The sequence below is a fragment of the Cyanistes caeruleus genome, chromosome 37 (assembly GCF_971803275.1).
Source record: "Cyanistes caeruleus chromosome 37, bCyaCae1.hap1.1, whole genome shotgun sequence".
NCBI classification, from domain to species: Eukaryota; Metazoa; Chordata; class Aves; order Passeriformes; family Paridae; genus Cyanistes; species Cyanistes caeruleus.
Window position 1 is genome coordinate 176,996 of NC_141738.1, and position 68,746 is coordinate 245,741.

The window sequence follows — 68,746 nt, forward strand, 5'->3', positions numbered from 1 at the left end:
CCACCTCTGAGCCACCTCTGTGCCACCTCTGAGCCACCTCTGAGCCACCTCTGTGCCACCTGTGAGCCACCTCTGTGCCACCTGTGAGCCACCTCTGAGCCACCTGTGAGCCACCTCTGTGCCACCTCTGAGCCACCTCTGTGCCACCTGTGAGCCACCTGTGAGCCACCTCTGAGCCACCTCTGTGCCACCTCTGAGCCACCTGTGAGCCACCTCTGCCCTTCAGATAGAAGGAGGGGACATTGCAGGGAGCCATTCCCTGAGCAATGCCTGTTTTACTCTCTGTGGATGCCCAGAGAAGAGTGTCCGTGTTCCATCTGACAAAGAACTGGGGGCAAAACCGCTGCAAAACTGCTGAAAAACCGCTCAGCAAAGCAAGGAGTAAGCCCAGGCGAGCGGAGGAGATGATCCTGCCCCACAGGAGCTGGGTTCAAGCAGCCAGGTGCAGGTGAGGAAGCTGCAGAGTGGGTGTCCAGAGCAAATCCAGCCCTATAGGGCTGCAGCCTCTCCCTCGGCAGGTTCAGCCTGCCCTGTCAGGTGTGTCAGAACCCCACGGACACCGACAGACACAGGACAGACAGACACACACAGGGCAGTCCTAGGAGACGCTTTCTGGGGATGGTCTGAGACACGGCAAAGACCTCTATAATCGAGTTAGGTGTTAGAAGTTTATTTCAGGGCTTGGGGGAGAGACAGAGAGGGAGTCTGCTACGAGCCAGCAGATAGAGCTCAAAGCAGGCTCGGGGAGAACAATACAGAACGGGATAAAATATGAATACATGAGCTCAAGACTTAAGATTGCTAAGAAAGAGAGGAACAGAACAGAAGTGAGAGAGCTGGGGGAAAAGAGTAGCAAGAGTGTAAAAAGAGTGAGGCAAGAGGGCTAAGAGAGCGTAGCAAGAGAGAGACTTAAGAGAACAAAGAGAGCTTAAAAAAACAAGAGGGCTAAAAAAACAAGAGAGACAAAGAGAACCAAGAGAGAGAGAGTTCTCTTTTGCAATTACTTATATACCCTATACCTTTGAATAGTCTATTCCTTTACTAACCAATCTTCATAAGTATACTAATACAGTAACATTTGTGTGTGACCTATAGAAATCGCTGCTTTTGCATATTTTTAGTTATCTCAGGGTCCTTCAGAGCTTTCCTTATAAGTCTGGGGAGAGGGGTCCCAGCTTAGTTTTATTGGGGGACAGAATGTGTTCTGGTTTGCCAGGCCGTTTTCTTTGAATTATTCAAACCGTGCTTTCATTTGTATTTCTTCCTTAGCCCCTCTGGCTAAAGAGTCATATTTATAATTTCTTTCTAATTCTACCTTCCCAACAGGTAGTCACCCATAGCTGCCTTGCACAGGACGTCCATCCCACAGCAGAGCCTACCCCATGAGCACAATCCCTGATCCCAGGATCAGCACCCACCCTGTGGATGTGATCCCAGGATCAGCACCCACCCTGTGGATGTGATCCCTGATCCCAGGATCAGCACCCACGCTGTGGATGTGATCCCTGATCCCAGGATCAGCACCCACCCTGTGGATGTGATCCCTGATCCCAGGATCAGCACCCACCCTGTGGATGTGATCCCTGATCCCAGGATCAGCACCCACCCTGTGGATGTGATCCCTGGGACCAGCACCCACCCTGTGGATGTGATCCCTGGGATCAGCACCCACCCTGTGGATGTGATCCCTGATCCCAGGATCAGCACCCACCCTGTGGATGTGATCCCTGGTCCTGGGACCAGCACCCACCCTGTGGATGTGATCCCTGGGATCAGCACCCACCCTGTGGATGTGATCCCTGGGACCAGCACCCACCCTGTGGATGTGATCCCTGATCCCAGGATCAGCACCCACCCTGTGGATGTGATCCCTGATCCCAGGATCAGCACCCACCCTGTGGATGTGATCCCTGGTCCTGGGATCAGCACCCACCCTGTGGATGTGATCCCTGGGACAAGCACCCATCCTGTGGATGTGATCCCTGGGACCAGCACCCACCCTGTGGATGTGATCCCTGGTCCTGGGACCAGCACCCACCCTGTGGATGTGATCCCTGATCCCGGGATCAGCACCCACCCTGTGGATGTGATCCCTGGTCCCAGGATCAGCACCCACCCTGTGGATGTGATCCCTGGGACCAGCACCCACCCTGTGGATGTGATCCCTGATCCCAGGACCAGCACCCACCCTGTGATCCCTGAGCCACACTGGCACCTGCATTCCCACTTCCCCACATTAATGCCTTCTGCACCTGGACTGTCTCGAAACTCCCCTGGACCAGCTCACACAAATCTCAGGAGCTCATTCCTTCCAGGAAAGTTGTTGATACTGGTCTTGAAGGCACCTGGAAATAGCATCTCAATTCTGCCCGTTTTCCCAAAATCCCTCCCCTGGGCAGGGCGCTCCCTACAGGTTTTCAGGCACCTGGAGCAGCTGCAGCTGTTTGTGACCCAAGAGAGGAAATATTACCTTTCCATAGGGACACAGAAGCTCCCTGCCTACCTCTGTGGTTCTGGGGAGTCTGATCCTGGTTGCTGAATGTCTCCTTAGGGACTTTTGGATTGGGTTCTTTTTCCCTTTGAACTAAGATTGACGAGAGGGAGGCAGTTTTGGTCTCAGTTGTTTATTTTTTCCTTATCGGCATTACAAGGTACAAGGAGCTATGTGCACTATGATAGAAAAGGGGTAAAATGGCGAACAAAGATCCTCTTCAAGGTCTTTTATATGTCCATTTACCCAATTAACAGATGCCAACTCAATTATTTTTCTTAGTGACCCAATGACCCAACACCTGAGTGCTGCACTGTGGCATTTTCTATCCAATCATTTACTACTACCCAAAAACCCCTAGGAAAAGAACATGAAGAAGAAAGAAGAGACAACACCCTAAATCCTCCAACTTGTCTCCTGTTCTCTAAACTGCTTTTTCACCCAGTGATTTAAGAAACTTTCTAATCTACACACTTACACACTTTTCCTATCTAACTTTAACATTTGTTCTCATGTATCACCATGAAAACATGCTCACGAATTTCATGTCATATGAAATTCAGTGTTTCTTTGAATCCTAGAACTAAGTATTAGAAACAAGGGCACACACTCTGTATCTCAGACTCCAACAAGTGAACTCCAGTGAAATCCATGCTGCTCATCAGAAAACCCACCTGAACCTTCCTCTTAAATGTGATGGAGAAATGTCTCTGCATCCTGGGGCTGTTGTGTGATGATAAATCACCTGAGGAATATTGAGGTATGCAGGAAGCACTGCAAGTAAGGGATAAATAATCCATGGGCAGAAGTTGGGCTGCTCAGAAGTGGAACTGCCAGTGACAATCAGGAATGTGACCTGTGCAGCAGAACCTGCACAGGGGATGTTTAACAGCCCCAAACTCACACACCCCGTGGGATTGAGGCTGGATTTAAACCAGGAAGAACAGCTGAAAAACCTGCATTAAACATTGGAATAACATAAAGTTACAAATTAACTTCTTCTTAACTACAGGGAGAAAAAGTCCTAGAATCTTCAAATCCCTAAGGTTGGAAAAGACCTCCAAGATCAGAGAGTTCAACCTTTGACCAAACACCGCCTCCTCACTCGGGTGCCGCGTCCAGCCATTCCCTGATGATAAATGTCCCAATCCCCACCTCCAGGGATGGGGACTCCACCGCCTCCCTGGGCAGCCTCTTCCAAGGCCTGACCACCCTTTCCACGCAGGAATTATTCCTGATGTCCAACTTAAACCACCCTGGCACAGCCTGAGGACGTTTCCCCTTGTTCTGTCCTCGTTGTCTCGCAGCAGAGCCGGACCATCTCCCGGCTCAGGGAGCTGTAGAGAGCCAGAACCTTCTCTCCCGGGTCTCTTTTTCTCCAGGCTGAGGCTCCCCCCGCTCCTGGTGCCGCAGCTCCGTTCCCATCTCCACCGATACCGGAGCAAAGCCTGTGTGAGACCACGAACAGCTCTTTTAACCTGCTGCTTTAACCCGTGAAGTGCCTGCCCAAGGCAGGGACCCGGGCCCGTTTCTGCCGCATTAACCCAAACTCGCCCGAACCCACGGCGAGGTCATTTCACCCGGCAAAAGTTAATTCACAGGGAAATCAAAGCAGCCGATTCTCTGCCATCCCGACAGAACGGGGCGGAGGAGGAGGAGGAGGAGGAGGAGCTCGCACGGCTCCGTTCGGGGGGCAGCGCCTGTTCGGGGGGCGGGGGTGCCGTGACCGCCCCGCTCCGCTCCGCTGGAGCCGCCGCAGCGATGTCCGCGCTCAGCCGGGTGAGCGGGGCACGGGGGGCACGGGGGGCACGGGGGGCACGGGGGGCACGGGGGGCACGGGGGGCACGGGGAGCACGGGGGGCACGGCGGGCACGGGGGGCACGGGGGGTACGGGGGGCACGGCGGGCACGGCGGGCACGGCGGGCACGGGGGGCACGGGGGGCACGGCGGGCACGGGGAGCACGGGGGACACGGGGGGCACGGCGGGCACGGGGGGCACGGGGGGCACGGGGAGCACGGGGAGCACGGGGGGCACGGGGGGCACGGGGGGGATTTAGGACGGAGCCGGGGTCGCGCCGGGGCTGGGGCGGCGCTGGCAGCGTCAGTGCCGGGGGTCCCGAGTCGGGCTCGGTGCGCGCTGCCCCTCCCGCGCTGCTCCGTTCCTCTCCCGGGGCTCGGGGCCCGCTGCTCCCTCGGGGGTCCGTGCGAGACCCCCGGGAAATTGGGGAGGTTCCTTTGGTCGGGATCTATCGGCCGCCCTGCCCGGGAACGGCGGCGGCGCTTCCAGTTCTGCCGTCATTCCTGAATTAGGGGAAAGGTGAAGGGCACCGGCTCTGGCGTGTCCATCCTGTGTCCATCCTGTGTCCCTCCAGTGTCCCCTCAGTGTCCCCTCAGTGTCCATCCAGTGTCCCCTCAGTGTCCCCTCAGTGTCCCCTCAGTGTCCGTCCAGTGTCCGTCCAGTGTCCCCTCAGTGTCCATCCAGTGTCCCCTCAGTGTCCCCTCAGTGTCCCTCCAGTGTGCCTCCAGTGTCCATGCAGTGTCCATCTAGTGTCCCCTCAGTGTCCCCTCAGTGTCCATCCAGTGTCCATCCAGTGTCAATCCAGTGTCCCTCCTGTGTCCCCTCAGTGTCCCCTCAGTGTCCCCTCAGTGTCCATCCTGTGTCCATCCTGTGTCCATCCAGTGTCCCTCCTGTGTCCCCTCAGTGTCCCTCCAGTGTCCCTCCAGTGTCCATCCTGTGTCCATCCTGTGTCCATCCAGTGTCCCTCCTGTGTCCCCTCAGTGTCCCTCCAGTGTCCCCTCAGTGTCCCCTCAGTGTCCCTCCAGTGTCCCTCCAGTGTCCCCTCAGTGTCCCCTCAGTGTCCCCTCAGTGTCCCTCCAGTGTCCATCCAGTGTCCATCCAGTGTTCCCTCAGTGTCCCCTCAGTGTCCATCCTGTGTCCATCCTGTGTCCATCCAGTGTCCCTCCTGTGTCCCCTCAGTGTCCCTCCAGTGTCCCTCCAGTGTCCATCCTGTGTCCATCCTGTGTCCATCCAGTGTCCCTCCTGTGTCCCCTCAGTGTCCCTCCAGTGTCCCCTCAGTGTCCCCTCAGTGTCCCCTCAGTGTCCCTCCAGTGTCCCTCCAGTGTCCCCTCAGTGTCCCCTCAGTGTCCCCTCAGTGTCCCTCCAGTGTCCATCCAGTGTCCATCCAGTGTTCCCTCAGTGTCCCCTCAGTGTCCCTCCAGTGTCCCTCCAGTGTCCCCTCAGTGTCCATCCAGTGTCCCTCAGTGTCCCTCCAGTGTCCATCCAGTGTTCCCTCAGTGTCCCCTCAGTGTCCCTCCAGTGTCCATCCAGTGTCCCCTCAGTGTCCATCCTGTGTGCCTCCAGTGTCCCCTCAGTGTCCCCTCAGTGTCCCCTCAGTGTCCCTCCAGTGTCCATCCTGTGTCCATCCAGTGTCCCCTCAGTGTCCCCTCAGTGTCCCTCCAGTGTCCCCTCAGTGTCCATCCTGTGTCCATCCTGTGTCCCTCCAGTGTCCCCTCAGTGTCCCCTCAGTGTCCATCCAGTGTCCCCTCAGTGTCCCCTCAGTGTCCATCCAGTGTCCCCTCAGTGTCCATCCTGTGTCCATCCAGTGTCCCTCCAGTGTCCCTCCAGTGTCCATCCAGTGTCCCTCCAGTGTCCCTCCTGTGTCCCTCCAGTGTCCATCCTGTGTGCCTCCAGTGTCCCTCCAGTGTCCCTCCAGTGTCCCTCCAGTGTCCCTCCAGTGTCCCCTCAGTGTCCCTCCAGTGTCCCTCCTGTGTGCCTCCAGTGTCCATCCTGTGTCCATCCTGTGTCCCTCCAGTGTCCATCCAGTGTCCATCCTGTGTCCCCTCAGTGTCCCCTCAGTGTCCCCTCAGTGTCCCCTCAGTGTCCCCTCAGTGTCCCTCCTGTGTGCCTCCAGTGTCCCCTCAGTGTCCATCCAGTGTCCCTCCTGTGTGCCTCCAGTGTCCATCCAGTGTCCCTCCAGTGTCCCCTCAGTGTCCCTCCAGTGTCCATCCAGTGTCCATCCAGTGTCCCCTCAGTGTCCCCTCAGTGTCCCCTCAGTGTCCCCTCAGTGTCCCTCCAGTGCCCATGCAGTGTCCCCTCAGTGTCCCCTCAGTGTCCCCTCAGTGTCCCTCCAGTGTCCCTCCAGTGTCCATCCAGTGTCCATCCTGTGTCCATCCAGTGTCCCCTCAGTGTCCCCTCAGTGTCCCTCCAGTGTCCCCTCAGTGTCCCCTCAGTGTCCCCTCAGTGTCCCATCCAGTGTTCATCCAGTGTCCCTCCAGTGTCCCTCCAGTGTCCCTCCAGTGTCCATCCAGTGTCCCCTCAGTGTCCCCTCAGTGTCCCCTCAGTGTCCCTCCAGTGTCCCTCCTGTGTGCCTCCAGTGTCCCTCCTGTGTCCCCTCAGTGTCCCTCCAGTGTCCCTCCTGTGTGCCTCCAGTGTCCATCCAGTGTCCCCTCAGTGTCCATCCAGTGTCCCCTCAGTGTCCCCTCAGTGTCCCTCCAGTGTCCCCCGGTGGGACATGGCCACCTTTCTCAAGTGTCCTGGTGGCAGGGGGAGCAGCGGGGGCAGCTGGCCCTGGGGGCTGGGGATTTAATGGATGGATTTAATGGATGATATTCCTGGCTCTGGGATTTGAGGTTCAGTGGGGGCAGAGCAGGTGGAAGGCGCGAGGAGCTGGATCTGAGCGTGGAGTGAGGACAGTGAGGCTGATGGAGTGAGCAGATGCTTGCCCAAACCCTCACACACAATCCCAGACTGGTTTGGGTGGGGAGGGACCTCAGAGACCGCCAGTCGCACCCCAATGCAAACTTGGAGCAGCTAGACCAGGCTGCTCCAGTGCCTCACCCCTGTGTGAGAGCTTTGGACTCTTGTCACTCCGTGTTTCCCCTGGGGAGGTCCCCCTGGCCAGGTGTCACCTTCAGCTGTGCCCAGAGTCACCTCAGTGATGCCCTTGACCTCCGAGACTGAACATCTCAACTACAAACTTGGCAACTCCTTTGTGTGGGGAGGGTGTCACCTTCAGCCTTGTTGGGAATTCTGGACTTTTCCAATTTTTTGTCTAAACCTTTTGGTGGAGATGCTGCAGAGGGCTGGATCATCCTTAAAAAAAACCCCAAACAGCAAAACCAAACCCAAATCAAAGCCCAAACAAATAAACCCCCCATGATTACAATACTCTGTCTTTTTTTCTACCTCATCTTTTTGTCAGTTACACTTCAAACAATGTCTAAAACACTTTGGGAGGGTTGTTTCCTGCTCTGGTGGTGTTTTGTTTTCCTTACACACCTGTGGCAGCCCTTTGGTAAGAAAACTCAGGCAAAAAGAGAAAACATGGGTGAAGAAAGGACAGTGAAAACCCCAGAGATAAAACTTTACCTCGTGGACACCCCCAAGCTGTGCACACCCTCTGACTCAGGAGCTCAGCACTCCCTGCTCAATCCCAGCTCTCCCCACAGTTCACTTTTTGCCTTTACAGATATTTTCGGTGTTCTCTGACAGTTCCTTTTCCCCCTGAGTGTCGCCTGTCACAGCTTGTGTCCCTTGCTGTGTTGTGGGGCCGCTTTAGGACAGGTCCCTCATTCTGGGCTGGGATATTCCCTCATTCTCACGGTGACATGAGGAATAAAAGGAACCCTGTAACTCACAGAGTAGTTATAAGAGCAGGTATGAATTTATTCAGCGCTGAGGTGCATGGGGATATTATTAAAAACGAGATTCGCTTAATAAATTATAAAAAGTTTAATATAAACAAAAAGACAATTAGGAGACAAAAGAAATAAAGCAAAGGGTTAAAAACAGTTTGATCCTCCCATTGTCGTGCCTGTTGGAGTTATCTTGCCTTGTCTGGATGAAACATATCCTTACCATTCAGAATTCCTATCTAAGCCTATAACTTGCAAAGAGAGAAAAGAATATAGCGAAAGCATGTTGTATATATTTATCAGAATAATTGTGAAAAGCCAGTATCACAATATCATTTATAACAATATCTCCTCCAAAAAGCACGCACCCCTTTTTGATTTGGTTTTCCCTTTTTATCCTTTACAGACTAGGTTTATGCAATACCCCTAATACATATTCATTTCCTAACCCCGCCTGTCTTCACTTCATATTACAATTAGCTCCATTTCAGTCTTTTGGCCACTTTTTGGGACTTTAAATTCATTCTTTCCAGCTTAGGGTCCGAGGAATCTCCTTTATCCTGTGGTGTCTTTGTCTTTGCATCTTGTTTGTGTATTCTAGCTCTTTATCTTGCAGTCTGAGCCTTTTCCTGATTTAGTCAGGGTATGGTTTTTGTCAAACACTTCTTTTAATGTTAAATTAAAATTAATTTATTTAATATATTTATATATATTTTTATATAAAAATATATTTTGATATATTTATATATAAATATATTTTATATATTTATATATTTATATATTATAGCATTTTAATATTTATAAATATTTAATATATTCATTATTTATTTATAAATATAAATGTATATATTTATATATTAAATGTATATATTTGTATATTTATATATTTTATATAAAAATATAAATATATATATTTATATATTTAAAATTAATTTAAGAGATGTTAAGCATCTCTTTCTAATTCTTAATTTCTCTGTTTCCTTTCGTGCTGCAGCTGCTCCGGAGCCTGCTCTGGCCTGGCTGGAGGTCGTGCTCCAGCAAACCTGCCCAAAATGTGCACCTGAGCAAACCTGGCCACGGCTTCAGCTTCGGTGAGTGCGGCAGGGCTGGCAAGGGAGGGACAGAAAAACCAAAGGACCAAAATAAACAGGAAAAAAAACCCCCAAAACACCACAAACCCCAACGAAGCAACTGACCAAAAAACCCAAGCAACAGCACTGCAGTTCAGGAGGAATTTCAGGAGGAATTCCCAAGACAGATGTTTATTTGGGATAGATTTCTATTATTTTCATAAAAACTATTTGAAAACAAAAATCCCTTTTTCTCTCCAGCTCAGGACAGCCGTGGCAGGGGATGATATTTCAGAGACTTTTTTCTTTTTTTGGAACTGCCTTGAGCTTTTTTTTACTGTACACAGAGCCTCAGCACTGAGCCATGATCCCCTGTTGGCTTTTAAACCATTAGAATAACCACGAGCAGCACCAGGGGAACCTGGTGGGTCTTGGGATGTGACACAGAAAATTTCTCCACACCTGAGCAAATTCTCTGGGGCAGCAGCAGATGCTTGACAGATGGTTTTGGTAAAAGCCTTTTATTACCTGGCACTTTCTGCTCCATGTCCAGTAGTTTTTCATTAATTATATATATTATAATTTATATTAATAATTTATATTTATATAATAATTTATATTTATAATAATTTTATATCATTTTAATGCTGTTGTGGGCGTTGCTCAGAGCTCAGGGAGGTTCAGAGGGAAGGAGGAATTTGAGTTTCTTTGTGACTATTTTACCTTATTTTTTCGACAGAACTGACAGATGAACAGAAGGAATTCCAAGCTACTGCCCGGAAATTTGCTCTGGAGGAGATAATTCCTGTGGCTGCACAGTATGACAGAACTGGGGAGGTAAATCCACTCCACAGGAGGAAAAAACCAGATTTTTTTCTTAACTCAAAATTTGAAATTTTACCTGTGATAATTAATGTGATTTTCCCTGTAAAAAAAAAACCTGTGATTTTTCAGTATCCTGTGCCACTCATCAAACGGGCCTGGGAGCTCGGGCTGATGAACTCACACATCCCAGAGAGCTGTGGTGAGTGTGATCCCTTTTAATCCCTAAAATAAACCAAAGAAAAGGCCTTGGGGGAGATGGCAGCGGGAAATTATGGATTACATATAAAATTACCTGTTGCACACTGGAGTAATCCCAAAGCAATCTGTGGGCAGGTGGGTGTGAGGAGGCTGGATGGGATCAGGGGAGGAAATAACTCCTGTTGTAATAACTTAGGGCCAGGTTTTCTCCCTTGATCCCAATTCTTATGATCCCCATGTCAGGAGTTTAAGGCTTTACTTTGATCCTGCCTAAGGCTGGAGCTGATTTAAGGGCTCATTCCTGTGAGCAGTTTAGCTGAGTTCAGCCAGTGCATAACCATGGATAAAAAGGTTACATTTCAGACTCCCCGTTTTACCTGAAAAAGTAAAGTTGAGAAGTGTCCAGAGCAGGCCCTGTCGAGTCTTTTTGGCTGGTTTGGTGCATCTGGCATCAAAAACTGAGTTTCTACAGCAGAGCCTGAGAGTCCTGAATCAAGAGCAGCCTTTAAAGGTCCCCTTGTCTGACCCCCAGCGCAGAGAGAGAGGGGCTGGGTGGGTGCAAAACACTTGAAATTCAGGAATGAATTTGAAAACCCATCAGGGTTTCATAGTGGGAAATCATCAGCACAGTTTGGCTGGATATCCACGTGTAGCCTGGAAAAGGAACTATTGAGGAGACTGATGGTGGCTGGGGAAAAGTTGAGGCTGGTGTGAAGAGCTGTGGGAGAAGGTCATGGAACCAAGTGTTCAAATGAAATTCAAAATGGGAAAAGAGATGGGCACAGGAAAGGGAAGAAGTGATTCAAACTTCCCAGGTAAAATGTATTAATATTCTGGAAAAAGGGATTTGAGGGATATAATTCATTGTTTTGAGAAAGAGGGGCCTTTCTCTGCCTCCCAAGAGCTCCCCAGGGAATTCTCAGATGTAAAGCTGTGACAGATCCTGCTGGCACCTTCTGGCCATTTTATGCCACTTGTCCCACCTTGAGCACAAAAGTAACCCCCATGAGAACGGTGAAATGTGATTTTTAAATCATCTGACTTCAATGGAAACAAACAAATAAAAAACAAAAATCCCGATCTGGCAGCACGCTCTTTCCCGAGGCGTTCCTTAGGGAGAACATCTGCTGGAACTCGGTGCCCATGGGCGACATTTGGGATAATAAATGCTTGTAAATCACTAATAATCTGCATTTGAGATCCCCCTGCATCCCCTCCTGTCCCCCCACAGGTGGGCTGGGGCTGGGCAGCTTCGAGGCGTGTCTGATCACAGAGGAGCTGGCGTACGGATGCACCGGGGTGCAGACGGCCATCGAGGCAAATTCCCTGGGGGTGGGTCCTGCACCCATCCAGAACTGGGGCTGGGGTCCTCAAACTGGGCTGGGGTCCTCAAACTGGGCTGGGGTCCTCAAACTGGGCTCTGGGTCTGCAAACTGGGCTCTGGGTCCTCAAACTGGGCTGGGGTCCGCAAACTGGGCTCTGGGTCCGCAAACTGGGCTGGGGTCCTCAAACTGGGCTCTGGGTCCTCCAAACTGGGCTCTGGGTCCGCAAACTGGGCTCTGGGTGTTCCAAACTGGGCTCTGGGTCCTCAAACTGGGCTCTGGGTGTTCCAAACTGGGCTCTGGGTGTTCCAAACTGGGCTCTGGGTCCTCAAACTGGGCTCTGGGTGTTCCAAACTGGGCTGGGGTCCTCAAACTGGGCTGGGGTCCTCCAAACTGGGCTGGGGTCCTCCAAACTGGGCTGGGGTCCTCAAACTGGGCTGGGGTCCTCAAACTGGGCTCTGGGTGTTCCAAACTGGGCTCTGGGTCCTCCAAACTGGCTTCTGGGTGTTCAAACTGGGCTCTGGGTGTTCCAAACTGGGCTCTGGGTTCCTCCAAACTGGGCTCTGGGTGTTCCAAACTGGGCTCTGGGTGTTCCAAACTGGGCTCTGGGTTCCTCCAAACTGGGCTCTGGGTCCTCCAGACTGGGCTCTGGGTGTTCCAAACTGGGCTCTGGGTGTTCCAAACTGGGCTCTGGGCCCTTGAGGTGATGGGTTAATGCCCTGAACATTCCCTTCCAGCAAATGCCTGTGATCATCGCTGGGAACGAGCAGCAGCAGAAAAAATACTTGGGCAGGATGACAGAGGAGCCCCTGATGTGTGTGAGTGAGACCAGGGAATCCCATTGATTAATTAATTAATGACAGGGGAACCCCTGATGTGTGTGAGTGTGACCAGGGAATCCCATTGATTAATTAATTAATGACAGGGGAACCTCTGATGTGTGTTTGATCAGGGAATGCCATTGATTAATTAATTAATGACAGAGGAACCCTTGATGTGTGTTTGATCATTGAATCCCATTGATTAATTAATTAATGACAGAGGAACCCCTGATGTGTGTTTGATCAGGGAATCCCATTGATTAATTAATTAATGACAGGGGAACCCCTGATGTGTGTTTGATCATTGAATCCCAATGATTAATTAATTAATGACAGGGGAACCCCTGATGTGTGTTTGATCAGGGAATCCCATTAATTAATTAATTAATGACAGAGGAACCCCTGATGTGTGTTTGATCAGGGAATCCCAGTGATTAATTAATGACAGAGGAACCCTTGATGTGTGTTTGATCAGGGAATCCCATTGATTAATTAATGACAGGGGAACCCCTGATGTGTGTTTGATCAGGGAATCCCATTGATTAATTAATTAATGACAGAGGAACCCTTGATGTGTGTTTGATCATTGAATCCCATTGATTAATTAATTAATGACAGAGGAACCCCTGATGTGTGTTTGATCATTGAATCCCATTGATTAATTAATTAATGACAGAGGAACCCTTGATGTGTGTTTGATCATTGAATCCCATTGATTAATTAATGGCAGAGGAACCCCTGATGTGTGTTTGATCAGGGAATCCCATTGATTAATTAATTAATTAATGACAGGGGAACCCCTGATGTGTGTTTGATCATTGAATCCCATTGATTAATTAATTAATGACAGGGGAACCCCTGATGTGTGTTTGATCAGGGAATCCCATTGGTTAATTAATGGCAGAGGAACCCCTGATGTGTGTTTGATCAGGAAATCCCATTGATTAATTAATTAATGACAGAGGAACCCTTGGTGTGTGTTTGATCAGGGAATCCCATTGATTAATTAATTAATGACAGGGGAACCCTTGGTGTGTGTTTGATCATTGAATCCCATTGATTAATTAATTAATGACAGGGGAACCCTTGATGTGTGTTTGATCATTGAATCCCACTGATTAATTAATTAATGACAGAGGAACCCCTGATGTGTGTTTGATCAGGGAATCCCATTGATTAATTAATTAATGACAGGGGAACCCCTGATGTGTGTTTGATCAGGGAATCCCATTGATTAATTAATTAATGACAGAGGAACCCTTGGTGTGTGTTTGATCAGGGAATCCCATTGATTAATTAATTAATGGCAGAGGAACCCTTGATGTGTGTTTGATCAGGGAATCCATTACCTTAGTCATTAATTAACGACAGAAGCGCCTCTGACACTTGTGTGCCGTGGCTCGGTCACTGCCCAGCGCTCGGCCGTGACGTTGTGCTTTCCCAAACCTTTTTTTCCCAAAAAAAGGGTGAATTCCTTGGGATCTGGGGGTTGTTTTTCCAGGCTTACTGCGTGACGGAGCCGGGCGCCGGCTCAGACGTGGCCGGGATCAGGACGCGGGCGGAGCGGAAAGGCGATGAGTACATCATCAACGGGCAGAAGATGTGGATCACCAACGGTGGGAAGGCCAACTGGTGAGTTCTTCACTGGGCCAAGCGCTGCTGCACGAGCGATTCCTTGCTTGATCTGAGCAAAATCTTCTTGTTGTTCAGGGCTCGACTGGAAAGTGGTTTTTTTGCGGGTGATCAGGTAGAGAGGGCTCATAATTTGACTGTAGTCAGGAATGTGCATTCTCTAAAAACTTACGGCCCCTAGGAGAGCTTGTGTTTCTTTTTTGTTGGTTTGTGGAGATATTGTTGTGATCTTGTTGATGACATCTGTTCCTTTTGCTACTTTATCCTCAGGGACTGGATCTCTCTAGCAGGTCTCTTAATTTATTTTTTTTTTTTGATGGTGAAACCGGCTTTCAGGAGAACTTTGATGATTTTCTTTCTTTTCTCGAAGACCTCTGCAGCCTCATTTCTTTACACAATGATGTTACCAATGCACTGCAGATGTTTTGGGGCTTTACTCTTTTCAAGTGTAGCTTGGATCAGTTCATGGTGGGGCAAAACCAAAAAACTGATGAAGAGGAGCAAAAACAAGTGGGAAGAGGCTGCTGTGGGTGCCCAGAGAGGGAATGGGCTGATGCCATCAGAGCTTGGCGGTGTCACAGCTCCCTTCATTTGGGCTGAAACAGGACGCGGTTCCCTCCTCTTTCCCTCTGGGACAGGGAGTTACTCACAGACAACAACAAAACGCTCAGGTTACTGAGCCCTGGCTGCCAGACAGCGATCAGCTGCTCCTGACTCAGCTGGGAAAGCTTCCCACTCACAGGGAACACAGAAACACTCTGGGATTTAATTGTCTGAAGGTAAAACATTTCCAAGGAGTCCCAGAGCCCCGGGCTGTGCTGCAGGGTCCGGGGAGGGCAGCACAGACCCTTCCTCGGGGCTGACGCTCTCCCCACCCCAACACGCTTCTCAGTCCAAGAGGAAAAACTTTACACACTTATCTGTGGAAATTGGGTTTTCTCACTGTTTAATTTCCTGCCCAAGGCAGAACCACCACAGAGACTCTCCCAGCACATTCCTGACTCCTCGAGATGGAATTTACAGCAATTGCCAACACAAAAATTCCATTTGCTAATGATACCGGCAAGAATAAAATGGAAATATTTTCAACTGAGAGGAATAGGCCCCTCAGACACAATGCTGCATTCCCTGTACAATAATCCTTAGAGATGTGCTGGGAATTGGCATATTTATTTATTATATTATATTATATTATATTATATTATATTATTTCATATTATTTCATATTATTTCATATTATTTCATATTATTTCATATTATATTATATTATATTATATTATATTATATTATATTATATTATATTATATTATATTATATTATATTATATTATATTATATTATATTATATTATATTATATTATATTATATTGAGGTTAAGTGGGATATTGAGACTTACAACACATGGGAAAGGTGAAAAAGCTTTGCAGGTTTACCTGAGTGAATTGCATGAAAATTTGATTTTGCAGGAAGAGCTGCCCAGCCAACACTGCCATTCCTTGCACTCCTTCCCCCTCATTTGTTTTTATTTTGGTTTTTCCCTTTGGGAAGGACCAATTAAAAGGGATCATTACCTTACTACTCAATTTCCTGTAGAGTGCAAAATGAACAAAAGCACTCAGCAGTTTTGCCACGAGGTTGTTGGGGATGAGCTGAACCCCATCCTTCTCTTCCCCAGGTATTTCCTGCTGGCCAGAACCGATCCTGACCCCCGGGCCCCGGCCAGCAAAGCCTTCACGGGCTTCATCGTGGAGGCCGACAGCCCTGGCATCCAGGTTGGCAGGAAGGTAATCAGCAGCACGTCTTGCTCCTTCCTCAGACAGAAACTCAATAATTGCCAGGAAATGAAAATCATTGTCAGGGCTGATAGAAAGGGAGACTGGAATTCTCACAGCGCCCAGAAACTGTTCATAAGACTCATGTAATAATGATATTTACATATATTATCTTATCTTATATATTATATTATGTTATGTTATATTACATTATATATTATATATTATATATTATATATTATATATTATATATTATATATTATATATTATATATTATACCTTATATTATTATTTTATATATTATATTATATTATATTATATTATATTATATTATATTATATTATATTATATTATATTATATTATATTATATTATATTACATTATATTACATTATATTATATTTTATATTATATTGTCTTATATTGTCTTATATTATATTATATTATATCATATTACATTACATTACATTATATTGTATTATATTGTATTATATTATATTGTCTTATATTGTATTATATTACATTATATTATACATTATATTATACATTATATTATACATTATATTATACATTATATTATACATTATGTTATCTTATATTATCTCTATATCTTATCAATATATATTAATACATTATTAATATATTCTTAATATATATTAATATATTCTTAATATATTATTATATTATATTATATTATATTATATTATATTATATTATATTATTTATATTATATTATATTATTATATATACACACATACATATATATTTCTTAACTTTTCTTTAATAATTGTACATAATTATATATAACAGTTACATATAATTACATATAATTATATGTAATAATTATATTGTCTATATAATCATATATAAATTTATATAATAGATAATATACAAATTAAATTATATAAGCAAATTATATGTAAGATCATTAGAATTATACCTAATTCTATATTACATATAATCATATAAATATAATTAAAGACAACAGAATTATAATTCTATGAATTCAGATAAATAATTACTCAGAAGGGCTTAAAGCAGATAATTTCACCCAGCTGCAAAAGCACCTTTGAGAACATGGAACTCCCAAGGATGTCCAGGGGGAGTGAAGGTGTTGGCAGAATTTTCCCCATTTTCCTGCAATTTCAGCTGCTCTTGCACCATGGAGGCCCTGGTTTTACATTTGGAACCTGAAAACCTGATTTATTTATGAATTTGTCTTTTGGCAGCACGCTTGGGTCTCACAGCTGCTGCAAGTGGGTTCTTGACCGTTTTCTCTCCCATGTGAGAGGATGGAATTTAATTATATGTAGAATTAAATCCTCCAGAGGAGAAATTGAACCAGAAAAGGCCAAAGGAGGGATTCCAGCCCCAGAAGTGAGCAGTGACCTGCTCAGGTGTGATAGGTTTACTGGGCTGGGCAGTCCAAACTGGGATTTCTTGTTTCTGGTGTGTTTTAGCTAAAACTGAAGTGTTTTTTTAAGATAAAAAAACTCCTTTTATTCTTTAAGCGAAATAAAGGAGAGAATTGGTTGTACCTGGGAAGAATCTGACCCAGTGGCACCTGCCTTTTCCAGGAGCTGAACATGGGCCAGCGCTGCTCGGACACGCGCGGGATTGTCTTTGAGGACGTGCGTGTCCCCAAGGAGAACGTGCTGATTGCGGAGGGCGCCGGCTTCAAGATCGCCATGGGCGCCTTTGACAAGACCAGGCCCCCGGTGAGTAGCGGCGATGGGCTGTTCACCAAAGAAAGGGGAATTTCTGCTGCTCACCCCGCGCTCTGCACACCCAGGTGGCAGCGGGGGCCGTGGGGCTGGCGAGGCGAGCGCTCGACGAGGCCACGCGGTACGCGCTGGAGAGGAAAACCTTCGGGAAACCCATCGTGGAGGTGAGTTTAGAGTCTGATCCAGCACAGACCCCGATCCCACAGAGCTCCTTGAACACAACTTCCCAAGTGTGCTGAATTTGCGAATTAAGAAATTAAGATAATATTGTTTATTAGGGAAGATTCATTCCCAGAAAAGCCTGGCTCTGGCAGGGTTCCCATCCTGGAGGTGTGTTTAGAGTTACTCATGGGAAAGTCTGATCCAGCACAGACCCCGATTCCACAGAGCTCCTTGGACACAACTTCCCCAGTGCGCTGAATTTGAAAATTAAGAAATGAAGATAATATTATCTATTAGGGAAGATTCATTCCCAGAGAGGCTCTGGCGGAGTCCTCATCCTGGTGGCACTTGGGGACGCAGTTTAGTGATGACCATGATGGTGCCAGGGCGAGGCTTGGCCTTGATGATCTCTTAGTGGTCCTGTGGAGCCCCAGTGATTCCATGATCCCCAGCAGAAGCCTCCTTCCCCTGTGGTGCCGCAGCCCTTGATGACCTTAGCAGTCTTGTCAAACCCCAGTGATTCCATGATCCCCAGCAGAAGGTTCCTCCCCCTGTGGTGTCATTGCCCTTGATGATCTTAGCAGTCCTGTCAAACCCCAGTGATTCCATGATCCCAAGCAGAAGCCTCCTTCTCCTGTGGTGCCTCAACCCTTGATGATCTTAGCGGTCCTGTGGAGCCCCAGTGATTCCATGATCCCCAGCAGAAGGTTCCTTCCCCTGTGGTGTCATTGCCTTTGAAGACCTTAGCGGTCCCATGGAACCCCAGTGATTCCATGATCCCCAGCAGAAGCCTCCTTCCCCTGTGGTGTCATTGCCCTTGATGATCTCTTAGCAGTCCTGTCAAACCCCAGTGATTCCATGATCCCCAGCAGAAGGCTCCTTCCCCTGTGGTGTCATTGCCCTTGATGATCTTAGCGGTCCCATGGAACCCCAGTGATTCCATGATCCCCAGCAGAAGCCTCCTTCTCCTGTGGTGTCATTGCCCTTGATGATCTTAGTGGTCCTGTGGAGACCCAGTGATTCCATGATCCCAAGCAGAAGGCTCCTTCCCCTGTGGTGTCATTGCCTTTGAAGACCTTAGCGGTCCCATGGAACCCCAGTGATTCCATGATCCCAAGCAGAAGCCTCCTTCCCCTGTGGTGCCGCAGCCCTTGATGACTTTAGTAGTCCTGTGGAACCCCAGTGATTCCATGATCCCAAGCAGAAGCCTCCTTCCCCTGTGGTGCCGCAGCCCTTGATGATCTCTTAGTGGTCCTGTGGAACCCCAGTGATTCCATGATTCCTAAGCAGAAGCCTCCTTCTCCTGTGGTGTCATTGCCCTTGATGACTTTAGTGGTCCTGTGGAACCCCAGTGATTCCATGATCCCCAGCAGAAGGTTCCTCCCCCTGTGGTGTCATTGCCCTTGATGATCTTAGCAGTCCTGTCAAACCCCAGTGATTCCATGATCCCAAGCAGAAGCCTCCTTCCCCTGTGGTGCCTCAACCCTTGATAACCTTGGTAGTCCTGTGGAACCCCAGTGATTCCATGATCCCAAGCAGAAGGCTCCTTCTCCTGTGGTGTCATTGCCTTTGAAGACCTTAGCAGTCCTGTGGAACCCCAGTGATTCCATGATCCCCAGCAGAAGCCTCCTTCTCCTGTGGTGCCGCAGCCCTCTGGGGCTCACCCGCTGGATCTCCGCTCTCCCAGCACCAGGCCGTGGCGTTCCTGCTGGCGGAGATGGCCATGAAGGTGGAGCTGGCCCGCCTGGGGTACCAGCGAGCGGCCTGGGAGGTGGACGCCGGCCGCCGCAACACCTTCTACGCCTCCATTGCCAAGGCCTTCGCCGGGGACGTCGCCAACCAGGTGGCCACAGATGCTGTGCAGATCTTTGGGGGCAATGGCTTCAACACGGAATATCCCGTGGAGAAGCTCATGAGGGACGCCAAAATCTATCAGGTGAGCGGGGCAGAGTGAGGGGTCTCCGTCAATACAAAGTAATTAATTGATGATTAATTGCAATCAGGATGGGCACAGGATAAAAATGTTTGGTGTTGAAAGGCATTAAATCAGGGAAGTTCTCATTTTACCACTCACTGGGCAGGTGCTTTGGCTGAGATGCCACCCATAGATTAATTAATAAGCATTAATTACCCTCTGTGTGATGCAGAAACAGCCATGGGGCACAACCCATGGTGATTCACTTCTTCAGATATTTATTTATTGGTTTCTTTTCCAAAAGAACATAATATTTCCTCATTTTCAGCCCACAGACATCCCTAATCCCCGGTGCTTTTTCTGCAGTGTTATTGCCAAGAAATTATTCCATGCCAGAATTCCTCTGTTGGTTCAAGTTTGTTATTCAGCAGGAACGAATTGATTTCATTAGGAAACCCAGCGACCTTCACCTTTTCCCTCTTTCCAGCATTAACCATGACTGGCTGGAACTGATCCAAACAGGTTTCAGGGAACACACAGGGGCCCTGACCTATCAGCAAGTGACCACAGCTGCTGAGATTCCAGATGGCTGACATTCCTTTTACAACTGACTTCAAAATTCCAACTGTTCTCATCAGCCAGGAATTTTTCCCTCTCCAAGGACACAAAGCAGATGTTTGGAATTGAAAAGTTCTCAGTGCTGATTTCAGTCCTGCCAGGGAGGAACAGAATAAGATATCAGACTTTGTCAGAATTGGAATTGAAAAGTTCTCAGTGCTGATATCAGTCCTGCCAGGGAGGAACAGAATAAGATATCAGACTTTGTCAGAATTGGAATTGAAAAGTTCTCAGTGCTGATTTCAGTCCTGCCAGGGAGGAACAGAATAAGATATCAGACTTTGTCAGAATTGGAACTGAAAAGTTCTCAGTGCTGATTTCAGTCCTGCCAGGGAGGAACAGAATAAGATATCAGACTTCGTCAGAATTGGAATTGAAAAGTTCTCAGTCCTGATTTCAGTCCTGCCAGGGAGGAACAGAGTAAGATATCAGACTTTGTCAGAACTGGGCTCTTTTCCCATTTTGGGTTGTTTTTTCCCACCCTTCATCACACGGCTCCATTGTCAGTGCATGGCCAGGCATGCTGAGCTTTTGAAATTGTTCAGATTACTCTGATTTAGTGTGAAATTTTGGGGTGTTTTTCCTATTCCCCTCCACCCTTGCAAAAACTTGGGAAAGGGATTGGACCTTACAATTCACGGAGAAGCTTTGTGCAGTTTGGGGAAGATTATCCTGATTTTGTGATTGCAGAGAAAGTGGATTTGCAGGTATGGGAGTGATTTGCCAAAGCAAGTTCAGGATAGGGAGCTGTAACACTGAAATCCCCACATTCTGCTGTCCTAGAGCCAGCCTGGGCTGTGCTTGGGGGATCCCTGGATCCCTCCTGCACCGAACACACACCTGTATGTGTTTATTGCCTCTTGCAGCTCATTGTCACACTAATTATTCCCAGTTTTCCCTCTCCCTGCCCCCTGGCCTGGCGAAGGGAGGGGTCACAGGTGTGCAGACTCTGATCAAACACCTTTCCCAGCTGCTGGCTCACCTGTCTCTGCTTTTCCCTGCAGATCTACGAGGGCACAGCCCAGATCCAGCGAGTGATCATTGCCCGTGAGCACCTGGGCAGGTACAAGGACTGAGGGATGCGGCAGCTCCAGGCCCGGTATTCCAGGGAAAGGGATTGTGCTGCATTTCTCCATTAGAAAAACACGGGAAAACCCTTTTTCCATTAAACTCCTGTTCTTGTGCCTGATCCAGCAGAGGCTCTGGGACCTCATCCATCCCCTGAGCCCATCCCACTGACTGATCATCCCTAAATCCCACAGGAATCACATCGCTCTTCCCAAACCTCCCTTTGGCTTTCAGCAGCAAAGGAGACCAAACCCTTCCCCAGCAAACCTGGATGAGCAGAGAGTGAACCAAAGTCTCATTTTGTTAAAATTTATTTTTGCCAGTGACAGCAAAAATCCTGCATGTCCCAGGGGTTGGATTTGGGATGTTTCCATGTTTTTAACAGCATCGATCCGCTCTCTTTGTTTATTCCTGGGGCTTGGGTGATGGCAGCTGGATCAACCTCAGGGAACTTAAAAAAATCTGACTTTTCCTGCTGTGGCAGGGCACAGGTGGCTCTTGGGCTCCAGGGCCCTGGTTCCCAAGATCCACAGGAAACACTGTAGGTTTGGAGCCTTTCAACATCCAGATCTTAAGGAAAACTAACGTGAATCCATGTTTCTTGAGCCAGAATTCCTTGTTACGGGTGAGGGGTGATGATGGTGTGTGAGAGGGGCTACGGGTGTGGCAGGGAAGGAAAAGGATGGGGCAGGGGGAAGGTGGATTTACTGATCCTGTGGAAAAGTGTGCAGGAAATGGGCTGGGTTTGGGCATCGCAGCATGGGCTGAGCTGGGCCTGGCCCTGATAGGAGCCAGGGATGAGATTTCTGTGGCACAGAGAGATTCCCTGGAAAAAGGCTGGAGTCACTGCCAGGTCCCAATAAACACTGCTGCTGATTTGTGGAATAAAAGGAACCCTGTAACTCACAGAGTAGTTATAAGAGCAGGTATGAATTTATTCAGCGCTGAGGTGCATGGGGATATCTCCTCCAAAAAGCATGCACCCCTTTCTGATTTGATTTTCCCTTTTTATCCTTTACAGACCAGGTTTACACGATACACCTAATACATATTCATTTCCTAACCCCGCCTGTCCTCACTTCATATTACAATTAGCTCCATGCACCTTTTAGTCTTTTTGGCCGCTTTTTGGGACTTCACATCCATTTCTTCCTGCTTAGGATCCGAGGAATCTCCTTTATCCTGTGGTGCCTTTGTCTTTGCATCTTGTTTGTGTATTCCAGCTCCTTATCTCATCTTGCAGTCTGACTCTTTTTCCTGTTCTTGTGGATCAGGGTGTCAGGGTCTGGGTTTTGTCAGACACCCCTTTTAGTCAAGCATTTTTTCTAATTCTTAATTTCTCTGTTTCACTGGCATTGGCAGGGCAGGAGTGTCTGATCCCGCACTCCTCACATGCTCTGATGGCATCACTGCCGTGTGCTGTCCCAGCCTGGGGTGGGCTGGAATGGACAGGGGAGGATGGAATGGGGGTGGAAGAGGATGGGGACTGCAGAGGCACCACGCTACAAAAAGCTGACGTCCACAAAGGAGACAGAGGAGTCCTGCAACTTTATTCGAATAAAGGGAGAAAACCCACTGGGGCCCGTGGGGTCTCTCTCGAGGTTTTGGAGGGTGCAGCTACTTTTTGTTCTGAATTCCCGATTGCATGTTTCCCTCTCCTTTTCCCCATCGGCTGAGGTACCAGGAAGGTACAGCCCTCGTGAAAGCCCCTGCCACATATCCCTCCTTGAACGTGTGTCACCCTTTCCCTCCGAAGTTCAGAAATCCAGGCTGCTCGGGTTCTGTGGGTCCACCACAAGTTCAGACTGTCTGCATTACACTTTGTGCAGACCCATTTGTCTTATAACCCTACGGTTCAGGAGCTCAGGGTGCCTGGATCGAGCTGCCGGGGTTCTGTAGCAAACTTACCCGGGTGGATGTTCATAGAGACATTAAGAATCATTTAGAAGTGATAAACACCGATTTCTGTGACAGCAGTGAAGAAACCCACACCTATTCTTCCCACATCGAGTCTTTTGTGAAGACATCAGGAAGCATTTTTCCCGTCAGGACAAAAGGGATTGGGATGGGGCAGTGTGGATGGACCCAGCTGGGGTGAACTGGGAATAGAGGCGCTCGAGATGCGGGTGGAGGCGGAAGAATGGGGATGCTGTATGCATGGAGGGCGATAAAGGGGGAAGGAAGGGGTGGGATGGGGATGAACGACCACGGGGGTGGGTGGCAGGCGATGGAAAGGCTCGGGGCGGGGATGAGGGAGCTGGAGGCGGGTGTGGGCAGGGGCCGGCGGCCGGATGGCCTTTGGAGAGGGAGCGTGGTGCGGGACGGGCCCGGGCCAGGGGGGATCACCGGGACAGGGGGGGATCACCGGGGCCAGGGGGGATCACCGGGCCAGGGGGGATCACCGGGACAGGGGGGATCACCAGGCCAGGTTGGGATCACCGGGCCAGGTGGGGATCACCGGGACAGGGGGGATCACCGGGACAGGGGGGTGTCACTGGGACAGGGGGGATCACCGGGCCAGGGGGGGATCACCGGGACAGGGGGGATCACCGGGGACAGGGGGGATCACCGGGCCAGGGGGGGATCACCGGGCCAGGGGGGGATCACCGGGACAGGGGGGATCACCGGGGACAGGGGGGATCACCGGGGCCAGGGGGGATCACCGGGCCAGGGGGGGATCCCGGTGACGGAGCCCCCCGGGCAGAGCCCCCGCGGTGCCGGTGGCGGGGCTGTGGCAGGGGCCGCTCCAAGGGCGCGGTGCCGCAGGCGCTGCCCCGAGCGCGGCGCTGGCGGAACGGCGCGGCCCAGGGCGGAGCGGCCGGGCCGGGCGAGGCGGCGGCGGGAGGACGCTGAGGCCGATGGCGGCGCGGCCGAGCCGGGGCCGCGGGAAGGGCCGTGGCGGGGCGGCCCCGGGGGGGTTTTCCCCTGGCGGCAGCGGCGCCGGCTCCAGCGCCGTGCCAAGGGCTGCTGTGCTGCCGGGGCCCGGCTGCAGCCGCAGGGAGCGGCCCGAGCTGCAACAGCGGCTCTGGGCCGGCAGGGCCGCAGCAGCAGCAGCAGCAGCAGGAGGAGGAGGAGGAGGAGGAGGCGGCAGTTCCCGGGCCCGGGATGAGCGCTGGCATGTATTATCTGAGCGGAGCTGATGTCTCTGACCGCTTTAGCTCTAGAATTACTCTGAGGCCCGGGAAGGCCCCGCTGGCCGTGGCAGTGGAGCTTTTGGCGGCGCTGGGATGGAGTGGCCACGGCAGAGTGTGAGGCAGCTTGAGGAGAGGGGGCCCAGGGTGGGCTGTGGCCCATTGGCAGCTGGGGCAGGTGCAGCTGTGGGCTGAGGCCTGGGCTTTGTGGGCACGAGGGGCTGTGGCGTGGCCCCAATTGCACGCTGTGGGAGTTGGTGGCCAGGTGCATGTGGCAATGTTGCCTGCTCGGGCTGTCCCTGAGCCCCCGGCTGCTGTCAGAGCCGTGCAGGTTGTGCGTGTGCAGCTGGGCTGCCGCAGCTGCAGCTGGGAGTGTGCAGGAGGCCAGGGGCACCTCTGCTCAGCCTGGCCCTAAAGCTGCAATGTTTTGTGCTTCTCCCAGGTTGCTCCGCTTCAGCCTGGGACCTTGTGGCCAGCCCAGAGTGGAGATCCAGACACAATCCGGATCCTGGCTGGGGCTGGGGGTGGATCCAGCTGCTTCCAGCCTCCTCTCAGCATTTGGAAAGCCGGGACATCCTTCCTGCACCCTGTGACACAAGTGAAGGGCCTTCCCCATGAACCTTGTACACATCTTCCTGGGCAGCTGGGAATGCCCAGCACAGGCTGTGATCCATCCTGGGCAGCTGGGAATGCCCAGCACAGGCTGTGATCCATCCTGGGCAGCTGGGAATGCCCAGCACAGGCTGTGATCCCATCCTGGGGAGCTGGGAATGCCCAGCACAGGCTGTGATCCATCCTGGGCAGCTGGGAATGCCCAGCACAGGCTGTGATCCCATCCTGGGGAGCTGGGAATGCCCAGCACAGGCTGTGATCCATCCTGGGCAGCTGGGAATGCCCAGCACAGGCTGTGATCCCATCCTGGGCAGCTGGGAATGCCCAGCACAGGCTGTGATCCACTCCTGGGCAGCTGGGAATGCCCAGCACAGGCTGTGATCCACTCCTGGGCAGCTGGGAATGCCCAGCACAGGCTGTGATCCTCCTCTGGGGAGCTGGGAATGCCCAGCACAGGCTGTGATCCATCCTGGGCAGCTGGGAATGCCCAGCACAGGCTGTGATCCTCCTCTGGGGAGCTGGGAATGCCCAGCACAGGCTGTGATCCATTCCTGGGGAGCTGGGAATGCCCAGCACAGGCTGTGATCCTCCTCTGGGGAGCTGGGAATGCCCAGCACAGGCTGTGATCCATCCTGGGCAGCTGGGAATGCCCAGCACAGGCTGTGATCCCATCCTGGGCAGCTGGGAATGCCCAGCACAGGCTGTGATCCATCCTGGGCAGCTGGGAATGCCCAGCACAGGCTGTGATCCATTCCTGGGGAGCTGAGAATGCCCAGCACAGGCTGTGATCCCATCCTGGGCAGCTGGGAATGCCCAGCACAGGCTGTGATCCTCCTCTGGGCAGCTGGGAATGCCCAGCACAGGCTGTGATCCTCCTCTGGGCAGCTGGGAATGCACAGCACAGGCTGTGATCCCATCCTGGGCAGCTGGGAATGCCCAGCACAGGCTGTGATCCATTCCTGGGGAGCTGGGAATGCCCAGCACAGGCTGTGATCCATCCTGGGCAGCTGGGAATGCCCAGCACAGGCTGTGATCCCATCCTGGGCAGCTGGGAATGCCCAGCACAGGCTGTGATCCCATCCTGGGGAGCTGGGAAGGCCCAGCACAGGCTGTGATCCTCCTCTGGGGAGCTGGGAATGCCCAGCACAGGCTGTGATCCCATCCTGGGCAGCTGGGAATGCCCAGCACAGGCTGTGATCCTCCTCTGGGGAGCTGGGAATGCCCAGCACAGGCTGTGATCCCATCCTGGGCAGCTGGGAATGCCCAGCACAGGCTGTGATCCATCCTGGGCAGCTGGGAATGCCCAGCACAGGCTGTGATCCATCCTGGGCAGCTGGGAATGCCCAGCACAGGCTGTGATCCATCCTGGGCAGCTGGGAATGCCCAGCACAGGCTGTGATCCCATCCTGGGCAGCTGGGAATGCCCAGCACAGGCTGTGATCCCATCCTGGGCAGCTGGGAATGCCCAGCACAGGCTGTGATCCTCCTCTGGGGAGCTGGGAATGCCCAGCACAGGCTGTGATCCCATCCTGGGGAGCTGGGAATGCCCAGCACAGGCTGTGATCCCATCCTGGGCAGCTGGGAATGCCCAGCACAGGCTGTGATCCCATCCTGGGGAGCTGGGAATGCCCAGCACAGGCTGTGATCCACTCCTGGGCAGCTGGGAATGCCCAGCACAGGCTGTGATCCCATCCTGGGCAGCTGGGAATGCCCAGCACAGGCTGTGATCCATCCTGGGCAGCTGGGAATGCCCAGCACAGGCTGTGATCCCATCCTGTGTAGGAGACGCTTTCTGGGGACGGTCAGAGACACGGCAAAGACCTCTATAATCGAGTTAAGTGTTAGAAGTTTATTTCAGGGCGTGGGGTAGAGAGGTAGAGAGACAGAAAAAAGAGCAAGCAAGACAGAAAAAAGAGAGTGAAAAGAGAGTGAAAAAGAGAAGAGAGCCCGGAAAAAAGAGAGCACAAAAGAGACCGAGCTCTTCTATACCACTACTTATATAACCTATACCTTTGAATATTCTATTCTTTTACTAACCAATCTTTCTAAGTATACTAATTTAGTAACATTTGTGTACAACCTATAGAAATCGCTATTTTTGCATATTTTTAGTTATCTCAGGGTCCTTCAGACCTTTCCTTATAAGGCTGGGATGAGGGGTCTCAGCTTGGTTTTATTGCAGGAAAGAATGTGTTCTGGCATACCAGCCCGGTTGGTTTCTTTGAATTATTCAAACCGTGCTATCATTTGTATTTCTTCCTTAGCCTTTCTGGCTACAGAATCATATTTATAATTTCTTTCTAATTCTACCTTCCCAACATCTCCCCCATTTTGTCTATGAATAACTAAGATATTAGATACGGTTCTACTCATTAGTTTCTGCATGCATTGGAGTATACAAGGTATAGCTATTAAAACTACAATTATCACTATACAGATTAAAACAAAAAGATAAAAACAACATGCACTTGGGTAAACGACAGAACTCCATTTTTTTTTTTTTTTTTTCTTGAGCTGCTTCTGGTAGATCACTTTCTTCTTGAAGATTCTGCGTAGATCAGGCTTGGGCGTCTGCTTCTTGGCTCTTTTTTGCAGGTTCACTGGCTGGTGTGGAGGTTTCAGCAGACTTCGATGTGCAGTAGGGTTTCAGTGAGCTTTTGATCTCGTGTCTCTGCTTGAGCCGCAATTACTGCAGCTTGTGATGTTTGTGCTAAAAGAGCTTTTTCCAGCTTCTCCCCTAAGGTTCTCCCCAATTCAGTTGCTTGAATTGCTGCGACATGTTGTGGACTTCCTATTTTGTTACAAGCGTCTATCATTTCTGGCACTGTTGGCTTTTCTTTTCCCAGGGCTTTGATCACCTTCTTACATTCGGCATTAGCATTATTTTCGATAATGTCCCGTATCATAATTGGACGGGCTATATCATCACCACACTGGCGTTCAGCAGCTTGAATTACACGATCCACAAATGTTGTGAATGGCTCAGAGGCTTCTTGGCTAATAAGGTTATAAGCTTTTTCATTTCGGTCATCTGGAGGTTCACCTGTGAGCTTTGACAGGGTGAGAGCACGCAAATCTGGATCATTACTACGTCTATAATTGTCTAATACATTTCTGAGTAGTCTCTTCCATTTCAATTCCCATAGCATAAATTGCGAATCTGTAAGGGTGATGCTAGCAAGATTTTTGCAGTCATTGGGCGTGAGAGTATGCTCTTCTAGTGTACTTTTTAGTAGTTGTTTAAAATATGGAGAGCAAATGCCACTGTCCTTTATCGCTTTTCGCAGTTCTTTTATCTCCTGGGGTGGAATAGCTGTCCATGTTCTTGGACCGCCCGCCTGCTGACTAAATAACACCGGCATTGCTAGGGGGTTTATGTTTTCTTCTTTGCAAATTTGTCTTTTAACTTCCAGCCAGTTTGTAAGTTGGCTATCATCATAACATTCTTGGGAATTTATGTGTAGTGGAGCTTCGGATTTTACAATCTCACTTTGAAGTGGTAAAGTCAGGGGATTAGCTGTTGCATGCATAGAATAGTTCACTGTCTCTCCTGTATTTATTAATGCAGATACTGTGTTAGAAATTCCCCTTTCCTTTTGTACCTTTTGTGTAGCCAGGTGTAGCGGCGGCTTTGTAGTTGTAGTGTCGGCTGACAGCAGCTGCGATAGGGGACGGTCAGGGGGCAGAACGGGGTGCTGGACTTGCGAATAAGCCTCTGGGAGCTGCGGCACGGCCGGGGGCAGGGAAGCAGGTTTCAGTTGTTCGCAGTTGTAATACGCGGGGGCATCTGACAGCGAAGCGGCAGTTCTTGGTGATATTACAGCCGGGTCTGGTAGAGGATCGGGGGGATACACAGGACCAGACGCTGGCGGGAGTAGCGCGGTGTTTTGTGACCGTGTGGAAACCTGTGGTTGACACTGCGTTTGTGTAAGTTCCGGTGCAGGGTCGGTGGTGGCCGCTTTCGTGGCAGACAGAACCGGGACCTGCTGCGGCTCGGGACCGCGTGGCCAGAGAGAAACAGCAGAAGGAGCTGAGGCGGCCGGGGTGGACCGGGCAGCGGAGGCTGGAACGTCTACGGGTCGCGGCAAAACGGGAGGCGGAGAAAAATGAAACAACGAGATGTTCGAGGCAGCAGTGGTCTGTGTCGGCTCAGGGGCCGGGGTGTGACCCGCTGCTGACGGCGGGGCTGACTCCGCGGTGACAGGAGGTAGTGGAAGAGTTAAGGAAGAGGCTGCAGTGTGATTTTGTAGCGCAGATAGAATATAGGCAGTAGCCGCAATGACGGCCGCAGGGTGCAGCGGGGGAAGAGCGGGAGATTCTCCGGTGGGGAGGAGGGGTGGTGGAGTTGAGGCGACAGCACCGACGGGGGGAGGAGCCACGATGACATCGCTGGGCGGAGGCGCAAGGGCGGAGTCAAGGGGCGGGGTCGCAGCGGTGACGGGAGCGGGAGGGGCGGGGTGCACCGCGAGGGCAGAGCCGGGGGTGGGCAGCGCGGGGGTTGTGACAGCGGAGACGGGGCTTCTTGAGGGAGCGGGGAGCTCGCCGCTTGCCACACTGGGGGCGGGAACAGTATCGGGAGGGGGAGGGGGAGCAGGGGCGGGGGCCGCAGGGTCTGCCGAGGGGGATGGGGTCACCGGAACAGATTGCGAAATCACGGGGGCTGGGGGGGGTGGGGAAGGGACGCGCGGAACTGCGGATGCTGGAGTCGCTGAGTTTCGGGGGGCCAGAACGGGCCTGGCCACGTTTCGGGTCTCCGTGGCCAGGGACAAACGCGTAGTAGGGACCGGATCCGACGCGACAGCCACTGATGGTTGTTGCTTATTATGAAAGAGTTCTACAAGGGCTCTGCACGCTGGGACCATCTGCGCGGCTGTCATATCGCGGTGTGAGATATTATTAAAGAGTTTAATACCGACCGTGTCCCAAAAATCTCTAGTAAATACAGCTGAACGGTCAGCGTTGGGGAAGTTAAGTAGAGTCCATTCTAAAAGATCTTTTAGCTCTTGTTTCGGTAAATTATTGGACTCAGAGCGTAATAAATGTTTTAGTCGCTTATAGAGGTCTCTGTCGTGAATAGAGTAAGATTGTCCCATGATTAAAACTTGTGCGCACTAACCTCAGTACCGGAGAAAACAGCGTATCCAATCCCAGCTTCTCGTGGGGGCTGGCCAGGCTCCCCTGCTGCGGCTCCAGACGCTGCTTTTCGGGTTCCTTCACCAAGCTCCGCTTCTAGCTGTTGCTTTGCAACACTGCAGCGAGCTCAGAACCCCTTTCCAGCACAGCACCAAGCGGTGCCAGGCACCTCGCTGTGCTCCACTCCCGGGCTGAGCCTCCCAGAGCTCCAAAAGACACCGATCCTCAGCGTCTCTGGACTCAGGAACTCCCCTTGCAACTTTAAAGAGCTTCGGCCCAACTCGCTGCTAAGCAGCGTGGTCCTTGCTCACGGTACTGGGAAGGCAGGCACGACATATAAGTGTTAGTTACCGTCCATGAGGGTCTCTTACAGCTGAAGAAAACGATCTGCTCCTGGCTGGCTCGCCAATCTGTAGGAGACGCTTTCTGGGGACGGTCAGAGACACGGCAAAGACCTCTATAATCGAGTTAAGTGTTAGAAGTTTATTTCAGGGCGTGGGGTAGAGAGGTAGAGAGACAGAAAAAAGAGCAAGCAAGACAGAAAAAAGAGAGTGAAAAGAGAGTGAAAAAGAGAAGAGAGCCCGGAAAAAAGAGAGCACAAAAGAGACCGAGCTCTTCTATACCACTACTTATATAACCTATACCTTTGAATATTCTATTCTTTTACTAACCAATCTTTCTAAGTATACTAATTTAGTAACATTTGTGTACAACCTATAGAAATCGCTATTTTTGCATATTTTTAGTTATCTCAGGGTCCTTCAGACCTTTCCTTATAAGGCTGGGATGAGGGGTCTCAGCTTGGTTTTATTGCAGGAAAGAATGTGTTCTGGCATACCAGCCCGGTTGGTTTCTTTGAATTATTCAAACCGTGCTATCATTTGTATTTCTTCCTTAGCCTTTCTGGCTACAGAATCATATTTATAATTTCTTTCTAATTCTACCTTCCCAACAATCCTGGGCAGCTGGGACTGCTCAGCACAGGCTGTGATCCCATCCTGGGCAGCTGGGAATGCCCAGCACAGGCTGTGATCCCATCCTGGGCAGCTGGGAATGCCCAGCACAGGCTGTGATCCCATCCTGGGCAGCTGGGAATGCCCAGCACAGGCTGTGATCCACTCCTGGGGAGCTGGGAATGCCCAGCACAGACTGTGATCCATCCTGGGGAGCTGGGAATGCCCAGCACAGGCTGTGATCCCATCCTGGGCAGCTGGGAATGCCCAGCACAGGCTGTGATCCCATCCTGGGCAGCTGGGAATGCCCAGCACAGGCTGTGATCCCATCCTGGGGAGCTGGGAATGCCCAGCACAGGCTGTGATCCCATCCTGGGCAGCTGGGAATGCCCAGCACAGGCTGTGATCCATCCTGGGCAGCTGGGAATGCCCAGCACAGGCTGTGATCCACTCCTGGGGAGCTGGGAATGCCCAGCACAGGCTGTGATCCATCCTGGGGAGCTGGGAATGCCCAGCACAGGCTGTGATCCATCCTGGGCAGCTGGGAATGCCCAGCACAGGCTGTGATCCTCCTCTGGGGAGCTGGGAATGCCCAGCACAGGCTGTGATCCATCCTGGGCAGCTGGTAATGCCCAGCACAGGCTGTGATCCCATCCTGGGCAGCTGGGAATGCCCAGCACAGGCTGTGATCCCATCCTGGGGAGCTGGGAATGCCCAGCACAGGCTGTGATCCCCCTCTGGGCAGCTGGGAATGCCCAGCACAGGCTGTGATCCCATCCTGGGCAGCTGGGAATGCCCAGCACAGGCTGTGATCCTCCTCTGGGCAGCTGGGAATGCCCAGCACAGGCTGTGATCCACTCCTGGGGAGCTGAGAATGCCCAGCACAGGCTGTGATCCTCCTCTGGGGAGCTGGGAATGCCCAGCACAGGCTGTGATCCCATCCTGGGGAGCTGGGAATGCCCAGCACAGGCTGTGATCCCATCCTGGGGAGCTGCTGGCTGAGTCCCTGGGACAGAACTGGGGTTTGCTCTAGGAACGAGCTCCCATCCCACTGATCCTGGGAGCTCTTGGATTCACCCTGCACCCCTGGCAAGCTTTCCCTCACAGGCCCCACTGAATTTTGGCTGTTTGTATTTCATGTGCGCTCCACCCGCACTTTGGGATCCACCTACAGCCTCAGGGGCACTGGGGTGCCCCAGCTTGTGCTGGGGACACCAGGAAGGCAGAGGGTACTTGGGGAAAGTTCCCCCAGTGGGAAATGGGGAACAGGAGCTTGTGTGGCTGTGCCCAGAAAGCTGGGAGGGGTCTTGGGAGAGGGGTGATGGTACAAGAGACCAGCAGAACCCTCCCAGGGAGGAAACAGCTTGGACATTCCTTGGGGAAGCTGGGCCCTGGCAGCAGGTGCAGGGGCTGAAGGAAGCAGGTGGAGCTGCTCTTTTATGGATCCTGCTGCCTGGGATCTTCCCACGGCCATCCCATGGGATCAGCACTGTGGAACAACAGCTGGGGAGGGGGATCAGGGCCAGCGCTGCTCCTTTGGGCTCCCCTTGTCCCCCTCCTGGGGCAGGATTAGGATTTGGAAGGGATGTGGAGCCCCAGCTGGGGATCTGGCTCAGCTGGGAGTTGCAGTGCAGGTGTTTCACTGCCTTTGGTCAGGCTTGGAATCTCCTCCTCTTGCTGCAGGGCTCCTGCTCCTCCAGCTCCTGCCTGGCCTCCTCCTGCACCTCCCTGTCCCTTGCCAGCCGCTCCTCTTTGCCTTTCAGCACTGGAATTTCAGTTCTGCCTTTCCCAGCAATGGGCTGGGAAACCTGGCGTGTGCCCTGCCCTGTCCTGGACACCCCCACGGCATCCCTGAGGGATCTGGGGGGATTTGGAGGATCCTGGGGGGGGATTTCAGTGGAATTTTGGGGTTCAGGGGAAATTTGAAGGGTCCTGGGGGAGTTTCAGAGCGTTTGGGGGGCTCCCACGTTTGAGATCCTCAATCTTGCCCCCCCTCACCTGGGGTTTGGGCCTCTCAAACCAGAATTTGGGATCATCAGGGTTGGAAGTTGTGTTGTGCCCGAGGGCTCAATCCCTGGCTGGCAGTTTCCACCCCAAACCGAGGGATTCCTTATTTTCCAGTGCAGTTTCTCAGGGAGGAGCTGGGTTTGTCTGAAAGGCCGATCCCAGTCCTGACCAGCAGGACTGCTGCTGGTTTGGAGTCGGGGGTTGGTGTCTCAGTGATCCCAAACCCCATTTTGTTGGTTATAAAGTGGCTGGGTTTGCGCTCAGTGATGAATTTTGGGGGGTAACACCCCGATAAAAGTGGGGAATGTGAGGGATGTGAACTTATTTGGGGGTACAGAGGGGAAAGGTGTGCGGAGGGACCCCAGGGTGGGTTTGGGGATCTTGCTTGGGTGGGGGAGGGGGTTGGAGGGAGCCCAGGTCGAATTTGGGTTCTTGGGGTGGGTTTTGGCACCACCTGGCAGCTGGAAGGAGCCAGGCCAGATTGGGGGTCCTGCTCACAGGGGGAGGAGGGGGCTTTGGGGAGGGTCCCTCCTAAATGGGGGGTGTGATAACTGTAATTTTTCTCTAAAAAATCCTTTTTTCTCTTTCTCTGAATCTGCTGCATTTCTTCTGTATTTTTCTTTCTCTTTCTGCTTTTCTCAGCCTCCTTTGGACTGAATTCTTTTGGGATCCTCCCTCGTGGGGAGCCCTGCTTATCTCAGTTCTTATAAATTGAAGAAAACTGAGAATCTTGTTTCTCATGTTTATTAAAAGGTAATCACAAAACTTAACAGGTCTCTCCAGGCTGGCTCCACAAGGTTAATCTTTGCAGTTTGGTACATTTCTTTCTTCTGATGGTACAAACAAGGCCTTGTGGCACACTTCGTGTCTGATGCACAAAACGGCCCCGAAATACGCAGTTCTTTTATCTTTATACCTATTTTTACCCAATTAACAATAGACATGGGGGGACACGCTGGGAACGGAGGGTGGATGGAGCCCATCAGCCAGATGTTTACCCAGGACAGCATCTGGTTCTTCAACAGGCTGGGAAGGACATTGGGGACATTATGGGGTCACCTTGGAGGAGAGAGGGGATGAGGGACACCATGAGGACACAGGGTGACATGGTGACATGGTGGCAGGTGACATTCGGGCCAGGGATTTGTTCTTCAAGAGCCTAAGAGGAACATCAGGGACATCTGGGGGTCACCATGGGGGTGGGACACACAGCAGGACGTGGGGGATGGCAGGTGGGGGAGGGGGGTGGGTTGCCATGGAGGAACACATTGAAGGGACACGGGGACATCATGGAGGGCATGGTGGTGATGATGATGATGATGGTGATGTGGTTGAGTGATGAAGATGGTGATGATGATGATGGTGGTGGTGTAATGATGGTGATGTGGTTGGGTGATGAAGGTGGTGGTGATGGTGGTGGTGGTGTAATGATGGTGATATGGTTGGGTGATGATGATGGTGGTGGTGATGATGATGGCGTAATGATAGTGATGTGGTTGGGTGATGAAGATGGTGGTGTAATGATGGTGATGTGGTTGGGTGATGAAAGTGGTGGTGGTGATGATGGTGGTGTAATGATGGTGATGTGGTTGGGTGATAAAGATGGTGGTGTAATGGTGATGTGGTTGGGTGATGAAGGTGGTGGTGATGATGATGATGGTGGTGGTGTGATGATGGCGATGTGGTTGAGTGATGAAGATGGTGATGATGATGATGATGATGGTGGTGTAATGATGGTGATGTGGTTGGGTGATGAAGATGGTGATGATGATGATGATGGTGGTGGTGTAATGATGGTGATGTGGTTGGGTGATGAAGGTGGTGGTGGTGATGATGATGGTGTAATGATAGTGATGTGGTTGGGTGATGAAGATGGTGGTGTAATGATGGTGATGTGGTTGGGTGATGAAAGTGGTGGTGATGATGGTGGTGTAATGATGGTGATGTGCTTGGGTGATGAAGATGGTGATGATGATGAAGATGGTGGTGTAATGGTGATGTGGTTGGGTGATGAAGGTGGTGGTGATGATGATGATGGTGGTGGTGTAATGATGGTGATGTGGTTGGGTGATGAAGATGGTGGTGCGGTAATGATGGTGATGTGGTTGGGTGATGAAGGTGGTGGTGGTGATGATGATGGTGGTGGTGTAATGATGGTGATGTGGTTGGGTGATGAAGATGGTGGTGGTGATGATGATGATGGTGGTGTAATGATGGTGATGTGGTTGGGTGATGATGGTGGTGGTGTAATGATGGTGATATGGTTGAGTGATGATGATGCTGGTGGTGATGATGATGGTGTAATGATGGTGATGTGGTTGGGTGATGAAGATGGTGGTGTAATGATGGTGATATGGTGAGTGATGATGATGCTGGTGGTGATGATGATGGTGGGTGGTGATGATGTGGTGTGTGATGTGATGGTGATGATGTGATGAAGATGTGATGGTGCTGATGGCGTTGGGTGATGATAATGGAAATGATGGAGTTCACTCTGGTGTTGATGATGAAGACCAAGGTGTGGCTGATCGTAATGATGACGACGGAGATGGTGATGGTCATGATGATGATGATGGTGTACGTGTCACCCTGATGGTGTTGGTTGTATCAGAGTTGACTGGTGAGGATGGTGTTAGTGATGAAGATGAAGGTGTGGGTGGTGTGGTGGTAGCAGTGTCAGTGGTGGTGTGTAATGCTGACGGTGTTTGATGGTGTTGAGTGGGGTTGCTGGTGAACATGGTGTGTGTGATGAAGACAAAGGTGTCAGGAAGATGATGATGTGGGTGATGAAGACGAAGGTGTGGGTGATGAAGATGAAGGTGTGGGTGATGAAGATGAAGGTGTGGGTGGTGTGGTGGTAGCAGTGTCAATGGTGGTGTGTAATGCTGATGATGTTTGATGGTGTTGAGTGGGGTTGCTGGTGAACATGGTGTGTGTGATGAAGATGGTGATGACAAAGGTGACAGTGATGATGGTATTGATGGAATATGAAGGTGTGGGTGATGAAGATGAAGGTGTGGGTGATGAAGATGAAGGTGTGGGTGGTGTGGTGGTAACATTGTCGATGGTGGTGTGTACTGCTGACGATGTTTGATGGTGTTGAGTGGGGTTGCTGGTGAACATGGTGTGGGTGATGAAGATGGTGATGACAAAGGTGACAGTGATGATGGTATTGATGGAATGTGAAGGTGTGGGTGATGAAGATGAAGGTGTCAATGAGGAAGATGATGGTGTGGACAATGAAGATGGTGATGACAAAGGTGACAGTGATGATGGTATTGATGGAATGTGAAGGTGTGGGTGATGAAGATGAAGGTGTCAATGAGGAAGATGATGGTGTGGGTGATGAAGATGACAAAGGTGATGATGGTGTTACCGGTGTCATGGTGACGGTGTCAGTGGTGTTGGATGATGAGGATATTGGTGATGGAGCTCACCATAGCGTGGATGATGTGAAGATGTGTTGTTGATGGTTGTGGTTGTAATGATTGATGATGATGGTTGTATGGATGATGATGATGGTGATGGTGATGGTGTGAGTGGTGTCACGGTGATGGCATCAATGGTGTGGGTGATGAAGGTAATGATGATGATGGAAGTTGATGGTGTTGGGTGATGATGCTGGAGGTGTGTGTGATGAAGATGATGATGTTGTAGTGGATGAGGTTGATGGTGGGTGCTTCTAGTGATGAAGATGGTGGTGATGAAGGTCGCTCCCGCTACCTGTTGAGGGCATTTCACATCTCAATGGGGACCAGCACTCAGTGCCATCAGCACTGCAGCCTCAAAGATGTCACAGTCCAGACCCTCAAAGACCACGCTGTGCTCTGGGACCTGCATGAAGTGGAGCTGGGGGTCACCAGAGGGTCACTGGGACACCTAAGGGACACCTGGGGGACACATGGGGGGTCACCAGGGGGTCACTGGGACACTTAAGGGACACCTGGGGGACACCAGGAGGGACTCCTGGGGGTCACTGGGACACTTAAGGGACACCTGGGGGACACCAGGGGGGTCTCCTGGGGGTCACTGGGACACTTAAGGGACACCAGGGGGGACACCAGGGGGTCACTGGGATGCTTAAGGGACTCTTAAGGGACACCTGGGGGTCTCCTGGGGGTCACTGGGACACTTAAGGGACACCTGGGGGACACCAGGGGGGTCTCCTGGGGGTCACTGAGACACCTAAGGGACACCGGGGGGACACCTGGGGGTCAGTGGGACACTTAAGGGACACCAGAGGGTCACTGGGACTCTTAAGGGACACCGGGTGGGGACCTGGGGGTCACTGGGACACTTAAGAGACACCAGGGGGGACTCCTGGGGGTCACTGGGACACTCAAGGGACACCTGGGGGACACCAGGGGGGTCTCCTGAGGGTCACTGGGACACTTAAGGGACACCTGGGGGACACCAGGGGGGTCTCCTGGGGGTCACTGGGACACTTAAGGGACACCAGGGGGGACTCCTGGGGGTCACCAGGGGGTCACTGGGACACTTAAGGGACACCTGGGGGACACCAGGGGGGTCTCCTGGGGGTCACTGGGACACTTAAGGGACACCTGGGGGACACCAGGGGGTCTCCTGGGGGCTGGGGAGGCTCCGCTGCTGTTGGGATTCAGGAGCAGCCCCAGCCCGTCCCAAACAATGTCACCACAGGAGGACTTTGCCATGGGCCAGGCACAGGACGGAGCACCCCAAGATAAGATCCAGGTGCGACAATTGTCCAGGGCTTATCTCGGAGCTCGGGGGAGGTAAACAAAGCTGGGGGAGCAGAATGCATCCCTGCCGGTGGGCAAGGACACGCAGCCCAGCAGCCGGGCTGCAATCAGCTCCGGCGGGCTCCAAGGGAAGCTGTCCGGAGGGACAGATGGTGACCAGCGGCTCACGGCCACCGAGCCCGGCGAGCTGCAGCTGGAGAGAAGAGCCAGCCTGGGCCGGGACTGATCAGCAGCCGAGGCCCGGGGATCGTTCAGCCGATGGCATTCCAGAGCCGGGCAGCCCACGAGCACCGATTGCTCTCTTTGCTCAGCCGGATAAACGGGGCAAAGTGCAGAACGGCCCCAGCAGCGAGAAGCTCCGGGGGAAGAAGGAGCAGCCGGACACTGCTGGCTCCAGGGCCGCTGTGGAGCTGCTGCCCGACCTCCCTCCCTCCCTCCCTGCCCCTCTCTTCCTGCCCGGCTCTCTTTCTCTCGCTCCCATTTGCCCCTTGGCTGAATTCTGCACTCTCGCCTTTGGCACACGGTCCCCTTTGGCCCTGAGCCGGGGCACGGCCACCTCCGGAGTGGCATCGGAACAGCCGGGGATCCTTCAAGGGACATTAACCCCCTCGCTGCCGGCAGCCACGAGCCCAGCGCTGCTGATCCTCGGGCAGGGAAGCGCTGTCGCTCGCAGGCGGAGCAGAGGAGCCGCGGCTCCGGGCTCCTGGCCGGGATCCGCTCCCGGCCCGAGCCCAGCCTGGGCTCCCTGCGGCTCCCAGAGCCCTGGGCACAACCTGTTGCCCTCTGCACCCCAAAGCTCGGCGGCTCCGCACGCTGCTCTGGGGGCCCCTCATCCCCCCCAGCTCTGGGGGACGTTCCAGGGGGTCCCAAGCTGCCCTGCCCAGGACACAGGAGGATGAAGGCTGGGCAGGGAGCCCTGCGTGTCCCTGGGGTCACTGGGCTGATGGTGGGGCAGGGACTGGAGACGGCCGGGGCTGAGAGAGGGACAAGGAACACTCACGGGGACATGGGGACACACATGGGGACATGGGGACACACACGGGGACATGGGGACACACACAGGGACACACACGGGGACATGGGGACACACACGGGGACATGGGGACACACACGGGGACATGGGGACACACACACAGGGACATGGGGACACACACGGGGACATGGGGACACACACACAGGGACATGGGGACACACACACAGGGACATGGGGACACACACAGGGACACACACAGGGACATGGGGACACACACGGGGACATGGGGACACACACGGGGACATGGGGACACACACACAGGGACATGGGGACACACACACAGGGACATGGGGACACACATGGGGACATGGGGACACACACGGGGACACACACAGGGACATGGGGACACACACAGGGACATGGGGACACACACGGGGACATGGGGGGACACACACACAGGGACATGGGGACACACACGGGGACAAGGGGGGACACACACACAGGGACATGGGGACACACACGGGGACATGGGGACATGGGGACACCCCCAGGGACACGGGGACACCCCTAGGGACACGGGGACACCCCCAGGGACACAGAACACACCCCCAGGGACACGGGGACACCCCCAGGGACACGGGGACACCCCCAGGGACACAGAACACACCCCCAGGGACACGGGGACACCCCCAGGGACACGGGGACACCCCCAGGGACACAGAACACCCCCATGAACACGAGCTCCCATGGATACACAGAGCTGCTTTGCTGAAGGGGTTTATTGATCATTGCAGGGCAATTCCCAGGGCTCCCAGGGGACCAGGGCCGTTATCCAGGGCTGATCATCTCCTCGTGCCGCTGGAGGGGCTCACGAGCTCGGTGGCACCTCCAGGTCCAGGCCTGCAAGGCAGAGCCCAAAGCATGACCCGCTGTGTCCCCTGGGACACGACAGGTCCCTTGTCCCCACCCCTCTCTCTGCAGGGAGCTGCAGCAGCAGAAGGGATTTGGAGCCCCAGAGATTCCTGGGCCAGGACTTGGTTCCTCAGGTGCGTGTGGCCCTCCCAGCCCCTCACCCTGGAGCGCCCCAAAAGCTGCCAGAGCCCCCCCTGCTCCCACAGGGACACCGGCTGTCCCCAGAGCCCCCCGGTGCAGGGACAGCCTTGGGGACAGCTCTGAGCACCCGAGCCCAGGACATGGAGCAGGGACAGCCCCCTTCGTGTCCCTCTGCCATCCCCAAGCTCTGCCCACCCCAGAGGGCTCGGGGATCCCCCCTGGCCACCCAGGATCTTTGGTGGGGCCGGAGTCCCCCCAGCATTTCTCACCAGGGCGTCCAGAGGGGCGGCCGGACATCACTCCTGCAGAAGCTGCACCTGCTCAGCCACGGGAGGCTGGGGAGAGAGGCAGGGTTAGAGCCACCCTGGAGGCTACTGGGGCCCCTTGGCAGATACTGGGGCACGCTGGGGAGTGCTGGGGGGCCCTGCAGGGTCGTGGCCACCACAGGGGATGCTCTGGGCCCAGCAGAACTCCGGCTACCCACCTCAGACCTCTTCACTCGTTGGACACCGTTTGGTTTGTGGATCTAGATGGGGACATGTCACGGCTCACTGGGGTGTCCCCAGCCCCAGCAAGCCAAGGGGGGACCCAACTGGCCCCCAGTTCCCACACTGGTGCCCCAGTTCCAGGACTTACCTTAATGCAGCCACCTATACCTCCTACGATGCTTCCCTGTGGAAGGAGAGCAGAGGTTGAGTCTGGAATGGACCTTGTGGGGCTCAGGGGGTCACAGGGGTCCCCAGGAGCCGTGGCTGCCCCCGCTCTGAGGGGGAAATTCCCCTCTGCTCCCCCCAGTCCCCCTCTGGCCCGTTTCACCTGAGCCCTGATCCCGCAGGGAGCACGGTGGGCATGGAGATGAGGAGAGCAAGGGGGGTTTGGGGCCGAGGAGGAGGAGGAGGAGGAGGAGGGGACAGGGTGGGACATGAGGGCCCCAAGGACGGTGAACTGGGGGGAGCGGGGGGCCCAAGGGATGGGGCTGGGGGTGTTGAAGGGAACAGGAGCTGGGGAATGTGGGTGGGGGGGGGCAGGAATTCCAGTGGGGGCCTGGGGGCTGCAGTGGGGAGTGGGGGGGGCAGGAGAAAGCGGGGCCAGAGACCCAAAATTGATGGGTTTGGGAGGGGCTGTGGAGGAGGGGGCTCTGGGGACAGCAGGCACGGCCAGTGGGAAAGGGAAAGGACTGGAGGGAAAGAGGAGAGGAAATGCACTGGGCACGGGGCTCCTGGGCCCGACTGGGTGTCCTGGGATGGGCTGGAACACACTGGGGACCCTGGGGAAGCCTTGGCAAGCCCCGGGCTGGACTGGCACGCCCTGGGCTGCTCTGGGGTGCCCTGGAGGGTCCTGGCCAAGAGAGGAGAGGGTCTCACCCAGCAGAAGAACTCGGGGTACCCACCTGGCTGCTGCCAATGCCACCAATTCTCTGTGGAGAGACCATGAGATGTCAGCGGTCACTGGGGTGTCCCCAGTCCCAGCAAAGGCTGGGGGTGACCAAAGTGCCCCCCCAGCTCCCCCACGGGTGCACCCAGCTCCAGGACTTACCCCGGCACAAATGGTTTCATCACCGCTGCCATCCATGGCCTGGGGAAGGAAGGAAGGAAGGAAGGAGAGCAGAATGTTGGTGAGGATTGGCCCTTGTGGGGCTGGGGGGGAGCCCAGGTGTCCCCAGCCCCCTCCCCAGCCCAGGGCTGTGCCGTGCTCTGAGCAGGGGGTGCCAGGGCATTTGGGGACACCGCTGCAGGGTGAAAGGCCACAGCGAGAGGGGAAAGGCTGGAAAGAAGAGCCCGGGAATCGTCCCGGGCTGGGGTGGGGGCATTTCCCACTTTGTGCCAGTTCAGCCTGGCTTGGCACTGCAGCGCTTGAGCCCAGCTGGGCCGAGTTCAGCCCAGTCTGCGCTTGGATGGGTTTGGACCTCCTGGTGCCACCTCAGCCGAGCTTGGGACGGGCCTTTGTCCTTGGCTGGGAAACACAGGAGGTGCTGGGGAGATGGCCCAGGGGAGCAGGAGGGTGGGATGGGGAGGCCCAGAAGGCCGGGATTTGGGGGGAGCAGGGCAGGAAAGCGCCGGGGCCCTGCCAGGGAGGAGCTGGCTCCGAGCATCCCATGGGGAAGCCGGGCTGGGGCAGCGGCAGTTCCATGGTGGGAAGGGGAAGGACAGAGGCGATGGTGGCGAGGAGAAAGCGGCACCTCCTGGGGCCGGAGAGCCCGGCCGAGCCCCTGGGCTGGGAAGAGCCCCCAGGCCCGAGCCCGGCCCGGGGCCTTGGAGCCGCACCTCGCTCTGTGCTGGCAGGCACAGCAGGATGGAGAAGAGCAGGGCCACGGCGAGCACAGCCACCTTCATCTTCCTCTTCCTCCTGTGCCAGTGAGTGGGGAGCGCTGGCTGAGGCTGCCCCAGGTGAGGAGCACCTTTATCCTGCCGGGACTCCTCCCTGCGCCCTCGCCAAGAGCCCCCAGGCCAAAGGCCGGCTTGGCACAGCCCCCAGCCCTGGCCACAAGCCCAGGCCTGGCACAGAGTCCATCCCAGCTGCGGCACGGATCCAGCCCCCCTCCCCGCATCCCTGCGGCTCCCTGCACGGGGCAGCTGCCCCTGCAAGGGCCCAGGCCCCCGCGGCTGCCAAGGGGGGCAGGCAGGGAGCCAAAGGCAGCTGGGGAGCCTGTGGGGACACCCCCCAGTGCAGCACAATCCATCCTCCAAGCTGCCCCATCTCCCGCTGCCCCTGCCCTGCCCCAGCTTTCCCCGTTCACGGGCTCCGAGCAGACGTGCTCCTGTTCCCGGGTCAGCAGCTCACTGCCACATGGAAATGTTCCCAGTTTGGTGCCTGATGGAGAGCTGGGTTGGAGAATTGACCAGGGGGTCTCAGATCCAGCTGTTCCATCCTGGACTGTGTCCTTTCCTCTCCCTGAGCAGGACTGGGAGCAGCTTGGGAAATGTCTCATCTTCCTGTCCTCCTTGCTGCGGGATTTTTTCCACTCTCGGGTTCCAAGGCGATTCCTGGCCTGGCCATTCTCCCCAGGCTGTGACCACAGGGAGCTGTTGCCGTGGGTCACAGGAGGGAAAAGTGGAGCCTGTTGTCCCCACCTTGACATCTCCCTTCCCAATTCCCCAGAGCCCTGCAGCTGCCAGGCTGCCTCAGCAGCTGCGCTGTGGGGGCCAGGGGGGAGGCAGGACAGCAGCAGGGGCTCTCAGTCCTGCTCTCCTGCTTTGCCTGGGAGAACTGGCTGCTGAACACTTGCTGCCCATAGCGAGGCCTCGCCAGCTCTCCCCATCACTTTCTCCGGCTGTGCCGCGCTCCCGTTCCTGCTGGAATTGTCACAGCAGCCTTTGGGCTGCCCTCGCTCTGCTCCGTGGGGGCTTTCTGGGAGCTGCTGGGAAATCCTGGCCTTGATCTTCCCCAGCCCTTGGAGCTCGCTGCTGGGCCACCCCTCTGCTCTGGGCATGGACACAGCTCCCAGGGTCACTGTTTGCCTCTTGGCCTCCAAGGTGTTTCCAGCAGAGGACACACAGAATGGCACAGAAGTTTGTTGTCTCTGTGTTGTCATGTAAACAAAGGAATGGTTGGGTAGTGGGGAAAAAGGGGTTTTCTGGAGGTTTTATTCCGGTTTTCTTATTCTTGTAGTTTTGTTAATAAACTTTCTTTATTCCTTTTAAGTTTTGAGCCTGTTTTGCTCTTGTTCTAATTCACATCTCACTGCAAGAAATAAGTGAGTTTTCTAGTAATTTTTTTAGTTACTGCTTTAAAACCACGACACAGTGTCACCTCCTGTCACCCCTGGCAGTGTCACCTGCACACCCCTGGCACTGTCACCTCCTGTCACTTGCCGCCCCCACCCCGTGCCTCCATCCTAGCTGTGCTCTCCCTGCTTCCAACAATTCCTCACTGTCTTGAACGTCCCTGTGACACTGCAGTCCTCCTGGAGGTTTTTCTCAGGAAGAGATTCTCAGTTTTTGCCAAGGTTCACCTATGGATGCTAAATCTGAACCACAGTGCCTGTACTATTGCAGGCCGCATGGCTCCTCAGGCTGCCTGAGAAAATAGCCTGAGAAAAATATGAGAAAGAATTAAAACAATTCTCAGAGATGCTAAACAGCCTTGCAGGTGTTGTTTTGCAGTCTTGTTTTCTCTTGCAGGAGAAGGCCAGGGGGGTGATGGGCCACCCTGACCAATGATGGTGATGTAGCACTTTGTTAACCAATAAGAGTTTCTTTTCTGTACTTTCCACGTATCTGTCTATAAGACAGGACTAAAGCAATAAACTAAGGAATTCTCCTGTTGTGACTCCCTTGAGAGTCCATTGTCGTTCTTTATCGCCGTTCCCAATCGCAGCGACATTCACCAATCTTTGGGAAGATCCCCCAGGGATTTGCCCCAGCCCAAAGCAGTGCAGCCGTAGCCAACAAGGTGGGGAAACACAGGCGGCTCCCTCTTGCTGTCACCTGCAGCAGTCTGGGAATTCAAGCTAAGCGAGCTGAGGAGGGAGGGAGAGGCGCGAGGTTGAAAGCCAGGGAGCCCCAGCATCAACTCTGTGTGACACAGCTGGGCCCGTCCTGCCCCTGCAAAGATTAACCTTGTGCAGCCAGCCTGGAGAGACCTGTTAAGTTTTGTCACGACCTTTTAATAAACACGAGAAACAAGATTCTAGCAAGCTGGGGAGTTTTCTTCGAATCATAAGAACTGAGATAAGCAGGGCTCCCCACGAGGGAGGATCCCAAAAGAATTCAGTCCAAAGGAGGCTGAGAAATCCAAGAATAAAAAGAAAAATACAGAATAGTTGTAGCAGAAACAAAGAAACAGAAAAAGGACTTTTTAGAGAAAAGTTACACCTCTTGCTGTCACCTGCAGCAGTCTGGGAATTCAAGCCAAGCGAGCTGAGGAGGGAGGGAGAGGCGCGAGGTTGAAAGCCAGGGAGCCCCAGCATCAACTCTGTGTGACACAGCTGGGCCCGTCCTGCCCCTGCTCCACATCCAGGGAGGGGAATGGGGCAGCTTGGGCTCTCCACACACCAACAGCTCACCCTGGCCCTCGGCTGCACTGGCTGCCCTGCAGCCAGGGAGGATCCATGGAAATAGAGGCTGAGTTTGAGAGGTGCAGGAAGATTTTAGCCACTCTCTGGGAGAGCAAAGCATCAGCTGCTTGTTCCAATGCCAGGTACCGCGGCCAAGGGTAAGGAACTCGAGAACACGGAGCCCAGCTGGGGATTCCTGCTGGGGATGTGGGCACTGATGGTGGCACTGGGAATGGGGCAGCAGTCCTTCTGCAGTCCTTCCCAATCGCTGGCCACTCCCAAACCCCTCCAGCAGCCCATGGGACAAGGGAAGAGTGCTCTGCCTTTGTGTTCTGCCTATGCCCATGTGTGCAGAAGTATTTTCACGAGACCCAAGCTGGGGCTCACAGGCCGGTGCTGAAAACCTGATTTGGCTTCTGAAGCCAGTGGGAGGTTTTCCTGAGCCACGGTGAATCCCAGGGGTCCCTGGTTTTGTTTCCAGGAGGCTCCTGGGGGCCCTGCCAGGGTGACCCCCATGGTCAGTGACAGTCCCTGGCAGGGCTCCTGGGGCCCTGCCAGGGTGACCCCCATGGTCAGTGACAGTCCCTGGCAGGGCTCCTGGGGGCTGCCAGGGTGACCCCCATGGTCAGTGACAGTCCCTGGCAGGGCTCCTGGGAGCTGCCAGGGTGACCCCCATGGTCAGTGACAGTCCCTGGCAGGGCTCCTGGGGGCTGCCAGGGTGACCCCCATGGTCAGTGACAGTCCCTGCAGGGCTCCTGGGGGCTGCCAGGGTGACCCCCATGGTCAGTGACAGTCCCTGGCAGGGCTCCTGGGGGCTGCCAGGGTGACCCCCATGGTCAGTGACAGTCCCTGGCAGGGCTCCCGGGAGCTGCCGCTGCCTCCATTCTCCTCCGACAGTCTGTGACATTTCCAGGAGATGTTCCCTCCTCACGGGACACTGACCACGCTGAAGGCACCTCTTGTGGCACAGGTGGGAAACCCTCCAGGCTCTGGACTCGACTGTTTGTGTTGGATTTTCCCGAGGAGCCAGCAGTGACCTGGAAGATTTTCCTTTTGCCTCTTGGTGCTTTGTGCCTGCTTAGGTGGAGAATTGAGGAGTGTTGATCCTGGAAGGGCTCAGGGACATTTCCAGCCCCTGCACACAGAAGTTTTTGTTCTGGATGGTTCCAGCTCTGGGTTCACGCAGAGGACACACAGAATGGCACCAGCCCCACCTGTGCCTCCATCCTAGGTGTGCTCTCCCTGATTCCAGCTCCTCTCTGGGGGTCCAAACCATCAGCTGGTTCCTCTAATTCCAGGTGCCAGGGCCAAGAGCAAGGAGTTCAAGGATACAGAGCCCAGCTGAGGATTCCTTGCTGGAGCATTGGCAGTGGGATTTGGAGTAGGGCAGCAGTCCTCAGCCTCCAGAAGCAGCTCTGGCTCACTGGGAAGGACAGGAATCTCTTTGAGTGAGATGTTGTGAGCTCCTGGTGAGGGATGTGCCCGGGATCCAAGGGAATCACCTGCAGGGGAGGCAAATTACAGCAACCTGGAGAAGATGCAGCCATCCCCACGCTTGGATGGAATCCAGTCCATGCTGTCCGTGCAGGGGGAGTTTGTGCAAAGTGCTCTGATGTTCACCGAGAGCGTGGGGATAGCGATTCCCCCAGGAACTGGGAATGTCCCTGCCTCCCTTGGGAATGTGTCTCAGCTGAGGAGAAACTGTCCCTACGGTTATCCCACCTTTAAAGGAAGGATGTTTTCCCTGCTCCTGTTGACCACTGTCTCAGCTGTGACGGATTCCTGCTGCAGGGAGGGGCCCTGGTGCCACAGCCTGTGTGTCACCCCCTGCTTCTGTCTGTGGGACAGGGGGCTGGACATGAGGAACTGGGATGAGGAACCTCCCTGGAGACTGGAAGCTCAAGAACAGAGCTTGGAAGGGGGAAAAAAGCCAAAAAGCATTTCTCCAGGACAATCCCGGAATCCCAGGATCACTACAGTTGGAAAAGCCCTCCAAGACCATCAGGGCCAACCTGTGACCAATCCCCACCTTGTCACCAGACCAGAGCCCTGAGTGCCACGTCCAGGCTTTCCTTGGACACCTTCGGGTTGGGGGCTCCATCATCTCACTGAGCAGCCCCTTTCAAGGCCTGACAACCCTTTCCATGAAGGAATTCATCCAGATGTCCAACCTAAAACTCCCCTGGCACAGCTCGAGGCTTTCCTCTCACCCTGTCCTTTGCTGAGAGCAGAGCCCAACCCCACCTGGCTGCTCCTGTCAGGGAGTTGTGGAGAGTGAGAAGGTTCTGTCCTGAGCCTGCTTTTCTCCAGGCTGAGTTCCTCTGGCTCCATCAGACACTCCTGGTGCTCCCACAGCTCTGTTCCCTTCCCTGGACACATTCCAGCCCCTCAATGTCTCCCTGGCCACGAGGACCCAGAGCTGGACACGGCTCTCAAGGGGGCTCAGCAGAACCAGCACAGGGACTGTCACTGCCCTGGTCCTGCTGCCACCCCATGGCTGGGACAGCGCAGGGGCCCTTGGCCTCTGGCACACCTGGGCACACCTGTGCTCATGTTCAGACACTGTCACCGGCACATCCAGGACCATTTCCAGTTTTCCAGCCTGTCTGCCCCAGCTTGGAGCATTCCACGGGGTTGTTGAGGCACTTTTCCTTATTGACCCTCACACCTTTGATCAGCCCACTGATCCAGCCTGCCCAGATCCCTCTGCAGAGCCTTTGTGCCCAGCAGCAGACCCACAGTCCCACCCAGCTCGGTGTTTTCCATGAATTTGGGGTTGATCAATCAGCCCTGAGCTCTGTCCCAGTGAAGTGCTGATCTGGAAAAAGGAGCCCATCAATCCCCAGCTGGGGTGGTCTGGAATGGCCCCTGAGGTGTCCAGGGGCTGGAAACTCCTCTGCTGAGTGGCTTCACTTGCATTTGGCCCCTCCAGGATCAACACTCCTCAATTCTCCACCAGAGCAGGCACAAAGCACCAAGAGGCAAAAGGAAAATCTTCCAGGTCACTGCTGGCTCCTCGGGAAAATCCAACACAAACAGTCGAGTCCGGAGCCTGGAGGGTTTCCCACCTGTGCCACAAGAGGTGCCTTCTGCGTGGTCAGTGTCCCGTGAGGAGGGAACATCTCCTGGAAATGTCACAGACTGTCGGTGGAGAATGGAGGCAGCGGCAGCTCCCGGGAGCCCTGCCAGGGACTGTCACTGACCATGGGGGTCACCCTGGCAGCCCCCAGGAGCCCTGCCAGGGACTGTCACTGACCATGGGGGTCACCCTGGCAGCCCCCAGGAGCCCTGCCAGGGACTGTCACTGACCATGGGGGTCACCCTGGCAGGGCCCCTGAGCCGTGCCAGGGACTGTCACTGACCATGGGGGTCACCCTGGCAGCCCCCGGGAGCCCTGCCAGGGACTGTCACTGACCATGGGGGTCACCCTGGCAGCCCCCAGGAGCCCTGCCAGGGACTGTCACTGACCATGGGGGTCACCCTGGCAGCCCCCAGGAGCCCTGCCAGGGACTGTCACTGACCATGGGGGTCACCCTGGCAGCCCCCAGGAGCCCTGCCAGGGACTGTCACTGGCCATGGGGGTCACCCTGGCAGGGCCCCCAGGAGCCTCCTGGAAACAAAACCAGGGACCCCTGGGATTCACCGTGGCTCAGGAAAACCTCCCAGTGGCTTCAGAAGCCAAATCAGGTTTTCAGCACCGGCCTGTGAGCCCCAGCTTGGGTCTCGTGAAAATACTTCTGCACACACGGGCATAGGCAGAACACAAAGGCAGAGCACTCTTCCCTTGTCCCATGGGCTGCTGGAGGGGTTTGGGAGTGGCCAGCGATTGGGAAGGACTGCAGAAGGACTGCTGCCCCATTCCCAGTGCCACCATCAGTGCCCACATCCCCAGCAGGAATCCCCAGCTGGGCTCCGTGTTCTCGAGTTCCTTACCCTTGGCCGCGGTACCTGGCATTGGAACAAGCAGCTGATGCTTTGCTCTCCCAGAGAGTGGCTAAAATCTTCCTGCACCTCTCAAACTCAGCCTCTATTTCCATGGATCCTCCCTGGCTGCAGGGCAGCCAGTGCAGCCGAGGGCCAGGGTGAGCTGTTGGTGTGTGGAGAGCCCAAGCTGCCCCGTTCCCCTCCCTGGATGTGGAGCAGGGGCAGGACGGGCCCAGCTGTGTCACACAGAGTTGATGCTGGGGCTCCCTGGCTTTCAACCTCGTGCCTCTCCCTCCCTCCTCAGCTCGCTTGGCTTGAATTCCCAGACTGCTGCAGGTGACAGCAAGAGGTGTAACTTTTCTCTAAAAAGTCCTTTTTCTGTTTCTTTGTTTCTGCTACAACTATTCTGTATTTTTCTTTTTATTCTTGGATTTCTCAGCCTCCTTTGGACTGAATTCTTTTGGGATCCTCCCTCGTGGGGAGCCCTGCTTATCTCAGTTCTTATGATTCGAAGAAAACTCCCCAGCTCGTTAGAATCTTGTTTCTCGTGTTTATTAAAAGGTCATCACAAAACTTAACAGGTCTCTCCAGGCTGGCTGCACAAGGTTAATCTTTGCAGGGGCAGGACGGGCCCAGCTGTGTCACACAGAGTTGATGCTGGGGCTCCCTGGCTTTCAACCTCGCGCCTCTCCCTCCCTCCTCAGCTCGCTTGGCTTGAATTCCCAGACTGCTGCAGGTGACAGCAAGAGGGAGCCGCCTGTGTTTCCCCACCTTGTTGGCTACGGCTGCACTGCTTTGGGCTGGGGCAAATCCCTGGGGGATCTTCCCAAAGATTGGTGAATGTCGCTGCGATTGGGAACGGCGATAAAGAACGACAATGGACTCTCAAGGGAGTCACAACAGGAGAATTCCTTAGTTTATTGCTTTAGTCCTGTCTTATAGACAGATACGTGGAAAGTACAGAAAAGAAACCCTTATTGGTTAACAAAGTGCTACATCACCATCATTGGTCAGGGTGGCCCATCACCCCCCCTGGCCTTCTCCTGCAAGAGAAAACAAGACTGCAAAACAACACCTGCAAGGCTGTTTAGCATCTCTGAGAATTGTTTTAATTCTTTCTCATATTTTTCTCAGGCTATTTTCTCAGGCAGCCTGAGGAGCCATGCGGCCTGCAATTGTACAGGCACTGTGGTTCAGATTTAGCATCCATAGGTGAACCTTGGCAAAAACTGAGAATCTCTTCCTGAGAAAAACCTCCAGGAGGACTGCAGTGTCACAGGGACGTTCAAGACAGTGAGGAATTGTTGGAAGCAGGGAGAGCACAGCTAGGATGGAGGCACGGGGGTGGGGGGGCAAGTGACAGGAGGTGACAGTGCCAGGGGTGTGCAGGTGACACTGCCAGGGGTGACAGGAGGTGACACTGTGTCGTGGTTTTAAAGCAGTAACTCAAAAAATTACTAGAAAACTCACTTATTTCTTGCTGTGAGATGTGGATTAGAGCAAGAGCAAAACAGGCTTAAAACTTAAAAGGAATAAAATAAGTTTATTAACAAAACTACAAGAATAAGAAAACCGGAATAAAACCTCCAGAAAACCCCTTTTTTCCCCCACTACCCAACCATTCCTTTGTTTACATGACAACACAGAGACAACAAACTTCTGTGCCATTCTGTGTGTCCTCTGCTGGAAACACCTTGGAGGCCAAGAGGCAAACAGTGACCCTGGGAGCTGTGTCCATGCCCAGAGCAGAGGGGTGGCCCAGCAGCGAGCTCCAAGGGCTGGGGAAGATCAAGGCCAGGATTTCCCAGCAGCTCCCAGAAAGCCCCCACGGAGCAGAGCGAGGGCAGCCCAAAGGCTGCTGTGACAATTCCAGCAGGAACGGGAGCGCGGCACAGCCGGAGAAAGTGATGGGGAGAGCTGGCGAGGCCTCGCTATGGGCAGCAAGTGTTCAGCAGCCAGTTCTCCCAGGCAAAGCAGGAGAGCAGGACTGAGAGCCCCTGCTGCTGTCCTGCCTCCCCCCTGGCCCCCACAGCGCAGCTGCTGAGGCAGCCTGGCAGCTGGAGGGCTCTGGGGAATTGGGAAGGGAGATGTCAAGGTGGGGACAACAGGCTCCACTTTTCCCTCCTGTGACCCACGGCAACAGCTCCCTGTGGTCACGGCCTGGGGAGAATGGCCAGGCCAGGAATCGCCTTGGAACCCGAGAGTGGGAAAAATCCCGCAGCAAGGAGGACAGGAAGATGAGACATTTCCCAAGCTGCTCCCAGTCCTGCTCGGGGAGAGGAAGGGACACAGTCCAGGATGGAACAGCTGGACCTGAGCCCCCCCTGGTCAGTTCTCCAACCCAGCTCTCCATCAGGCACCAAACTGGGAACATTTCCATGTGGCAGTGAGCTGCTGACCCGGGAACAGGAGCACGTCTGATCGGAGCCCGTGAACCCAGAGCTGGAACCATCCAGAACAAAAACTTCTGTGTGCAGGGGCTGGAAATGTCCCTGGGCCCTTCCAGGATCAACACTCCTCAATTCTCCACCTAAGCAGGCACAAAGCACCAAGTGGCAAAAGGAAAATCTTCCAGGTCACTGCTGGCTCCTCGGGAAAATCCAACACAAACAGTCGAGTCCGGAGCCTGGAGGGTTTCCCACCTGTGCCACAAGAGGTGCCTTCTGCGTGGTCAGTGTCCCGTGAGGAGGGAACATCTCCTGGAAATGTCACAGACTGTCGGTGGAGAATGGAGGCAGCGGCAGCTCCCGGGAGCCCTGCCAGGGACTGTCACTGACCATGGGGGTCACCCTTGCAGAGCTCCCAGGAGCCCTGCCAGGGACTGTCACTGACCATGGGGGTCACCCTGGCAGCCCCCAGGAGCCCTGCCAGGGACTGTCACTGACCATGGGGGTCACCCTGGCAGGGCCCCCAGGAGCCCTGCCAGGGACTGTCACTGACCATGGGGGTCACCCTGGCAGGGCCCCCAGGAGCCCTGCCAGGGACTGTCACTGACCATGGGGGTCACCCTGGCAGCCCCCAGGAGCCCTGCCAGGGACTGTCACTGGCCATGGGGGTCACCCTGGCAGCCCCCAGGAGCCCTGCCAGGGACTGTCACTGACCATGGGGGTCACCCTTGCAGAGCTCCCAGGAGCCCTGCCAGGGACTGTCACTGACCATGGGGGTCACCCTGGCAGGGCCCCTGAGCCGTGCCAGGGACTGTCACTGACCATGGGGGTCACCCTGGCAGGGCCCCTGAGCCGTGCCAGGGACTGTCACTGACCATGGGGGTCACCCTGGCAGGGCCCCTGAGCTCTGCCAGGGACTGTCACTGACCATGGGGGTCACCCTGGCAGGGCCCCTGAGCCGGCCCAGGAGCCTCGGCGGGGAAGGTGAGCCCCGCTCGGGGACAGCGCTGGGACAAGGGCAGGACAGGGCCATCCCTGGGGGCTGCAGTGGGAGCTGTGTGCCAGTGCCAGCCCAGCCTGGAGCCACAGCCCTGCTGCCACAGAGCCCCTGGCAGCCCATGGCTGCCTTTGTGGTATTTTTTTCTCAGTGCTTCCTTTTTCTTTTTAACTTAGGTTTTTCAGGCTTCCCTGAAACTTCTAAAAACGATCATTACCCAATATGGACCAAAACACAAACTAGGAAAGCTAGAAACTTCTCACTGGGTGGAAAAAACCCTGCCACATTTGCTCTCTAGAACAGGAGACTCTTCATCCCGTCTTCGTCTTCTGGCTTCAACCTTCATCCAGGTGGGTGTTTCCCTTCAAATTTGGGAGCTCATAGGTGAGAAACACCTGATCAGAGTGGACTGTGAGACCAGGCTCGGCCGCTGGGAAATGTTACAGCTTATCACAGAATCTTATCACAACTTATCACACAACAGGAGGGGTTGGAAGGGCCCTGTGCATCATCCAGTCCAAGCCCCTGCCAAATCAGGGTCACCCGGAGCAGTCTGGGGGTACCTGCTGCCGCTGCAGGTGTGACTCTCGTGTTCTCTGCTTCAAGTCACCTACAGAGATGAGAAAACTCTGAATTTGCGGGGAGCTCTGAATCAGCGGATTGGGCTGATCCAGCAGGACACGCTGGCCCCGGCTGGGACGCTGGGGCCGGCCAGGGGATCTTCCCCTGGCAACCTGCAGCAGTTTGGGGCTGCAGGGCCGGCAATGGGCCGGAGCTGGGTTAGCCCAGCGCTGCCCCAAGGCCAGCCCTGGTGTCCCAGGGGCAGCGCTGCCCAGGGCTGCCCGGTGCCTGCAGAGACTGGAGAGCCCAGGCACGCAGCTGTTGCCATGGGCCAGCCCTGCTGCCCTCCCAGCTGCCCGTTTGCCCCGGTGCCGGGCTCCTGGTGCCCCAGGCAGAGGGCTCAGGGCATTGCCCGCTCAGCCGAGGGGCTGCAGTGGGAACGGGGCCGCTTCTGCTCGGACCCAGCAGCTTCGGGCTCCGGGGCTGAGCTCTGGGGTGTCCCCCGGGGAAAGCTGGGGCAGGGCAGGGGCAGCGGGAGATGGGGCAGCTTGGAGGATGGATTGTGCTGCACTGGGGGGTGTCCCCACAGGCTCCCCAGCTGCCTTTGGCTCCCTGCCTGCCCCCCTTGGCAGCCGCGGGGGCCTGGGCCCTTGCAGGGGCAGCTGCCCCGTGCAGGGAGCCGCAGGGATGCGGGGAGGGGGGCTGGATCCGTGCCGCAGCTGGGATGGACTCTGTGCCAGGCCTGGGCTTGTGGCCAGGGCTGGGGGCTGTGCCAAGCCGGCCTTTGGCCTGGGGGCTCTTGGCGAGGGCGCAGGGAGGAGTCCCGGCAGGATAAAGGTGCTCCTCACCTGGGGCAGCCTCAGCCAGCGCTCCCCACTCACTGGCACAGGAGGAAGAGGAAGATGAAGGTGGCTGTGCTCGCCGTGGCCCTGCTCTTCTCCATCCTGCTGTGCCTGCCAGCACAGAGCGAGGTGCGGCTCCAAGGCCCCGGGCCGGGCTCGGGCCTGGGGGCTCTTCCCAGCCCAGGGGCTCGGCCGGGCTCTCCGGCCCCAGGAGGTGCCGCTTTCTCCTCGCCACCATCGCCTCTGTCCTTCCCCTTCCCACCATGGAACTGCCGCTGCCCCAGCCCGGCTTCCCCATGGGATGCTCGGAGCCGGCTCCTCCCTGGCAGGGCCCCGGCGCTTTCCTGCCCTGCTCCCCCCAAATCCCGGCCTTCTGGGCCTCCCCATCCCACCCTCCTGCTCCCCTGGGCCATCTCCCCAGCACCTCCTGTGTTTCCCAGCCAAGGACAAAGGCCCGTCCCAAGCTCGGCTGAGGTGGCACCAGGAGGTCCAAACCCATCCGAGTGCAGACTGGGCTGAACTCGGCCCAGCTGGGCTCAAGCGCTCCAGTGCCAAGCCAGGCTGAACTGGCACAAAGTGGGAAATGCCCCCACCCCAGCCCGGGACGATTCCCGGGCTCTTCTTTCCAGCCTTTCCCCTCTCGCCGTGGCCTTTCACCCTGCAGCGGTGTCCCCAAATGCCCTGGCACCCCCTGCTCAGAGCACGGCACAGCCCTGGGCTGGGGAGGGGGCTGGGGACACCTGGGCTCCCCCCCAGCCCCACAAGGGCCAATCCTCACCAACATCTTGCTCTCCTTCCTTCCTTCCTTCCTTCCCCAGGCCATGGATGGCAGCGGTGATGAAACCATTTGTGCCGGGGTAAGTCCTGGAGCTGGGTGCACCCGTGGGGGAGCTGGGGGGGCACTTTGGTCACCCCCAGCCTTTGCTGGGACTGGGGACACCCCAGTGACCGCTGACATCTCATGGTCTCTCCACAGAGAGTTGGTGGCATTGGCAGCAGCCAGGTGGGTACCCCGAGTTCTTCTGCTGGGTGAGACCCTCTCCTCTCTTGGCCAGGACCCTCCAGGGCACCCCAGAGCAGCCCAGGGCGTGCCAGTCCAGCCCGGGGCTTGCCAAGGCTTCCCCAGGGTCCCCAGTGTGTTCCAGCCCATCCCAGGACACCCAGTCGGGCCCAGGAGCCCCGTGCCCAGCGCATTTCCTCTCCTCTTTCCCTCCAGTCCTTTCCCTTTCCCACTGGCCGTGCCTGCTGTCCCCAGAGCCCCCTCCTCCACAGCCCCTCCCAAACCCATCAATTTTGGGTCTCTGGCCCCGCTTTCTCCTGCCCCCCCCCCTCCCCACTGCAGCCCCCATGGCCCCCACTGGAATTCCTGCCCCCCCCACCCACATTCCCCAGCTCCTGTTCCCTTCAACACCCCCAGCCCCATCCCTTGGGCCCCCCGCTCCCCCCAGTTCACCGTCCTTGGGGCCCTCATGTCCCACTCTGTCCCCTCCTCCTCCTCCTCCTCCTCCTCGGCCCCAAACCCCCCTTGCTCTCCTCGTCTCCATGCCCACCGTGCTCCCTGCGGGATCAGGGCTCAGGTGAAACGGGCCAGAGGGGGACTGGGGGGAGCTGAGGGGAATTTCCCCCTCAGAGCAGGGGCAGCCACGGCTCCTGGGGACCCCTGTGACCCCCTGAGCCCCACAAGGTCCATTCCAGACTCAACCTCTGCTCTCCTTCCACAGGGAGGCATCGTAGGAGGTATTGGTGGCTGCATTAAGGTAAGTCCTGGAACTGGGGCACCAGTGTGGGAACTGGGGGCCAGTTGGGTCCCCCCTTGGCTTGCTGGGGCTGGGGACACCCCAGTGAGCCGTGACATGTCCCCATCTAGATCCACAAACCAAACGGCGTCCAACGAGTGAAGAGGTCTGAGGTGGGTAGCCGGAGTTCTGCTGGGCCCAGAGCATCCCCTGTGGTGGCCACGACCCTGCAGGGCCCCCCAGCACTCCCCAGCGTGCCCCAGTATCTGCCAAGGGGCCCCAGTAGCCTCCAGGGTGGCTCTAACCCTGCCTCTCTCCCCAGCCTCCCGTGGCTGAGCAGGTGCAGCTTCTGCAGGAGTGATGTCCGGCCGCCCCTCTGGACGCCCTGGTGAGAAATGCTGGGGGGACTCCGGCCCCACCAAAGATCCTGGGTGGCCAGGGGGGATCCCCGAGCCCTCTGGGGTGGGCAGAGCAACTTGGGGATGGCAGAGGGACACGAAGGGGGCTGTCCCTGCTCCATGTCCTGGGCTCGGGTGCTCAGAGCTGTCCCCAAGGCTGTCCCTGCACCGGGGGGCTCTGGGGACAGCCGGTGTCCCTGTGGGAGCAGGGGGGGCTCTGGCAGCTTTTGGGGCGCTCCAGGGTGAGGGGCTGTGAGGGCCACACGCACCTGAGGAACCGAGTCCTGGCCCAGGAATCTCTGGGGCTCCAAATCCCTTCTGCTGCTGCAGCTCCCTGCAGAGAGAGGGGTGGGGACAAGGGACCTGTCGTGTCCCAGGGGACACAGCGGGTCATGCTTTGGGCTCTGCCTTGCAGGCCTGGACCTGGAGGTGCCACCGAGCTCGTGAGCCCCTCCAGCGGCACGAGGAGATGATCAGCCCTGGATAACGGCCCTGGTCCCCTGGGAGCCCTGGGAATTGCCCTGCAATGATCAATAAACCCCTTCAGCAAAGCAGCTCTGTGTATCCATGGGAGCTCGTGTTCATGGGGGTGTTCTGTGTCCCTGGGGGTGTCCCCGTGTCCCTGCGGGTGTCCCCGTGTCCCTGGGGGTGTGTTCTGTGTCTCTGGGGGTGTCCCCGTGTCCTGTGGGTGTGTTCTGCGTCCCTGGGGGTGTCCCCGTGTCCCTGGGGGTGTCCCCGTGTCCCTGGGGGTGTGTTCTGTGTCCCTGGGGGTGTCCCCGTGTCCCTGCGGGTGTCCCCATGTCCCTGGGGGTGTGTTCTGTGTCCCTGGGGGTGTCCCCGTGTCCTGTGGGTGTGTTCTGTGTCCCTGGGGGTGTCCCCGTGTCCCTGGGGGTGTGTTCTGTGTCCCTGGGGGTGTTCTGTGTCCCTGGGGGTGTCCCCGTGTCCCTGGGCCTGTCCCCATGTCCTGTGGGTGTGTTCTGTGTCCCTGGGGGTGTCCCCGTGTCCCTGGGGGTGTCCCCGTGTCCCTGGGGGTGTGTTCTGTGTCCCTGGGGGTGTGTTCTGTGTCCCTGGGGGTGTCCCCGTGTCCCTGGGGGTGTCCCCATGTCCCTGTGTGTGTCCCCATGTCCTGGGGGTGTGTTCTGTGTCCCTGGGGGTGTCCCCGTGTCCCTGGGCCTGTCCCCATGTCCTGTGGGTGTGTTCTGTGTCCCTGGGGGTGTCCCCGTGTCCCTGGGGGTGTCCCCATGTCCCTCTGTGTGTCCCCATGTCCCCATGTGTGTCCCCATGTCCCTGTGTGTGTGTCCCCATGTCCCTGTGTGTGTCCCCATGTCCCCGTGTGTGTCCCCGTGTGTGTCCCCATGTCCCCATGTGTGTCCCCATGTCCCCGTGTGTGTCCCCATGTCCCTGTGTGTGTGTCCCCGTGTGTGTCCCCATGTCCCTGTGTGTGTCCCCATGTCCCTGTGTGTGTGTCCCCATGTCCCTGTGTGTGTCCCCATGTCCCCATGTGTGTCCCCATGTCCCTGTGTGTGTGTCCCCGTGTCCCCGTGTGTCTCCCCATGTCCCCGTGTGTGTCCCCGTGTGTGTCCCCATGTCCCTGTGTGTGTCCCCATGTCCCTGTGTGTGTGTCCCCATGTCCCTGTGTGTGTGTCCCCATGTCCCTGTGTGTGTCCCCATGTCCCCGTGTGTGTCCCCATGTCCCCGTGTGTGTCCCCGTGTGTGTCCCCATGTCCCTGTGTGTGTCCCCATGTCCCCGTGTGTGTGTCCCCATGTCCCCGTGTGTGTCCCCATGTCCCCGTGTGTGTCCCCGTGTGTGTCCCCATGTCCCTGTGTGTGTCCCTGTGTGTGTCCCCATGTCCCTGTGTGTGTCCCCATGTCCCCGTGTGTGTCCCCATGTCCCCGTGTGTGTCCCCGTGTGTGTCCCCATGTCCCTGTGTGTGTCCCCATGTCCCTGTGTGTGTGTCCCCATGTCCCTGTGTGTGTCCCCATGTCCCCATGTGTGTCCCCATGTCCCTGTGTGTGTCCCTGTGTGTGTCCCCATGTCCCTGTGTGTGTCCCCATGTCCCCGTGTGTGTCCCCATGTCCCCGTGAGTGTCCCCATGTCCCTGTGTGTGTCCCTGTGTGTGTGTCCCCATGTCCCTGTGTGTGTCCCCATGTCCCTGTGTGTGTGTCCCCATGTGTGTCCCCATGTCCCCGTGTGTGTCCCCATGTCCCTGTGTGTGTCCCCATGTCCCCGTGTGTGTGTCCCCATGTCCCCGTGTGTGTCCCCATGTCCCCGTGTGTGTCCCCATGTCCCCGTGTGTGTCCCCATGTCCCCGTGTGTGTCCCCATGTCCCCGTGAGTGTTCCTTGTCCCTCTCTCAGCCCCGGCCGTCTCCAGTCCCTGCCCCACCATCAGCCCAGTGACCCCAGGGACACGCAGGGCTCCCTGCCCAGCCTTCATCCTCCTGTGTCCTGGGCAGGGCAGCTTGGGACCCCCTGGAACGTCCCCCAGAGCTGGGGGGGATGAGGGGCCCCCAGAGCAGCGTGCGGAGCCGCCGAGCTTTGGGGTGCAGAGGGCAACAGGTTGTGCCCAGGGCTCTGGGAGCCGCAGGGAGCCCAGGCTGGGCTCGGGCCGGGAGCGGATCCCGGCCAGGAGCCCGGAGCCGCGGCTCCTCTGCTCCGCCTGCGAGCGACAGCGCTTCCCTGCCCGAGGATCAGCAGCGCTGGGCTCGTGGCTGCCGGCAGCGAGGGGGTTAATGTCCCTTGAAGGATCCCCGGCTGTTCCGATGCCACTCCGGAGGTGGCCGTGCCCCGGCTCAGGGCCAAAGGGGACCGTGTGCCAAAGGCGAGAGTGCAGAATTCAGCCAAGGGGCAAATGGGAGCGAGAGAAAGAGAGCCGGGCAGGAAGAGAGGGGCAGGGAGGGAGGGAGGGAGGTCGGGCAGCAGCTCCACAGCGGCCCTGGAGCCAGCAGCGTCCGGCTGCTCCTTCTTCCCCCGGAGCTTCTCGCTGCTGGGGCCGTTCTGCACTTTGCCCCGTTTATCCGGCTGAGCAAAGAGAGCAATCGGTGCTCGTGGGCTGCCCGGCTCTGGAATGCCATCGGCTGAACGATCCCCGGGCCTCGGCTGCTGATCAGTCCCGGCCCAGGCTGGCTCTTCTCTCCAGCTGCAGCTCGCCGGGCTCGGTGGCCGTGAGCCGCTGGTCACCATCTGTCCCTCCGGACAGCTTCCCTTGGAGCCCGCCGGAGCTGATTGCAGCCCGGCTGCTGGGCTGCGTGTCCTTGCCCACCGGCAGGGATGCGTTCTGCTCCCCCAGCTTTGTTTACCTCCCCCGAGCTCCGAGATAAGCCCTGGACAATTGTCGCACCTGGATCTTATCTTGGGGTGCTCCGTCCTGTGCCTGGCCCATGGCAAAGTCCTCCTGTGGTGACATTGTTTGGGACGGGCTGGGGCTGCTCCTGAATCCCAACAGCAGCGGAGCCTCCCCAGCCCCCAGGAGACCCCCTGGTGTCCCCCTGGTGTCCCTTAAGTGTCCCAGTGACCCCCTGGTGACCCCCAGGAGTCCCCCCAGGTGTCCCTTAAGTGTCCCAGTGACCCCCTGGTGTCCCCCCTGGTGTCCCTTAAGTGTCCCAGTGACCCCCTGGTGTCCCCCTGGTGTCCCTTAAGTGTCCCAGTGACCCCCAGGAGACCCCCCTGGTGTCCCCCAGGTGTCCCTTAAGTGTCCCAGTGACCCCCTGGTGACCCCCAGGAGTCCCCCCTGGTGTCCCTTAAGTGTCCCAGTGACCCCCAGGAGACCCCCCTGGTGTCCCCCAGGTGTCCCTTAAGTGTCCCAGTGACCCCCAGGAGTCCCTCCTGGTGTCCCCCAGGTGTCCCTTAAGTGTCCCAGTGACCCCCAGGTGTCCCTTAAGAGTCCCAGTGACCCCCTGGTGTCCCCCCTGGTGTCCCTTAAGTGTCCCAGTGACCCCCAGGTGTCCCCCTGGTGTCCCTTAAGTGTCCCAGTGACCCCCAGGTGTCCCTTAAGTGTCCCAGTGACCCCCAGGTGTCCCCCTGGTGTCCCTTAAGTGTCCCAGTGACCCCCTGGTGACCCCCAGGAGACCCCCAGGTGTCCCTTAAGTGTCCCTTAAGTGTCCCAGTGACCCCCAGGAGTCCCCCCTGGTGTCCCTTAAGTGTCCCAGTGACCCCCAGGAGTCCCTCCTGGTGTCCCCCAGGTGTCCCTTAAGTGTCCCAGTGACCCCCAGGTGTCCCTTAAGAGTCCCAGTGACCCCCTGGTGTCCCCCCTGGTGTCCCTTAAGTGTCCCAGTGACCCCCAGGTGTCCCCCTGGTGTCCCTTAAGTGTCCCAGTGACCCCCAGGTGTCCCTTAAGTGTCCCAGTGACCCCCAGGTGTCCCCCTGGTGTCCCTTAAGTGTCCCAGTGACCCCCTGGTGACCCCCAGGAGACCCCCAGGTGTCCCTTAAGTGTCCCTTAAGTGTCCCAGTGACCCCCAGGAGTCCCCCCTGGTGTCCCCCAGGTGTCCCTTAAGAGTCCCAGTGACCCCCTGGTGACCCCCAGGAGTCCCCCCTGGTGTCCCTTAAGTGTCCCAGTAAACCCCTGGTGTCCCCCAGGTGTCCCTTAAGAGTCCCAGTGACTCCCGGGTGACCCCCAGGAGCCCCCCCTGGTGTCCCTTAAGTGTCCCAGTAACCCCCGGGAGACCCCCCTGGTGTCCCCAGGTGTCCCTTAAGTGTCCCAGTGACCCCCTGGTGACCCCCCTGGTGTCCCCCTGGTGTCCCTTAAGTGTCCCAGTGACCCCCTGGTGTCCCCCCAGCCCCTGGCACTGCCCGTCCCCGTGTCCCCAGTTCCATTTTCCGGTCCCCTCCTCCCTGTCCCCTCCACATGTGCCACCACCGTGTCCTGGTCACCTCGCCCATCTGATCCCTCTTCCCACCGCTGTCCCCAGCTCCCCACCATCATCTCCAGGTGACATTGACCATCTCTGTGTCACCTCCACATTGACCACCTCCCCCTGACCCTGCCACCATGTCCCCGTCCCCTCCATGTCCCCAGCTCCACGTCCAGGTCCCATCCTGTGCCCCTCCCTGCTGTCATCTCCGTGTCCCCTCTGCTGTCCCCTCCACCATGGCCTGGTCATCTCCATCTCCTCCCTGTGTCACCCCCACACCCCTGGCACCTCCTGTCACCCCTGTCAGTGTCACCTGCACACCCCTGGCAGTGTCACCTGCACACCCCTGGCACTGTCACCTCCTGTCACCCCTGTCAGTGTCACCTGCACACCCCTGGCAGTGTCACCTCCTGTCACCCTGGCAGTGTCACCTGCACACCCCTGGCAGTGTCACCCACACACCCCTGACAGTGTCACCCCCACACCTGTGGCAGTGTCACCTCCACACCCCCGGCACTGTCACCCCCTGGCAATGTCACCTTCACACCCCTGGCACTGTCACCTCCTGTCACCTCTGTTAGTGTCACCTGCACACCCCTGGCACTGTCACCTCCTGTCACCCCCTGTCAGTGTCACCACACCCCTGTCAGTGTCACCCCCACACCCCTGGCAGTGTCACCACACCCCTGGCACTGTCACCTCCTGTCACCCCTGGCACTGTCACCCCCTGTCACCCCTGGCAGTGTCACCTGCACACTCCTGGCAGTGTCACCACACTCCTGGCAGTGTCACCCCCTGGCAATGTCACCTTCACACCCCTGGCAGTGTCACCTCCTGTCACCCCCTGGCACTGTCACCTCCTGTCACCCCCTGTCAGTGTCACCACACCCCTGGCAGTGTCACCTCCTGTCACCCCTGGCAGTGTCACCCCCACACTCCTGGCAGTGCCACCTCCTGTCACCCCCTGGCAATGTCACCCACACACCCCTGGCACTGTCACCTCCTCTCAGTGTCACCCCCTGTCACCCCTGGCAGTGTCACCTCCTGTCACCCCCTGGCAATGTCACCCACACACCCCTGGCACTGTCACCTCCTCTCAGTGTCACCTCCTGTCACCCCTGGCAGTGTCACCTCCTGTCACCCCTGGCAGTGTCACCCCCTGGCAGTGTCACCACACCCCTGGCAGTGTCACCCCCACACCCATGGCACTGTCACCTCCTGTCACCCCCTGGCAGTGTCACCCCCACACCCGTGCCACCGGTGGGGTCTGAACAAGGGGGGACAGCTTGGGGGAATCACCTGATGCCATCTGGTGTCACCCCAAGTGTCCCCCCTGTCCATGGGGCGCCACCCAAATGTCCCCCCCACCCCACCCCTCCCCCATTCACTGTCAGTAACGGGAATTTCCCCTCCCCCATCCCAAACCGCCTGGGGTGGTTTTTTGGGGGGGTGGGGACCCCCGGGGCAGCCAATCACAGCCCGGGCTCGGGAATTGGGGCGAGTCGGGCCACGCCCCCCCCCAGGTAAAACCCCCCCGACCCCCGACCCGCGTTCAGTGGCCTCCAGCTCCCGGCTGGTCAGTGGGGCGCCCCTCCCCCACCTGGGGGTCTCGGGAGGGGGAGGGGGAGGGGGGAGGGGCGGAGCGGACTTCGGACCCCCCCGAGCTGGGGGGAGGGGGCAGGAGTGGGGACAGGGGTCCCCATTTGGGGGGGGTCCATGGGGGGCGGGACCCACATCTGATCTCCTTCCTGGGCTCCCAATCCCACCCCAGGACCCCCAAAATCCCCCCTGCACCCCAAAATCTCCCAAATCCCCTCCAGGACCCTCCTGGGACCCCCAACCTCCCCCCTGGGCCCCAAAATCCCCTTCCCAGGACCCCAAAAATCTCCTCCAGGACCCTTCTGGGACCCCCAAAATCCCCTTCCCAGGACCCCAAAATCCCCTCCAGGACCCTCCTGGGACCCCCAACCTCCCCCCAGGACCCCAAAATCTCCTCCAGGACCCTCCTGGGACCCTTAACCTCCCCCCAGGACCCCAAAATCCCCTTCCCAGGACCCTCCTGGGACCCCCAACCTCCCCCCAGGACCCCAAAATCCCCTTCCCAGGACCCTCCTGGGACCCCCAACCTCCCCCCAGGACCCCAAAATCTCCTCCAGGACCCTCCTGGGACCCTCTAAACCCCTAAATCTTCCCCCCCCCCACCCCCCAAAAATCCTATTAAGGAGCCACAGGACCCCTCCCAAAATTCCCCCGAGGACCCCACTATCCCCCAAACCCCCTCAAGACCGCCCCAAATTTCCCCTACAGCACCTCCAGAACCCCCAAATCCCCTCCAGACTCAAATATCGCCCTGAAAATCCTCCCTGGACCCCCGTGTCCCCTCCAGGACCCTCCTGGGACCCTCAACCCCTCCCCCCCCCCGAGATTCCCCTCAAAATTCCCACAACGACCCCCGTATCCCCCAAACCCCCGAGCCAAATCCCCCCTCAACCACCCCAATGGCCTTCCCAATCATCCCTAGATCCAAACAGCTCCCTGAAACCCCCCCGCACCCCAAAATCCTCTCAGGGACCCCTCCCCGGGACCCCAAATCCCCCCGCGCCCCAAATTCCTCTCAGGGACCCCTCCCCGCACCCCAAAACCCCTCCTCGGGACCCCAAATTCCTCTCAGGGACCCCTCCCCGGGACCCCAAAACCCCTCCCCGCACCCCAAAATCCCCCCCGTGCACCCCAAATTCATCTCAGGGACCCCTCCCCGGGACCCCAAAAACCCTCCCGTGCACCCCAAATTCCTCTCAGGGACCCCTCCCCGCACCCCAAATGCCCCCCCGCACCCCAACATCTTCTCAGGGACCCCTCCCCGGGACCCCAAATCCCCCCGCGCCCCAAAATCCTCTCAGGGACCCCTCCCCGGGACCCCAAACCACCTCACACACCCCAAATTCCTCTCAGGGACCCCTCCCCGGGACCCCAAATCCCCCCGCGCCCCAAAATCCACCCCCGTGCACCCCAAATTCCTCTCAGGGACCCCTCCCCAGGACCCCGAACCCCCCTGTGCACCGCAACATCTTCTCAGGGACCCCTCCCCGGGACCCCAAAACCCCCCGTGCCCCAAATTCCTCTCAGGGACCCCTCCCCGCACCCCAAATCCCCCCGTGCACCCCAAATTCCTCTCAGGGACCCCTCCCCACACCCCAAACCCTCCCGTGCACCCCATCATCCTCTCAGGGACCCCTCCCCAGGACCCCAAACCCTCCCGTGCACCCCAAATTCCTCTCAGGGACCCCTCCCCAGGACCCCAGAAACCCTCCCCAGGACCCCAAATCCCCCTGCGCACCCCAAATTCCTCTCAGGGACCCCTCCCAGCACCCCAAGACCCCTCCCCAGCACCCCAGATCCCCCCGGGGGCCGCGAGTGACGCCCCCTGTGGCTCTGCCCAGGCTCCCCTCCGGACCATGGCCGGCTCGGAGCCCCCCGGGCCGGGCAGGACCCCCGGGCCGGGCAGGACCCCCGCGCCTGCCCCGCACCGCCTGCGCTCCCTGGCGCGCTCCTGGCTGGATGAGGACGCTCCCTGGCCGGACGCGGCTCTGGCGGCCGCGGGGGTCGCGGAGACCCGAGCGCAGCTGCTCAGCAAGGGCGGGGGGCGCTCGGGGGGGGTCCTGGCCGGGGTCCCCTTCGCCGAGGCCGTTTTCGGGGTCTCGGGGTGCCGGGTCACCTGGAGGGTCCCCGAAGGGTCGGCGCTGCCCCCCGGGCGGGCGCTGGTGGCCGAGGTGGAGGGTCCGGCCTCGGGGGTGCTGGGGGGGGAGAGGGTGGCTCTCAATATTTTGGGGCGCTGCAGCGGGGTGGCCTCGATGGCCGCCAGGGCGGTGGGGGTGGCCCGGGCTCAGGGCTGGGCGGGGGTCGTGGGGGGCACCCGAAAAACCACGCCCGGCTTCCGCTTGGCGGAGAAATACGCGCTGGGGGTGGGGGGCGCCGACCCCCACCGGGGGGGTTTGGGGGGTCTCCTCCTGCTCAAGGACAATCACCGAGCGCTGGCGGCGGCAGCGGGGGGGCTCGAGCAGGTGAGGACGCCGAATTTGGGGGGGAGTCCTTGAATTGGGGGCGCTTCTCTGGGTGTGGGGGAACCGCAGAATTTGGGTGGTCACGTTGGCAGGACCCCTGGGTTGTGGGGTGCCCCCGAGATTTGGGGGCCAGGAACCCCAGTTTGGGGGGAGATGGGTGGGGGGAACCCTTGAGTTGGCGGGTTCTGGGTGCGAGGAGCGCCAACCCAAATTTTGGGGCGGGGGGAGAATGAGGGTTGGAGGAACGGGGGGTTTCGGTGGAGGACCCTCGGTTTTGGGGGGCAGTGATGGCTTGGGGTACCCCGAATTGGTGGTGGGGAAGCACAGATCCTTGAAGGGGGTACCAGTTTTGGGAGAAACTCCTGGATTGGGATATTCTGGGTGGACTGAAGTGGGAGGACCCCTGGATTTGGGGGGGATGGGGGGGGTCCCAATTTGGGAGGAAAACTGGGGGGCAGCCCCTGAATGAGGGGAGGGGGTGAACCATGTGTTGGGTAACTCCAAATTTGGGTGTTTCTGGGTGGGGCAACCCCAATTTTGGGGTCGGGGGACACCCTTGAATTGGGGGGGATGTGGGGAGAAGACCCCCAGTTTGTGGGAATCACTGGAGGGGGGGGGGGTGATGAGGGGACCCCAATTTTGAGTCAACCACGGGGGGGACCCCCTATTTTCCCCTGCCCCATGTTTGGTCTGAGAGGCTGGGTGTCACTCTGGGGTTCCCCCTGACCCCCCCACTCTTCCCCAGATGATTTTGGGGGTGCGCCGGGCCGGGGGCTTCACCCACAAGTTGGGGGTGGAGTGCTCGAGTGCAGAGGAGGCGCTGGAGGCTGCAGGGGCTGGGGCTGACATCGTCCTGCTGGACAACCTGGCCCCCCAGGTGAGCCCCAAAACGGGAGGGGGGCCAGAATCAGCGAGACCCCCAAATGTGATGAGGATAAACCCCAAAAATGGGGCACAAACCTCCCAATAAGTGTGGGGGGGGGAGGGGTAATGCCATAGATTTGACCTCTGCCCCCACCGGGTGAGTTCCCAAAATCTGTCAGCGACCCCCAAGAATGGGAGGACCCTCCAGGTGTGAGGCTGCACCCCAAAAATGGGGGTCTGGACCCTTTAAAACGGGAGGCAGAATGGGTTGAAGACCCCGAAAAGTGGGGGTGACTTTGGGCTGAGCCCCCAAAATCCGGAGGAGTGGCAGAAATGGGGGACGCCCAGGGGTGAGGCTGCACCAATGGAACGGGAATCTGCTGGAATTGGGGGGCAGCCCCAAAGACAGGAGGGGGAATCCCAATTTTGGGGGGGTCAGAGGGTTGGGTAATCCCAGTTTGGGGTGTTTTGGGTGGACTTGACTTGGGGAGTTAAGGGGGGACCACAACGTGGGGCTCTGTGGGTGGGAAGAACCTGGATTGGAGGGGTTGGGCGGGGGGGGGGGCACAATTTTGGGGGGTTCTGAGGGGGGTGAACCCCAATTTTGGGTGGTCAGTGGGTTGGAGAGCCCAAATTTGGGGCTGTTCTGAAGGTCAGCGGTGGGTGACGTCCCAAATTGGGCAGATGTTGGGTGTGAAACCCCTGTTTTTATTAGATTTCTGGTTTAAGGGGAATAACCCTCGATTTGGAGGGTTTGGGGGAGGACACCCCAATTTTGGGTGGAGTAATCCCTGAATTGGTGATTTTCTTGCAGGGGGGGGACCCGAATTGGGCAGATTTGGGAATCCACCAACATTTTGGGGAGGGGGTGGGAATTCTGCACTGTGTAGCATCCATTTCCAGGGGGGTTTTCTGTTCAGAATTCCCCCGAATTTTGGGGAGGGGGTGCTCCCAAGCTGAGCGGGTGTCCCCCCTCCAGGAGCTGCACGCGGCGGCGGCGCAGGTCAAGGCCGCGCACCCCGGGGTGACGGTGGAGGCCAGCGGGGGGATCGTGCTGGAGACCCTCCCCCAGTTTTTGGGGCCCCACATCGACGTGGTGTCCATGGGGTGTCTGACCCACAGCGCCCCCGCCCTGGACTTCGCGCTTCGGGTGCTGGAACCCTAAAAAAATCCATCCTGGGATCCTGAAAAACCCAGCCCAGAACCCCCAAAATCCAACCTGGTAGCCCAGAAACCTACTCCGGGACCCCAAAACCGAGCCTGAGATGGCCAGATCCATCCTGGGGAGAGCGAAACTCGCCGTGAAACCCCAAAATCCACCCTGGAAACCCCAAAATCCACTTTGGGAATTCCCAAAACCCCAAAGCCCCCTGCAGAGGGGACGAGAAAATTTGGCACCGAGTCCTCCCAGCCACCAGGGGGCGCCAATGCCAGAGACATCCCCCAATCCTGGGCCTCCAAAATCCATCTCGGAACCCAAAAAATTAATCTTGGACCCCAAAACCTATCTTAGAACCCCCTAAATCAACTCTGGAGCCTCAAAATGCCACCCTGGGGACCTTCAAGACTCACCCTGGGACCCCAAAATTCCCCCTGGGAACCCCACAAAGCCCACCCTGAAGATCCGAAATCCCCATCCTGGGGTCCTCCTGCTCACCTCCCCCCTCTTTTGGAGACCCAAAACTCCACCCGGAGGTCTCCCCATCCCCCTTTTCCCTTTGTACCCCCAAATAAACCCCAACCTCACCTCCCCCTCGTGTCCCTCCGGGTTTTTCACGGTGTCACTCTCAAAATCCGCCATGGAGAGCAGAAAAAGCCAATTTTGAACCCAAAAAAAGGGGGGGTTTGTGACCACTGAGCCATCTCCAAGCTGGTCAATAGCGGGATCAGCTTTGGCAGGGAACCCCCAGAGAACCTGGGATGGAAACCAGAGATCCCTTGGCTTGGTGAGGGGTAGGAGAAGGGTTTGGGAATCCAGAGAGGACTTGACAGGAGTTGGCTGCTTGTTCCAGTTTATTACAGTTTTAGCGACATTTTTATAGCGTTTTGGGAAGGTAACGTGATCTGTATTTTATTATGATTGGATAATTAATGTTTTTCACGCTTTAACTTCTACATTTCTATTCTAAACGTAATATAACGTAATATAACGTAATATAACGTAATATAACGTAATATAACGTAATATAACGTAATATAACGTAATATAACGTAATATAACGTAATATAACGTAATATAACGTAATATAATATAATGGAATATAGTGGAATATAGTGGAATATAGTGGAATATAATATAATGTAATATAATAGAATATAATGTAATATAATACATTATAATATAATACAATACAATATACTATAATATAATACAATGTAATACAATGTAATACAATACAATACACTATAATATAATACACTATAATATAATACACTATAATATAATATAATAATAATATAATATAATATAATATAATATAATATAATATATATAGTATAATATGGTATAATATAGTATAATATAATGTAATATAATGTAATATAATGTAATATAATGTAATATAATGTAATATAATGTAATATAATATAATATAGTATAATATAGTATAATATAATGTAATATAATGTAATAGAATACAATATAATATAATGTAATATAATATAATACATTATAATATAATACCTTATAATATAATACAATACAATATAATACAATACAATATAATATAATACAATGTAATATAATGTAATATAATATAATGTAATACATTATAATGTAATATAATATAATATAATATAATATAATATAATGTAATGTAATACAATATAATACAATATAATACAATATAATACAATATAATAAAATACAATATAATAAAATACAATAAAATATAATACAATATAATATAATATATTTCTATTATCCAGCTGATAACAGCCAAGCACTGTAAGTTACTTTTTTAGTGAAACTTATACATTAAGTGGTTATATAGGATACATTCTGCAGAATTCACACCCTGACAATCTTCACAAGATACAGTCACAAAATCCATTTAGCAGATTTCTCATCCCAAATTCTCATCCATTCTTCATTGTCTCCACAAAATCCATTTAGCAGATTTCTCATCCCAAATTCTCATCCATTCTTCACTGTCTCGTTAACAATTAGTCATTTTTTGTTTCATGAAAATGGAATTTATCATTTCTTTGATGCAATATTCTGCCAAGGGCTCGTGCTAGCTTAAAGTCAGGGTTGAGACAAGAGTTTGAAGGGTCCCAGATCCCAGTTTGGGGGTCC

General features: G+C 55.5%; 2 protein-coding genes, 3 long non-coding RNA genes and 1 other non-coding gene across 8 annotated transcripts; 3 read left to right on the forward strand and 3 right to left on the reverse strand.

The window, feature by feature from the left end:
- Window positions 1–3,704: 3,704 nt before the first annotated feature.
- On the forward strand, window positions 3,705–22,156 carry LOC111936802 (medium-chain specific acyl-CoA dehydrogenase, mitochondrial). 3 transcript variants are annotated; one of them, XM_086871830.1, is made up of 13 exons: window positions 3,705–3,943; window positions 4,130–4,270; window positions 9,120–9,216; window positions 9,935–10,032; window positions 10,150–10,219; window positions 11,450–11,550; window positions 12,278–12,358; window positions 13,863–13,993; window positions 15,668–15,776; window positions 17,341–17,481; window positions 17,556–17,651; window positions 19,337–19,585; window positions 21,187–22,156. In XM_086871830.1, exons 2-13 carry the CDS (start codon window positions 4,253–4,255, stop codon window positions 21,256–21,258), a joined length of 1,263 nt encoding a protein of 420 aa, XP_086727956.1. In that variant the 5' UTR covers window positions 3,705–3,943; window positions 4,130–4,252; the 3' UTR covers window positions 21,259–22,156. The 3 variants fall into 3 exon arrangements, with proteins under 3 accessions (XP_086727956.1, XP_086727955.1, XP_086727957.1); XM_086871829.1 differs by lacking the exon at window positions 3,705–3,943 and adding an exon at window positions 8,727–8,768 and having other exon boundaries at window positions 4,164–4,270; XM_086871831.1 differs by lacking the exons at window positions 3,705–3,943; window positions 4,130–4,270; window positions 9,120–9,216; ... (2 more) ...; window positions 11,450–11,550; window positions 12,278–12,358 and adding an exon at window positions 12,402–12,420.
- Window positions 22,157–24,347: 2,191 nt separating this feature from the next.
- On the forward strand, window positions 24,348–24,431 carry LOC147647445 (small nucleolar RNA SNORD45). Its single transcript, XR_015281558.1, has one exon. It is a non-coding gene; the product is annotated as a small nucleolar RNA SNORD45 (small nucleolar RNA).
- A 2,391-nt stretch (window positions 24,432–26,822) lies between these two features.
- Window positions 26,823–31,077, reverse strand: LOC147647446 (uncharacterized). Its single transcript, XR_015281553.1, has 2 exons — window positions 30,110–31,077; window positions 26,823–29,065 (listed from the first exon to the last, which is right to left on the reverse strand). It is a non-coding gene; the product is annotated as an uncharacterized LOC147647446 (long non-coding RNA).
- Window positions 31,078–39,541: 8,464 nt separating this feature from the next.
- On the reverse strand, window positions 39,542–42,552 carry LOC147647447 (uncharacterized). Its single transcript, XR_015281533.1, has 7 exons — window positions 42,098–42,552; window positions 41,370–41,408; window positions 41,224–41,250; window positions 40,470–40,505; window positions 40,318–40,359; window positions 40,103–40,168; window positions 39,542–39,680 (listed from the first exon to the last, which is right to left on the reverse strand). It is a non-coding gene; the product is annotated as an uncharacterized LOC147647447 (long non-coding RNA).
- Window positions 42,553–50,276: 7,724 nt separating this feature from the next.
- On the reverse strand, window positions 50,277–53,648 carry LOC147647448 (uncharacterized). The gene is made up of 3 exons (XR_015281551.1): window positions 53,547–53,648; window positions 52,081–52,747; window positions 50,277–51,598 (listed from the first exon to the last, which is right to left on the reverse strand). It is a non-coding gene; the product is annotated as an uncharacterized LOC147647448 (long non-coding RNA).
- Window positions 53,649–63,978: 10,330 nt separating this feature from the next.
- Window positions 63,979–67,199, forward strand: LOC147647449 (nicotinate-nucleotide pyrophosphorylase [carboxylating]-like). The gene is made up of 3 exons (XM_086871864.1): window positions 63,979–64,584; window positions 65,330–65,461; window positions 66,428–67,199. The coding sequence occupies exons 1-3, from the start codon at window positions 63,979–63,981 to the stop codon at window positions 66,611–66,613; spliced, it is 924 nt and encodes a 307-aa protein (XP_086727990.1). The 3' UTR covers window positions 66,614–67,199.
- Window positions 67,200–68,746: the final 1,547 nt, after the last annotated feature.

What these genes read in the sequence shown, in the direction of transcription:
- LOC111936802 (XM_086871829.1), top strand. An exon ending in AGTATGACAGAACTGGGGAG is followed by an intron (nt 10,033 to 10,149) that starts GTAAATCCACTC and finishes GTGATTTTTCAG; the next exon opens with TATCCTGTGCCACTCATCAA. An exon ending in TCGAGGCAAATTCCCTGGGG is followed by an intron (nt 11,551 to 12,277) that starts GTGGGTCCTGCA and finishes ATTCCCTTCCAG; the next exon opens with CAAATGCCTGTGATCATCGC.
- LOC147647449 (XM_086871864.1), top strand. Translation starts at nt 63,979, where the DNA reads ATGGCCGGCTCGGAGCCCCCCGGGCCGGGCAGGACCCCCGGGCCGGGC. An exon ending in CAGCGGGGGGGCTCGAGCAG is followed by an intron (nt 64,585 to 65,329) that starts GTGAGGACGCCG and finishes ACTCTTCCCCAG; the next exon opens with ATGATTTTGGGGGTGCGCCG. An exon ending in TGGACAACCTGGCCCCCCAG is followed by an intron (nt 65,462 to 66,427) that starts GTGAGCCCCAAA and finishes TCCCCCCTCCAG; the next exon opens with GAGCTGCACGCGGCGGCGGC.